The sequence below is a fragment of the Camelina sativa genome, chromosome 12 (genome assembly GCF_000633955.1).
Source record: "Camelina sativa cultivar DH55 chromosome 12, Cs, whole genome shotgun sequence".
Taxonomy (NCBI): Eukaryota; Viridiplantae; Streptophyta; class Magnoliopsida; order Brassicales; family Brassicaceae; genus Camelina; species Camelina sativa.
Window position 1 is genome coordinate 5,767,575 of NC_025696.1, and position 68,866 is coordinate 5,836,440.

Here is a 68,866-nt window from a genome sequence, read left to right on the forward strand (position 1 = left end):
ATACATAAATTAAGTGCATGGACAATATTGGTATTAACTCCATATATCAAATTTTAGTTTAGTTTTAATTTGGTCTTATCCCGTTCTATTACATCTCATCATGTCCCGTTGCATTTCGTTTTGTCACATCTTATCCATTCATGTCCCATCAAAATTTTTGTCTCATAACCATTCTCTATAATGATTACCCATCATACAAATTTTATTTAAAAAGTTTTGGTTAAAACATTTTGACGAAATACATGAATTCTCCACTTGGATATTTAATTTACATCTAGTTAGTAAAAATTATAATTCTCAAAAACTCTCAAAATATTTTCAAAAATACTCAACTTTTTTTTTGTGAAAGAGTTTGTAGTTTATTTGACAATCAATAATTGTGTTGTCTATATAGTAAATGGTAATTAGTCGGTATAGTATTTAACCTGTGGGATATGGCAGGACAATTTTTTTTTATAGATAATCATAACTTAATCATTTTAAAGATGTATAATATTTTAATATAGATGGTATTAACAAAATAATAAAATGATAATTATCTTTGTTGTAGCATCAAATTAATAATATTTTGAATTTCTATCAATATCCATATAACACTCTCTTTTAAATTTTAAACAATTTTTTTTAGAAGTGGAAATGTTAATATTTTAAACTTTATGGAATACAATTTTTTTTATTAATTCCTTGATAAATCACGGATTATACCTATTAATGACTTGCTTTACGATTATTGGTAATTAGGAAGAAAAAAATAAGGACAACTCACAACCATGACTTGAAATTAAAAAAAAAAAAGAAAAAAAAAAGCTTACGACTGGAGTAGATTTAAAATACACTGGGTCGGGTCGGGTCGGGTCAGGTCGGGTCAGGTCAGGTCAGGTGGTTTATTTCCTTGTTTGGTACTCAAAATGTTTTTTAAAAATTAAATTTTATTTTCTTTTCCTTCCCTCCTATTTCCGTTTCTTCTTCTCCAGCGACTCTCCAAAGTTGTCTCCGATCTGCAATCTTCACAAAATTAAAGCTCGAATCCAGTTCTGGGAGCAAATACGAGCCTCTGAAACCTTGAGAATCTGTCTGTTGAGGTGTCTCGTGGGTTCACACATCTATCTTCCCGATTCAAGTTAGAAAATTCTCCGGTTAGGGTTTATCAAGACCGACTTAAATTACACAGATCAGGTAAGATTGATTTATGTAGAAGCACAAGATCTTCCGATATTGTCTTCTTTGATTTCCAATCTTCATTGCATCATCGATTTTGGTTTATCTGTGCAGAAATCTCACAACGCGGATCGATCTGTCATTTGACTTGAAAACCTCAGCTCTTTTCAGGAAGATGGTCGGTTGTAGAATCATGATGGTTTGGTTGATTCTCTTTTCAGTTGCAGTTGCTCGATTTCCACCTGATACTGATCACGCAGTCGAGATATTGCGTTCAATTGCTCAGCAGCTTGGATACCCACAGGAGCTTCTGAAGAGTTGGCAAGGGAATGATCCTTGCGGATGGTTTGGAATCAACTGTATGGAGGGTGTCATCACGAGTATCGCCTTCATATCTATGAATTTGACAGGAACAATTTCCCCGCAGTTCGCTGATCTCACGTCTCTTCAGGTGCTTGATCTTTCACATAACCTCCTTACAGGCACCATTCCTCTCGAGCTCACCATGCTGAATCTGAGAATTCTGGATCTTTCGTATAACAAACTTCATGGGACACTGCCGCACTTCAGGAACGTAGATCTCAACACTGAAGGGAATCCGGACCTCGAGACAAACAGCGTTCTTGTTCCTTCGCCAACAAGGAACAAGAACAAATCAGGTATTGTTGAACTCCTGCTTGGTATTTTCGTCGGTGTAGTGATTGCTGGAGGAGTAGCTTTTGGGATCTTTCTGTTCAGGAAAAGGAAGCATCACATTCTACGACTTCAGAATGAAACAGTGACAAGTGGGCAGCAATGTGGTGATGAATACATGGAAGTAGACAATTATGTGATTCCCCTTTCGCTTCTCAGGGAGGCTACAGAAAATTTTAGCGAGCAGAACCTGATTGGGAAAGGTGGTTTTGGATCAGTCTACAAAGGGAAACTGCAGAACGGAGATGTTGAGATTGCAGTGAAAAGAATGGGCCAAAAAGTGTTAAGAGGAAAAGGGGATGAAGGGTTTAGAGCCGAGGTGTGCACGTTAACCAAGGTAAACCATAGAAATCTCGTAGTTCTGCATGGGTATTGCGTCGAAGGAAACGAGAGATTGTTGGTTTACAGGTACATGTCTCAAGGAAGTTTGAACAGACATCTATTCCAGTGGAAGGAAGAAGGGTTGAAACCCCTTGAGTGGACTACACGGCTTGCTATTGCCTTGGATGTGGCCAGAGGGGTAGAATATCTGCATACTTTGGCTCTTCAATGTCAGAGTTACATACACAGAGATCTGAAACCGGCAAACATCCTTCTGGGAGATGATATGCATGCAAAGGTTTCTGACTTTGGATTGGTCCGGGCTACAGAAGAGGGCAGAGCATCTATCAGGACAAAGTGTGTGGGAACAGCTGGTTACATTGCACCTGAATATCAAAGTAAGGTTCTCCTTTAATTTCATCTGTAAATATCTATATCTGATCGATTTCTGACAGCTCAAACATTTGTAATTGCAGTGAATGGAAGGGTAACTACAAAAGCTGATGTGTTCAGTTTTGGGGTCATTCTGATGCAACTAGTATCAGGGCAGGCAGCTTTAGACGAGAATCGATCTGAGTATGATCATCACATCTCCACTTGGTTCAGGAAGGTTTTCATCGACAACAACTCCATTGGAAAAGCCATTGACGAAACCATCGAGCTCAACGAAGAGACCTGCAGCGTCATTGATGAGGTAGCCAAACTGGCAATTCACTGTTGCGCCAAGGAACCCGCACAGAGACCTGAGATGAGTTTTGTTGTCTCTACGCTGGCATCACTCACAGTGCATTGGACACCTAGTGAGATCAGAGAGGAAGATGAAGATGATACAAGTGCAACAATTTCAGGGATCATTAAAGGATGGAAGGAGCGTGAGGTCAAAGGAGCCAGCAGCAGCATCTGCTCCTGATAGTGTCTCCTTCAGTATCACTCGATATCTTGTGTTCTCATGCGGTAAAGTTTCTTTCATCTCTTGTTTGATTTCCTTACTATATGGTCTTCTCTGCTTTTTATTCTTATATCGATTGATCTTTGCTATGTGTCTGCCTTTGAATTTCTGTCAGCTAGTGGTGCTGTTGTTGGCGATGAGCTTCCTGGTTATACAGTCTTAGGATGCAATACCATCACTGGTCACCATACCGTGGTTGGTGTTAAATGTCCAGACTTGAAGTACAAGGTGTGTTCAATTGCTATCGTCTTTATTTCATTTAAGTTGGAGACTAGAAAAAACCAATATCCATCAAGATTTCATGCCCTTGTTGCTTTGGTTGAGTGTTGTTGTTTGTTTTCAATTGGCAGATGTGATTTAAAGATTGTGAGTGATGCTAATCAATTTTTCCATTGAGAAGATATTGGAGCAGCATGATTTGTTGGATTGCTTTTCTGAGATTTACACAAATCCAACCTCTGTTGGTGAAAATGGGAACTTGTGGATCTTGCCGTATCATGGTGATGCATTGCCTCCACATAGCTGTAATCTCTGCCCTTCAAACTTATGCAAAGGTATTGTATCTTTGTAAACTATATAAGCCTCTACATCTGCCTAGTTAGACTTGCAAGTTTTTGTTCTGAAGCTTGAACTATCCACTGGAATTTGGGTTTAGTTTTCAGTCCATAAGCTAAAAGTTTCGTTTCTAAAGTTGTCCTGGTATGGTGGAAAGACTTGTACTTTGTTAAGCTTTACCAAATAGATTGGATTACGTTTTTAGGATTTTGACTAGTGAATATGTTCATGATTCTTCAGGGTCTAGTGATGTATCATATAAGTGCTTCTTCTCCCCATGATCAAACTCCTACAAGGTTTATCTACCTTGGATGTAAAGTGTGATACAGCTTGTATGTATGGTGATTGAAGAAGAAGCTTTAAGAAGGTAAGACTGAATCTTAAAGACAAGCAAGAGAAGAAGAAATTACAGAAGCAAACAAGAACCAAAGGTGGCTTCGTTCAAGTGTTGGAAAGCTTCTCAAAGAAACAGAAGGTTTCACCTATTGTGTTGGCTCAGTATGCTTTAGGTCATTACACGGAGCTTCATGTCTGTTTGTCGGTGAGAGTATAAAAGAGGAGCAGCCACGCCTTTGGGCTCTTGGTCCAGTCCGTTTCTTCTGCGGCTATGCTAAGGGTTTAGAAAGTGACAGACTTAGAGAGAGTTTGGGTGATAGATGTGTACTCGGGTTCTAGGATTTCTCTGAAACTCTCTTCTCTTCTTCTCTTCTTCTTCATGTAATCTCATGGTGTAATGGGGTGTGAGAGCTAATCTTCATGTAAACCACATCAGAGGTGTTTTCCGATTCATCAGTGGAGGTTGAGAGCACCGTCTCTCCCCAGACGTAGCGACTGCGGTCGTGAACTGGGTTACCAAAGTTGTTGCGTTGTTCTTGTTGCGTGAATCGATCGAGAGGTCAAGTGAGGATTGAGGTTTCTATTCTCTAACATTGGAGATGGAGGAGGTGACTTTCTGCCCGACATTGAAGCTGAGAGAGTGCGATGTTGTGATGCCGAGACAATTCCTCACTGATCAAAGCAGAAGTCAAGGCGTGGAGCAATGCAGAGGAAATACAGAGAATCCTTCTGCAACTTGTCAGCACAATAACTAAAGAATAAGAAGATTCATAACACCATCCTTTAAAATCAAAAAAGTGTTTCTGATTGATACAAAGGGTGATGAAAAAAAGAACATGTGTTTTGTTCCTCTTCACTTAATTAATGTAGGCATTGTTTGTTTTAGTCTCATGGTGATGAATATTTATGGCTACCGACCATCGTTGTGCTTATTTGATTTTATATTTCGTATATCTAATGATTAAACTAATCAGAAACTTGAGATAAACTGAAATCCAAAAACTAAATTAACTGTTTGAAAATTTTGCAAAACTTGGAACAAAATCATTCCGTGTGTATTGTTGAGCTTGAAGCAATTGGTGATGGACTTGTAATTGCATAAATGCTCTTTCTTCCCGCATCAGTTTCCGCTCTGCTTCAATACGTGACACTCTTTCAAGCATAGACTCTTGCGCACTCTCCTTCGATCTCCCAGCAACCTCAGTAGTTTTAATTCCAGCCGTGTACACAACATGAGACATGACCTCAGTAGTCACTGCCGTTTCCTTTTGTTGTAGCAGTACTCTTGGACATACATTGTCATTGTAGCCTCAAACCCAGCTCTGTCCTTGCTGGAACTGAACTAGGAGAGCTTGATATAGCAACTGATATCTGCAGACTGGAATGACCTCTTGGGAACAGATCATGCTTCTGGAAAATGTGCAGATTGTGTTTAATAGTCACGTTCTTCAACAAGAGTTTGATGGACTTTGGATCAGCTCCCCTTGTCTTCTTAACAGCTGAAAGTAGTAGCAGGTTTTTAATTGTGTTCTTCTCCCAGATTACTCTTCTACTCTCAGTTGTAAACCATTCTTGAAATTTCAACCAGCACATGTACCACAACTGAATGTGCAGTAGCTTGATGCCCTCTCCTGCAGTTTTGGAAACGTCAATGCCCAACTGTGAAGCAAAAATGCAAAAATTCCGTTCCAAATGTAGGAAAGTCATCTCCCGTGGAAGGGTAGATATGTTGGGAGCTCCCCAGTTGTGCCATAACTGGTGAGTTATAAGACCACATAGAAACTGTGGCATATGGTTTGAGTAACACCACATGGAAAAAATGGAAGTATTGAACCCAAATTCCATGAAAACTGAGACATTGTGAGCTGCAACAGCAATTGATTGTGTAGCACAACAGAAGACTCTCCTTTATCATACCGTAATTGCTCTTTAAGCTTGAACTTGAATTTCCAAGACTTCAAAGCTTTGGTGTTCTACCATGTACAATGTGTTCTTTCTCCGGTTTGAATAACGTATATGCTAGAAAATGCAGGTTACCGCCAATGGAATTCTGATACTTAGCAATAAGTCCTTTAAAGAGCTGGTGTGATCTTTGACCTCTCCAGCATTTGAGCCCTTAAATCTAAACATGTCATGTACCCAAAGCTCTGTCAAGCTCCCTTACCGACTTGTAGTTGTATCTAAGCTCGTCATTCTCTTTTTCTTTGGTTTAAAATTTGAACATCCAAGCTTTCAAAAATCGCCTCTTCTTCTTTGATTTCAGTCTTTCTTTAGGTGGAGACATTTGTTCGAACACCTTGTGGGCAGAACAACGTTTGGTGATACTTGCCACTTGTTGGGGAAGAATATTGCCAAAATCAGATGGCCAGAATGTGACTGTACTCGATATTTCACCAAAACTGTAGATGGGAGATCCTCTCGTACGTATCCTGATGTTGGCTGAACTGCATCACTCACTGTCATCGTCATCTTTGGTTGCAAAATTAATTCTGTTTGTGACGAGATTGACGTCTTCAACCTACGCTTCTTTGCTTCGATCGTGCTTGGTGATCAGCCTGACCACGTCTGGATCATCCCTTGCACCAAACCAACTTTAAGTTGTTCCCAAGATCTAATTGGAAACATCTTCGATCTCCGATTAAACCAAGACGCAGCGTCACCATCAAGCAAACCGTAAGCCAAAGCCAATTTGTTTGTCCTCTGAGTAATCAAAGCCAAAACTCTAAAAGAATCCCTAAAACCATTATCCAAGCAAAGTTTTCGAATATCATCACACAAGGTTAAAACTTCAATAGTAACCTGAGCTCTAAGATTTGCCGCCAATTCATGATCATCAGCTTGTAACCCAACAACATTCATGGTATGATCTATGTTATCCACAACTTCTCGCTGTCAATCATATTTGCCGCCAAATTCATGATCATCAGCTAGTAATAATAATAAACACATTCAGTGTTGACTATTTATTTTGTTGGTGTGTAAAAACAATGGCCAAATCAAGCACACAACACAAACCAAATTCTTCTTAACCCTAATTAAAGTCGAATTCTTTAATTTTTTTCTAACAAATCCGATCCAGCATTTAATTCAAATCAAACATTAATTTAGTTAAAAGTTTCAAAATTGTTTCTCCTTGAACCGAACCAAATCAACTTAGCCCAAACTTATTGATCTAAAACCGGATTAATCAACCACTGAAGTCACTTTATTTTATTAAAGAATTTGAAATCTTATGACAGATGAACACATAAAATATATGGATGCGTCAATGTAGATCAAAACTACTTTCAACTGGAGGACTGAGGGGTGGTGCACAACAACATTTGTGATTAATTGGAGGGTTTTTAAAGCACAATAGAAAAGTAGGATCTTCCCCTGGACCTGTGCATATGGTTTTGCAGTCATTATCAGTTTTGCAAGGACCTTTCCAGTTACATTTCCCTGAAAACACAATAGTTAAAACAAAGAATATGAATTAAGTTGTTTTAGGATCCATAATTTTTATATAGGGTTTATTTAGTATTTAAAATAAAATATATATTACCAGTTGTTGAAGCAATGAATTGAGAAGAAAGAAGACAAAAAGCTAAGAGCACAAACGCAAATTGAAACTTTTGTGCAGACATTTTTTGGGTTTTTTTTCTTAGGTTTAGAGCAAAATGGTCATCTCTCTTTATATAAAGCACTTAGGATCCGTGCTAGAGCACGGGTTGAAATTCATTTTATTTATATTATAATTTTAGAATAAAGTACGATTTCGAAAATCACGACTAATGCTAGATTAGGATCTTAAAAACTTTTAAAATCAATTATATAAGTTATATTTTATTCTAAAATTATAATATAAATAAAAAGAATTTCAATCCGTGCTCTATCACGGGTCCTAATCTAGCATTAATGTTTAATTTTAATAAATAGAATACGATTCCGAAGATCACGATTAATCTTGTTAAATTAGCAAGACTTTATAATTTTTTATGATTGAGATAATATGTTTATCCCTTTAATAACTTTTTTTATTGATGTGGTTTATCAATAAAATCTGTGGAAAATAAATTGATAATATTTTGATTATAGATATTTGGAACCATACACGTGATCTTCCGAAAATAAAGTTTGAAATATCCATGAACTATCAATTTGGAGTAACCCGTTTAAGATTTTCGGTTTTATTTGTTACAATTAATATATGAATTAATTTATAACTTATATATAACCTGTTTGTAACCATTTATTAAAATTATAAAGTATACGAAAACAATGTTGTGTACTTAGGGGATTAAATGGTGTACATCCATTTTGTTTTCTTAAATAAAGAAATGTATATCTAAAATATTTTAAGAAAATCTTGCATTAATTATAGAAGATATGTTCCCTATTATATGCACCAAAATTAAATAAAGGATATACTGTATTCATTAAGCTTTTTCGGTCTCAAAGATATGAGGTCAGCATAATTAGAATGACCTTTATTTTCGGTCATTAGAATTTTCGGTCTAAGAGTCAATAGACAAATGGTGTGATAATGCCGCTGTGGGAGAAGATTTCAGACAGTGCCTTACTAATCAAAGCAATAGTGAGGAACGTATTAACAAACACACTCAGTTCAGACTGTTCAGCCAAGTGTTCAGACGATATCACCAAAGTCTGATATACAGCTTCGGCCAAGTGTTTTCTTCATTGTGTTGGCACATAACATGCTTAAATTCATTATTCCTTGAACAGAGACCCATACAAAAATAGTGAAAGGAAATGTCATTTGTGTTGCTCACTTTGGTATCATTACAGCACATTGAAGACGTATCCTACTTACATGATCCGAGAGAGTGAAGTTAAAAATTTACAGTTTCTCTTCGTGGTTAGTCTAGATCTCATTCTCATGTCAAATGGTGATCTTAAATTCGTTTCATTCTTCTTGCCCCTCCATACATCTATACAAAGCATAGCTTGTTTGATGACATCATTTCTCGCCTTTTCATTGCAGGATAAGTGAACTGAACTTGAGTTATGAATCTTGAATCGTTCCCCTGTAGACTGATAGGGGCGATCCATGAAGTCGACTGTCAATAGCCATATTCTAAAATCCTGCTGCTGATGCGATTTTATCTCCAGCTTCAAAGTTCTTCTTTCAAGATTATCTGAGGCTCCACCACGTCCCGACAAAGTCTCAAGATGTCAGACCATGGATAAATATTGAGCTAGTCTAGGAATTATCTGGAATTATATTACTATGAATCCATCAGATTCTCCTTTCGTTAGGTCTTGCATTCTTGTTTTTTCCCTCACAAAGCATGTCCCGATCATACAGATTCAGCTTGGTTAGGTAGTGTTTTGTTCATACCTGTCACCATGTTGTTCCATCACAAAGAAAATGTTACTCTAGAGCTCATCTTGACTGAGATAAGGCTTATTAACACCTTCAAGCTTTTGAGAACCTACACCTTATACAGTCCTACATCCTCTTTCCGTATGAATGCTCATATCACCATACAAGAAAGGTGTAATATGGGAGCTACAGGGCGTTGAGTTTCGACAAGATAGATTTTGTAACTAGACTGTTAGTGCACTTAACAGCTTCGACCAGCTGATACTTATGAGCCTGTGGCATCGGAGCACACTTGGCAATAAAATGTAGCAAGAAGTTTCCAAATTTCAGAGATTTGGAATACCTTGCGGCCAACTCCTGAACCTTGGAAACAAGACAATCAACAGAATCTTGGGTTAAAGGGACGTCGTGGAGCAAGACGTTCTGGAAAAGGATAAACAGAGATTCATTCCATGTTAGATCTTCAGATATAAGATCTCAGTGGCAAGGAAGGAACAGAAACCTCCTCTCTTCAGTTCTTCCACAAAGTAACTTCTGGCAAAAACCAGATGTATGACCCAAGTGCAAGCATTCTTTCAAAACCCTCGAAATCACCTCACAGATGAAGTTGTTTATCCCTTTTTTCCTGAATATCAAAGGGAACACCAATGCATACTCAGCTGCTCTTTGGTGGATCTTGCAAAACTCGATTGTTGCAGACATTAACACACGAGAGGCGGATGTCTCAAGAGACAAAAACTTGGGAAGCACGATCGAACATAGAACCTGGCTTGGCCAACCAAGCTCATCTTCCTCAATTCCACTGTGCAAATTCGAAAGCAAAACTGCAGCAGTCTCATCATCTGCATTCCAAGGTTCAATCAACGCCAAAACTCTAAAAGAATCCCTAAAACCATTATCCAAGCAAAGTTTTCGAATTTCATCACACAAGGTTAAAACTTCAATAGTAGACTGAGAGCTAGTAACCTGAGCTCTAAGATTCGCCGCCAATTCATGATCATCAGCTTGTAACCCAACAACATTCATGGTATGATCAATCGTATCAACAACTTCTCGATGATCTTCTTCCATATTCTCATCTCTGATGAGACTCACCTCCTCTCCATTCCAAGAATCAACAACCAGCATTTCTGAATCTACTACATCATCATCGAATGAGACAGGAAGCCATGGAAGAATTGTACCAGTAGAAGCAGCTTTCTCAGTGAGCCAATCAGGTACAGAGTCAAATTCCTCCCTAAAGCTATCTTCACTAGCAGAAGCCAAATCTAGATGAGATATCCAATCAAACTTTGGTTTAGGAATTTTGTCGAGCAGGTTCTGTGCATCTCTCTGAACCCAGAAATCAACAACTTTACTAGCCAAAATTTCTCTAGCCAGCGATACCAAATCACTAACGCGAAACCTCTGATACTCGGAAAGAAGGAAAGATAGAATCTTTGACTGAACCATGTTGGGTAATGTCTCAATGAATAGAACCCTAACGGGAAAAAAAAAAAAACAATTTTTATCAGCAACCCAAACATAGAGAAAACAAAAACAAAGTCCAAATCGAAAATCTGGGTATTACTTCTTCGTCATCGGAGATGAACTCTGATGATCGCATTGTTTCTTAAGCAACGAAACAAACGAGCTCAGGTTGATGGGCGCCGCCGCGGCAGAGGAGGTGGAGGAAGAAGAAGCCTGGTCTAGCCACAGCGAAGCCTCGGTTCCCGGCGAGGAACTATTCAAGAAAATGTCGAACAGCGGAATCCACTCCTCCATCTTCTTCCGTTCCTTCCCTCTCTCAAACCAACACCGTAGCCGACAAGTCTATCTATAAACGAATTTGTCTGTCTCATGAAAAGCGCGGGAAAGCGGTGCCACGTGGCTAAATCCACGTATCTGCAAAAGCTTTCGTTGTTTGGGTTTTGTTTAGCCACGTGGCTAAATCCACGTATCTGCAAAATCCACGTATCTACAAACACAAGTTTTATTTTTCCGCTAGTTGTGATTAGGCCTGTAAACGGAGCGGATATCCGGTTTTTTTGAGATATCCGTATCTGTATCCGTATCCGTTTTATCAGTAATTTGTTATTCGTATTCGTATCCGAAAATTTCGGATATCCGTTATCCGGATATCCGTTAAAAATTCGATTATCCGCGAATATCCGCGGATATCCGTAAATTTTTTTTTTTAAATATACGTATTTTGGGCTAAAATACATCGTATTTGTATAAAATACCATGTATTTTGGACAAAAATACCGGATATCCGTATACAAATACCGGATATCCGTAAAAAACCGAATATCCGTTTTAAAATTTAGTATTATCCGTATCCGTATCCGAATATAATACATGGTATCCGAGAAAAAACGGATATCCGTTATCCGTTTTAAAATTTAACACTATCCGTATTCGTATCCGTATCCGTTTTATCCGATATTTCACTATCCGTATTCGTATCCGTTTGTCCGGATATCCGTTTTTTTTGGAGCGGATTCGGATACAAATACGGATATCCGCGGATAGCGGATAATAATCTCAGGGCTAGTTGTGATGCGTTGTGATGCAGAAGCTTAATCATTAGGACTTTAATTAAATAGGTGTGATAATGAATCGTACATTGACTCTTATAGAAACATCAAGATTCAAGAGATGAACCAATTTTTTCAAGCAGAGTAGTTAGGACTACTTTTTGTAGTTTTGTACTTAGCAGAAAGTAGAAACTAGATATATAGTAATGAAATGAAGGCTGGTATGTGATATGAGTCAATAGTCTTAACAGTTAATTAGTAACATTTTTCAATGCATATTTAAATTTTGAATCATATACTTTCAAAAGGAATTTACGTCACCATAGGAGATCCACTTTCTTTTTAAGCAACTTTTAGGATTATTTTTGTTGTTTAGTATAGAACAAATGTGGTGACAACTGGAGAGTAGTAAAAAAGGTAGTCTTAGCAGTGATACTTTGATGCTTTGAAAATTTGAAATAGTAATATAGATTTTTCTAAAATATCTATTCGTAAAATGCTAATTGAAATGTCTACACCGGTAGATTGTATCATGGTTACCCTTGTATTTGTGGTGTTACAGTTCATGAGGTTTATGCAAACTTGCTAAGACATCAATCTATTTAAAAAAAATTTCCTGCTGCTTTTGCAAAAAGAACAAAAGAAATTCACAAATAATATCCGTAAAGTGACATTTTTAAGTGAGATGCGATTTGAGATCATAATACTGCATTGACAATAGTACTAAAAGGTCAAAACGAAAACACAGGAAACATAAGTATAATTATATTATATTATATTATATTGACATTATCGAAAGGTAACAACCATGATGAACATAATTATGATTATATATTATACTGACGACATTCATAAATAATTGCGACACGATCATAAAGAAGACCAGTGTAATCCTCTACCGGCGTATTATTTTCCTTAATAATATCATTTTTTTAATATAGCTATCACCATGCATCGTGCCATAATTAATAATTATGCTTCAATATTCTTAGGGCTTCTTGCAATGGAGGACCTTGAAATCGCAGTTGGGGGCTATCTTCTTCAAGAAAATCCTCGCCGTGTCCTCTTGAAACACCGTCGCATCACCCTTCTCCACCAGGACCGCTTCAGTGATATCCTCGAATTCTTTGCCTCCGCTACGAGCCACGAAATCAACCAGCGCAGCTTGTACTGGCCCTAAACTTGGGTTATACGCAGCCGATTCAAGGTACCATCCTCTGTACACTTTGTCATCGCACTTCAACGCCACTCCAGACGGAGATTTGCTGTACGGCGCGTACGATTTGTTCGCCGCCGCTAGAGCCCTGCACTTAAGATGGGGACACTTCTCTAGATCAGAGCAGATCTTTTCGGAGGTGTCCAAGAGGACAAGTTGGTTATCGCGCTGCGCTAGAAGGAGAGGGTAGTCTTTCGGGAGGAGATATTCAGGGCCGAAACTCTCCGGCATGAGGCTCTCGATGCTCTTGTACTCGCCTATGTCCTCGTCTGATTTTTTGATCAGGATTTCGACTTTAGGAGGGGTGCCCAATTCCTGATAGAACTGGCGGCAGTGGCCACATGGCGCACCAAATTTGGTACCGTCATTGGAGACGGCTATATGAGTGAGCTCTTCTTCCACGGAGTTGAGAGCGAGGTTGGTGACGAGGAATTGCTCTCCGTGGATGGAGTGGTGAAGAGGAACGCCTTTGAATTCGACATTGACGCCTAAGAAGACCTTACACTTTGATGTGACTCCAACGACTCCGACTCCGAATATGGAGATTGGAACCCGAGCGAGAGACAAGGCCTTCTTCATCAGCTTTGGAAGGTCACGGGGGCCGTGGATGCCCACTTCTGCTGCTTCGCTAGGGGTGTAAACGAACTTGTTCTCTTGTGCCATTTTTCTCTGTTTGATTTTGGGATCTGTGTGTTTTTTGGGATGTATTATGTTTGTGAGAGAGATTGGAAATGAGATGAGAAGTGGAGAAGCAAGTCCTTGCCTATTTATAGAGGTGTGTTTGCGTCGTCTGTGTGCTTTACTGTAAAGGTATTTTTTAAAAACGTGTTTACATCATTCCATAATATTGATTGTTGTTGATTGTGACTATCAATATATAACTAAAAAGTTGATTGTGACAACATAACTAAAAAGTTGATTGTGACTATCAAGATTCATGTTATTAATCACCTTTTATGCAAATTAGTTAGGGTTATGTTTATAATTTATAGTAAGAAGTAATGTAATGAATAGTGGTAAAATATTGTTTATTAGTCCTTAACTCGTAATTATAAACATTTTGATGGTTTGAATAGCAATATAGGTAAAAGATAATATGGTAGTTTTTTCACATACGCAACCAAGATAAAAAACAAAAAAAGGTGATTATGACTCTTTTGAGACTCATGAATTCTATCTTATATATTAAGCAAAGTAGTAAGGTTATTTCCTAGATTAGTATGAACTATCACTATCATCATGAAAAGAGCGGTGGAAAAATTATAATTCAATAGTCTTTAACTCTTAAATTAGTAACATTTTGATGGGTGGAAGTAATATAGAAAAAAATTAATCACATACGCAACCTATTAACTACAAGACAAAAAGGTGACTGTAACTATCAAGTTCATGAACCATTTTTTTTAGTAAGATTCATGAACCATTTTTCATAAGTAAAGTAATTAGGATTATTTTTAGTATAAAATAATGTAATGAAGAGTAGTAAAAAGGTTATGGAATAAAGAGTGGTAAATAAGGATTAGTTTAAGGGATTTGTAAAATGTACTATAACTCAAAGAAGCCCTTAATTTAATAGTCCTCAACACTGTGACTATTTTGATAGTGTCACGTCTATATTCAAATCTTTGATAGAATATGTGTTCGAGTTATTCAGAAAAAAAAGTATTTTATTGAATAATGATAATCGAGTCCATTACACAAATTCCGTGTATCTTTTAAAATTGCCAACCACGTATTACTAGATATTTGATGTGTCATGTGTCTACATGTTGAATGCTTTTTTAAACGGTGTGTTTACCTTGTAGGTAATGCACACACAAGATTACAAATAACATAATGACTCACAAACCATTTTTCAAAACCAATTTCTTTAAAGTAGTTAGTATTACTTTATAAGTAGTTTTGTATAAATTAACTAAAAAATGGTACACAAAAAAATCGGTCGTATTAATTAGTATCATTTTCATGGTACCTATGGATTAGTAAAACAAATAGAAATTGAGAATTTATTCATAAAATGATACTAATAAATTGATTTCATAGTGTTTGAGAGTGTGACAGAATATATTTAGTTCGCTTTATCGTTGAAATTGTGAAGAAAATTTGTCATTGGTCAATATGGTCCACTTATTCTCCACCTTGGTATATGTTTGCAAATGAGACTTTTTTATATTTACTCATTAATGGAGATTCATTGATCAAAGACATCTTTTATTTATTTATTATGCTTTTGGAAAACAATATAGAAGTTTTTTTTTTCACATTTTTTAGAAAGTAACAATTCACAAATAATATTCGTAAGGTGCCGTTTATAAGAACAAACTGATTTGAGATTGTAAAATTACTTAATAATTACTAGTTAACTACATTATTATGAATATTATTATTCTGAAACTGAAAGGGCAACATGATCCCAAGAAGAAAACACAACATAATTATGATTCTATATCATATCGACATTATTAAAAGGTTTAATGAACCCAACCAAGAAGTACTAAACAAAGCATTATAATTATGATAGGATACTAAAATAGTTTAATAACGAAGATCAACATTCTAAACGTTTTTTATGGCATCACGTAGCAATGGAAGACTTTGAAAAAGCAGTTGCGATCTGCGATAGTCTCTAAGAGCATCTTCGCGGTGCCCTCTTGACTCACCCTCGCATCATTCTTTTCCACCAGGACTGCTCCGACGGTCTTATCGAACCCTTTGCCTCGGCCACGAGCCACGAAATCAACCAGCGCAGCTTGTACCGGCCCCAAACTAGAGTTATATGCCACTGACTCAATGTACCATCCACGGTACACGATATCGTCGTTGTCAAGCAGCGCCACTCCCGATGGAGAGTCGGTGTACGGCGAGAACGAATTGTTTGCCGCGTCTAGAGCTACCCACTTCAGATGGTTAGAATATGGTGTTGAGCAGTTATCGCGTTTCTTGAGAAGGTCGAGGCAGTTATCGCGTTTCTCGAGAAGGAGAGGGGTACCGTTCGGGAGGTTTCTGTCGGGTGTGTACATGTCCGTAAGGAGGCATTTAAGGCTCGCAAATGATCCTTCTACATGCTTTGATCTTATCAGGATCTCTATTTCAGGTGCGTTGCTGATCTCCAAAAGAAACTGGCAACAGTGTCCGCACGGCGTGCCGAATTCGATGCCGTCTGTAGAGACGGCAACGGCTAACTGACGGAGGCCTTCCTCGGAGTTGAGCGCGAGGTTGGCGACGAGGAACTGCTCGGCGTGGATGGAGTAATGAAGAGGAAGACCTGGAAAGTCGACATTGACGCCTAAGTAGAACCGACCCGATGATGCGCGTCCGACAGCTCCGACTTTGTTCGTGGAGATTGGAGCCCGAGCGAGTGACATCGCCTTTTTGATCAGCATGTGAAGTTTCTTGAGTTCGGTGACGCCTTCAAATGCTGCTTCGATGGGTTTGAAAACGAACTTGTACTGATCTTTTGCTGTTGTCGCGTTTTGAGATTTAATGTTGGGATGTTGCAAAAAAGATGAGAAGTTGGGGTGTTGTGCCATTGTCTCGGTCTGATTTTGGGATCGTGATTTTATATTTTTTGTTGAGAGATGGAAATGAGATGAGAAGTGAGTTAACGTCTTTACCTATTTATATAGGTGTGTGATGTGTTGCGTGTCTGTGCTTAATGTGAAAGTACCTTTTTAAAACCGCGTTTACGTCCAATGTATACGCAAACAAATGAAGATTAGCGTGTAAACTACAAGATACATTAAAAGGTGATTGTGACTGTCAACTGTCAAGGACTCACTTTTTAAGCAAAGTAGTGAGGATTAAGTTTTCTAGTTTTAGTATAATCTATAAAGTAATGTAATGAAGAGTAAGTAACATAGATAAAAATTAATGTAGTGAAAACTACATGTCCTTAACTTTTATTCCACCATCTCGAACAACATAATTTTTTACTTTTAAACTTTTACGGTTCAAGTTGATATGATACATTTTAAAACTTTTGTAATCATACGTTTATTAGTCTAAGCTTCCATGTATTGCAAGTTGTTATGTTTATGACCGCTCTAGGGGAAATGACACAGCTTTATTCTTTTGTAACTAGACAGTTATTAGGGGTTCAGAAAGAAGTTGTAATTAACCATCTTCAATGAAAAAAATATATTCATTAATCATGAAACTCAACTCTTCTAAAATTAAAATAAGTTGACTTTTCCTCAGTTGTGCACTTCGTAGGAGTTGGCCTGTGGGTCAATGGGCCATGTTACATTCTTTACTTTGATATGTATGTAAATCATATATACTTTTCTATCTTACTTATTAAATATTAATGGAGATTCATGCAAATGCATATTTTCTTTTCCTTTTTCCATACTGTTATGAAAAAATCGGATAATCCTAGGTGTTATAGAACAAAATAGATACCAAAATCTAACACATGAACCGAAGAAAATAATAAGAATTATGATTATCTTGTAGATTGACATTATTTATAAGGTAACTTGAACATGAAGATGACAAAAACATAATTATGATTATATTATATTAATTATCATCTAAGTTTAATAAAGACCAGTGTAATTCTTCTATGTACTGGCGTATTATTTTTCTTTATATTCGTCTTTTTATATAAATAGTATATATCATATATCGTATACCATAAATATGAATTAGTTTTCTTTAGGGTTTTCGCAGCAATGGAAGACCTTGAACTCGCAGTTGGGGGCAATAGTCTCCAGAAGCATCCTCGCCGTCTGCTCTTGACGCACCTCCGCATCTTTCTTCTCCACCAGCACCGCTCTGACGATATCCGCGAACCCTCTGTCTCCGCCTCCGCCACGAACCATGTAATCAACCAGAGCGGCTTGTACTGGCCCCAAACTAGGGTTATACGCCACTGATTCCATGTACCATCCTTTGTACACAATTCCTTGGCGATCCACCAGCGCCACTCCCGACGGACACTTGCTGTACGGCGCGTATGATCTGTTCGCCGCCACTAGACCCGCGGGCTTCAGATCGGGATAACGGTAAGGGACATGGGAATCGGGACCCGAGAGGGTGAGGTTGTTATAGCGCGGTTCGAGAAGGCGAGGGACGTCCTTTGGAAGCTGACTGTCGGGGCTGAGTCTCCTTGGAAGGAGGCTCTCGAGGCTTGCGATTGATAAATTGTCGCCGTTTTCATCCGAGAGTATGATTTTCATCTTAGGCGCCTCGCGGATTTCCTGAAGAAACTGACGGCAGTGGCCGCACGGAGCTTCCGGAGGGGAGACGGCTAAGTAGTTGAGTTTATTATCGGAGTTGAGTGCGAGGTTGGCGACGACGAACTGCTCAGCGTGGATGGAGTGATGGAGAGGCAAACCTGGGAATTCGACGTTGACTCCTACAAAGACCCGACCGGATGATCCGAATCCGAGGGCTACGACTTTGTATGTAGAGAATCGCTTACGAATAAGTGGAATCAAAAACGAAATTTTTATGGGGTTGTCTCCGGGGGATTTTGCTTCTTCGCGAGTGAAAACGAATTTGGAGGGCTGTGCCATTGTCTCTCTCTCTGATTTCGGGTTGTGTTATGAGATTTGTGTTGGGAGATGTGAAGTGAATAAACAAGTCTTGAACTTATTTATAGGTGCGCTGTGTGCATAATGATGAATCGTACTTTATTAATTGGTGTACGCTAATCACATACGCAACCAACAACACTACGAAATACATAAAAAGTGATTGTGACTCTTTGATATATCAAGATTCCAAGAGTCATGAACCATTATTTCAAACAGAGTAGTTAGGATATAAAGTAATGAAATGAGGAGTGGTATATGGCTCAATACTCAATTGTCTTAACACTTGATTACTGTAGTAACATTTTTTATGTGGTTCGAGTATCTAGTAATCTAAATAAAATTTTCAAGTTCATGCATATTTGAATCATACTTTTCAAAAGGAGTTTACGTCATTCATAGGAAATCCACACTCACGATGACTCAAGAACAAACTTTTAAAGCAACTTTAGGATTATTTTTGTAGTTTAGTACTGAACAAATGTGGTGAAAACTGGAGACTATAGTCAAAAATAATTAGTCTTAGCAGTAATATTTTGATGGTTTGAAATTTTGAGATACTAATGTATATAGATTTTTCTAAAAAAATATACTCAAAATGCTAGTTAAAATGTCTATGGTAGATTGTATTTTGAGAGTTAATTGGAAATATGAGATGAGAAGTGAGATACCGTCTTTACGTAGNTTTTTTTTTTTTTTTTTTTTTTTTTTTTTTTTTTTTTTTTTTTTTTTATCAAAAGATGTGTTGTGTCTCTGTGCTTATTTCGAAGGTACTTTTTAAAATCGTGTTTACGTCAGTCGTATACGCAAACAAATTAGCAATATAGCGTATGAACTACAAGCTGAACTAAACGATGAACTCATGAAATATCTTTTTAAGCAAAGCATGGTTAGGTAGTGAAGACTAATTGTCCTTAACTTTTATTTAGAAGTAATGGTTGTATATAGTAGTACAGTAGAATCTCTATAAATTAATACTCGGTAAATTAATAATCTCTATAAATTAATAAATTTATTTGGTTCTAAGTTGGGACTGGTGTAATTTTAGACACAATTCGATAATATAATAAGATAATAATTTTTTTGAAATCTCTTTGTAAATATATGGTCCCATCAATAATATAAATTAATAATTATATAAAATTATCTTAAATATATGTATATATATACACATTAATTTTTATTAGAGTTCATTTTTAATATTTTTATCATATACAAATCTTTGAGTACTATTTTCAAAACATGATAATTGTTATTTTTATTTTAATTGATTTTAAAAAATATTAGTTATAACGATTATATCTTATTTTAAAACTTTTTTACCAAATTAGGAAAATTTCTCTATAATTATTAATTTATAGAGAAATTAAAAACTCTATAAATTAATAGAATTTCATAGTCCCAACATTATTAATTTATCGAGGTTTGACTGTATATAGACAAAAATTAAACTGCGTCAATTACATACGCAACCCTTAAGATAATTAAAAAGCTGATTGTGACTAGTCGACTCATTAACCATCTTTTTAAGCAAAGTATTTAGGATATCTAATTAGTATTTTAGTTATAATCAAGTTCATGATATACGTACATATATCTTTCTTTTGTCTTTTGAAATTGCAAGCTAACATTACCACTTACCAAATATGCATGTGATGTGTGGTTACCTCGGAAGTAAAGAATTACATTCACACGCAAGAATACAAATTACAAACACGATTCTGACTGTATCCGTCATCAAGACTACTCATGATTACTCATGAACCATTAACAAAGCAAATACGATTTTTATTAGTTAGGATTACTTTAGTAGTCTTTATAGAAAGTAATATATATACTGACGAATGGTTTTTTTAAAAAATGAAGTTCGATGGTCTTACTTAGTCACAATTTCATGGTATGCGTAGTAAAAACAAACAAAACTTGGGAATCAATACAATAAAAGTATAAGGTGTTTCTCTCCAGAGCATGACATATCAACATGAACATTGAACATGGTGTTGACACATCAGTAAAAAACAGTAGCCTATCAAATTAAAACATTAATACACTTAAGCAAAAATATATTAATATAAAGAAGTTGAGTTTGTTTGATTTAGCTTTCGTAAGCACCTTCCTAACCCAAATTACGAATAGATGTAGAGTAAAACGGCAACACATTAAATCATTTAACACATTAAATCATTTATTAAGTCGTTTCCAACTCCACCACAAAAAAACTCATTAAGGATAGTAGTTTTATAATTTAAATTATGCATCTCCTATATAAAGAGAAGGACATGCAACAGGTCTTATCATCTTGTTCATTAACCAAAAAGAACTTATAGCATTTTCTTCTTTCCTCTACAACAATGGCTGGAGTTGTCTTTGGTTCTTTTGGTGATTCCTTCAGCTTGGCTTCTCTAAGAGCGTACCTCACTGAGTTCATCTCCACTTTGCTCTTTGTTTTCGCTGGCGTTGGCTCTACCATTGCCTACGGTTTGTAGACGCGTAGTTAAAATAGATCTAAATATTTTCGTGATTTGTAACATTTAATGGGTCTAAATACTAAATGAATGTGTCAGATTTGTTTGAATATATAGTGAAGCTGACGTCGGACGCTGCTCTTGATACGCCGGGACTAGAAATCTTACTCTTTTCCTCTAATGAACTTAATCAAAGAAGCCCCAACCTAAAACCAATCACAAAAAAGTCAGTTAAAGTAATTGAAACAAGAGGCTACAAGAAACTTCAAGTAACATATAAAAAGAAAGGACCTCAAGATCGAGAAACTGAATGCTTTCCAGCGGATACAACTAAGGCTGTCTCACTCCTTCCTCCTTCAATAACTTCTTCAGAAACATCACTTGATTTGCTACACTGAGCTGGTTCTCGGACATCATTTCCAGCTTCTGTTTCATCATGAGAACGCAATGTAAGATGGAATGTTTTTAAATCTGAACAAAACCATAAATTTAAACAGCCTAAGTAAAAGATGCTAGCCTGCAATAATTGAAGAGGATTAATTGAGTGCAGATAGGTCTCCACACTAAATTTACCATCTTCTTCTGCTTCTTGAATTCATCCACGACACTCTTCTAACTAAAAGATTCCTGCCACGTGAAGTGGTGTAGCTACAAAACATTAAACAATCTCAGAGCAATTATAAAGATTACACATCTCAAAAACTAAAGTAACGAAACAACAAAGTATTGAGAACTTACCGACTTCAATTGAAAACATCTACTCGTAAATCCTTGAATACACGATCAATCCTAGGAAATTACCAAAACAAATAGAAGCAAGGCAGAATTAAACACTTCGAGATTTTTTTAATCCAACACCAAAACAAACAGAAGCAAGGAAGAAACATGTTGGATTGAGCTGAAGCTCAGCAGGAGTATTGTGATGCATGAATATATGTTTTTATTTATGGAAAACCAAGCTGTAAGTCTCCAACAAGTTAGGGCTAAGATGAGGATGGTAATTGCGGATATGCAATAATCTCTTTCTTTATTTACTCTTCAACAATTGTTGAGTATATGCTCGACAATTGTCTATGTTGTAAAAATTTCTATGATGCGTTTGAATTATCTGGATTAGAGATTTGCAGAACTTATTTTGGATCTCTTGATGGAATCTTCAAAGTTTTATTATACGAGACTATGCTTCTGAATTCGCTTTATTGGAAGTGGTTTAGTATGTTGAGTTTCTTATTTGAATTCGTATAATGATGGATATTGAATTATTTTTCACTGAAAACTGTATTATGCGTATTGTCTTATAAGGACATTAGCAATTGTGAGTTACTATTTTTAATAGTAATTTGTATTCCTTAGCTTTATGAAGAGCGGCTGCTGAAATGTTTGCCTATACATGTTGGTTGTTTGGAAATTTTTTAGATTTATAATGATAGTCTATAGATTGTATGAGCTAACAAACTTAAAATTGCAAACATACAAAAAATAAACATAAAAATATATATAACAGAAAAATATATGAAACAACCCGCGGCGTAGCGCGGGTATTATCCTAGTTTTATTCATAAAATAATAAAAATATCTAAAATCAAGTCCATATACATTGGCTTCGGCTTGTCTTTGAAATTGAATCTTGTTCAGAAATGAGTAGTTTGGGTGGGTTTAAAATTAAGAAAATGTATTTTTTGTTCGAAATATAAAGCTTACACAACTCAAAAATTTAAAATTCATTTGATTTTATTTTCATTAGTTAATTTTTGAGTGAATTATAGATGAAACTTTTAACGAAAGTAACCATAGAGAAAAATAAATGAAAAGAGAAAATTTAGTTTATTTACAGTTACTCCCCAAAACTTTGTAAAAATTAAGAAAAGCCCCAAACAAAGAGAAACGACCACGTAAGAGTGGTTTGGATCACTAGACTCGCGAATCGTCATCTTCTTCATCGATCGATATCGTCATCTCTTCGTCATGTTTTGTCCTGGAAAAGTTCAAACCTTTTTGGCAAATCAGACAAAACCCAACAATTCATTAAACAATGTCCAAAACTTGTAAATTTCTCAGCCTCAGATCTAATCCTCTGCCTCCGTTTGGACCGTTTCTCTCCTCCGCCGGAAATTACCGTTTCCTCCGAGCTTCCTCTGCTCTCAGTCTCCTGACGACTGCTTCGAAACCTTTCCACCGTTGGATCCGCGCTTCTTCACGTCGCCGGTTAGTTCTCGGTGGTTTTGGCGGTGCTTCGTTGTGGATGATGAACAACAACAACAACATGTCCGGTAGTTTTGGCGGTAAATCTTTCATTGCTTCCGCGAGGCAGACGAATCCTTCTCCCGTCGAACAGGTCTTTACTCCCTTTTGTTTCAGTTAGGGTTTCGATTCTATAGCTAAATTGTTCAAAGTTCGTAGCTTTTAGGAATTTGGGTTTATCAGTGAGTACACTGGGAATTTAGTTGTTCAAAGTTTGTAGCTTTATGAAAATTTGAACCCATTTGTTTGGTTATAGGCGTTGAATAAGGTGGATTGGCCCGATACTTTCCCATTCAAAGAAGAAGATTTCCAACGATACGATGAGTAAGAAGAGATTACAATTCCAAGCTTTTGTTATAGTCTTACTTACTCTGTTTTGTTCTCTGTGAGGCATGCGTGAGTTTTGGTTTTGAGATATACTAAGATCTTGTTGGTTTGTGTACTAAAAACTTGTCCTAAGGTCGTCTGATTCAACGTTCTATGAAGCTCCAAGGTTTGTGACACACATTGATGATCCAGCCATAGCTGCATTGACAAAGTATTACTCAAAGGTTTTGCCTCAGAACGAAACTCCTGGAGTGAGCATACTCGATATGTGTAGCAGTTGGGTATGTATAAATTGTGTTTACTTTTTTAAATCGTGTTTACTTTTTTAAGTATGATTTTATTTTCATTAGTTTATTTTTGAGTGAATTATAGATAAAACTTCAAGCGAAAGTAACCATAATTTTTTTTTTTTTTTTTTTTTATTATAAAAAGAAAGAGAAATAAATGAAAAGAGAAATTTTATTTTATTTACAGTTACTATCCAAAACTTAGTAAAAAATTAAGAAAAGCCTCAAACAAACAGAAACGACCACGTAAGAGTGGTTTGGATCACTAGACTCGCGAATCGTCATCTTCTTCATCGATCGATATCGTCATCTCTTCGTCATGTTTTGTCCTGGAAAAGTTCAAACCTTTTTGGCAAATCAGACAAAACCCAACAATTCATTAAACAATGTCCAAAACTTGTAAATTTCTCAGCCTCAGATCTAATCCTCTGCCTCCGTTTGGACCGTTTCTCTCCTCCGCCGGAAATTACCGTTTCCTCCGAGCTTCCTCTGCTCTCAGTCTCCTGACGACTGCTTCGAAACCTTTCCACCGTTGGATCCGCGCTTCTTCACGTCGCCGGTTAGTTCTCGGTGGTTTTGGCGGTGCTTCGTTGTGGATGATGAACAACAACAACAACATGTCCGGTAGTTTTGGCGGTAAATCTTTCATTGCTTCCGCGAGGCAGACGAATCCTTCTCCCGTCGAACAGGTCTTTACTCCCTTTTGTTTCAGTTAGGGTTTCGATTCTATAGCTAAATTGTTCAAAGTTCGTAGCTTTTAGGAATTTGGGTTTATCAGTGAGTACACTGGGAATTTAGTTGTTCAAAGTTTGTAGCTTTATGAAAATTTGAACCCATTTGTTTGGTTATAGGCGTTGAATAAGGTGGATTGGCCCGATACTTTCCCATTCAAAGAAGAAGATTTCCAACGATACGATGAGTAAGAAGAGATTACAATTCCAAGCTTTTGTTATAGTCTTACTTACTCTGTTTTGTTCTCTGTGAGGCATGCGTGAGTTTTGGTTTTGAGATATACTAAGATCTTGTTGGTTTGTGTACTAAAAACTTGTCCTAAGGTCGTCTGATTCAACGTTCTATGAAGCTCCAAGGTTTGTGACACACATTGATGATCCAGCCATAGCTGCATTGACAAAGTATTACTCAAAGGTTTTGCCTCAGAACGAAACTCCTGGAGTGAGCATACTCGATATGTGTAGCAGTTGGGTATGTATAAATTGTGTTTACTTTTTTAAATCGTGTTTACTTTTTTAAGTATGATTTTATTTTCATTAGTTTATTTTTGAGTGAATTATAGATAAAACTTCAAGCGAAAGTAACCATAATTTTTTTTTTTTTTTTTTGTTCATTATAAAAAGAAAGAGAAATAAATGAAAAGAGAAATTTTATTTTATTTACAGTTACTATCCAAAACTTAGTAAAAAATTAAGAAAAGCCCCAAACAAAGAGAAACGACCACGTAAGAGTGGTTTGGATCACTAGACTCGCGAATCGTCATCTTCTTCATCGATCGATATCGTCATCTCTTCGTCATGTTTTGTCCTGGAAAAGTTCAAACCTTTTTGGCAAATCAGACAAAACCCAACAATTCATTAAACAATGTCCAAAACTTGTAAATTTCTCAGCCTCAGATCTAATCCTCTGCCTCCGTTTGGACCGTTTCTCTCCTCCGCCGGAAATTACCGTTTCCTCCGAGCTTCCTCTGCTCTCAGTCTCCTGACGACTGCTTCGAAACCTTTCCACCGTTGGATCCGCGCTTCTTCACGTCGCCGGTTAGTTCTCGGTGGTTTTGGCGGTGCTTCGTTGTGGATGATGAACAACAACAACAACATGTCCGGTAGTTTTGGCGGTAAATCTTTCATTGCTTCCGCGAGGCAGACGAATCCTTCTCCCGTCGAACAGGTCTTTACTCCCTTTTGTTTCAGTTAGGGTTTCGATTCTATAGCTAAATTGTTCAAAGTTCGTAGCTTTTAGGAATTTGGGTTTATCAGTTACAATGGGAATTTAGAATTTGGGTTTTGTTGTTCAAAGTTTGTAGCTTTATGAAAAATTTGAGCCCATTTGTTTGGTGTTAGGCGTTGAATAAGGTGGATTGGCCCGAGACTTTCCCATTCAAAGAAGAAGATTTCCAACGATACGATGAGTACGAAGAGATTACAATTCCAAGCTTTTGTTACAGTCTTACTTACTCTGTTTTGTTCTCTGTAATTCATACTTGAGCTATAGTTTTGTTTTGAGATATACTAAGATCTTGTTGCCTTGTCTACTAAACTTGTTCTAAGGTCTTCGGATTCAACATTCTATGAAACTCCAAGGTTTGTGACACACATTGATGATCCAGCCATAGCTGCATTGACAAAGTATTATTCAAAAGTTTTGCCTCAGAGCGATACTCCTGGAGTGAGCTTACTCGATATGTGTAGCAGTTGGGTATGTATAAATTGTAAAGCCATTCTTGTGTGTGTTATGTTAGAAAGTTTTTATTGAGAATCATCTGAAGTTAAATTGTTGGCTGTTATGATGTTACTACATAGGTCAGTCATTATCCAGCCGGATATAAGCAAGAACGAATAGCTGGAATGGGTTTGAACGAAGAAGAGCTTAAGCGCAATCCGGTAAAGAAGATTCAATATTACGTATTTACGCTCTTTCAGAGAAGAGATGGATCATCATAGGATCTAATACTCTCTTTCAGGTTCTCACCGAGTACATAGTCCAAGACTTAAATCTCAATCCTAAGCTGCCTTTTGAAGACAATTCTTTCCAAGTTATTACCAATGTGGTAAGACCAAACTTTCCTTTTTTATCTCTAAAACTTGCACTTCTTCATTTGTATCTCAAGTTCTTACGAATTGGTATGTTTCTTGGCATCTGAACAGGTAAGTGTGGATTATCTTACAAAGCCACTTGAAGTTTTCAGGGAAATGAACAGAATCCTCAAGCCCGGTGGACTAGCTCTAATGAGGTTCTCTTTTTTAACATAAACAAGTCTTGTGACACAGTATTATTATACACATATCCTGCATGGTTTCAACCAGCTCACTTTCCTCTTATCTTTCTTTGCAGCTTTTCAAACCGTTGCTTCTTTACTAAAGCAATCTCGATATGGACATCAACTGGTGATGCAGATCATGCTCTCATTGTCGGATCATACTTCCACTACGCCGGAGGATTCGAATCTCCACAGGTATTTCTGTTTATTTCATCAACACACCTTCTATTAGAATCCCTCTTAAGAGTTTTTTTTACTCATGCTGATGATGAACTCGTTCCAACCTGTGATCAATCCAGGCCGTTGATATATCTCCAAATCCAGGGCGTTCAGATCCTATGTACGTTGTTTACTCAAGAAAACTCCCCATGGCTTAAAAAATGGAGATTCAAACACTTAATGTATACTGTGATCTGTGTACTCACAACTGAGATAGAAACCGAGGAAACTAATCTTCATTTAAGACAACTTGGAAGACATGGTTTATATATATAGAATGTGCCATCTCTCAAGATGTTGGAAACTTGGAATACAATCCACCTTTGTTCGAAAAACGTCTGGACATTTTTAACTAACATGAAAATGAAGATACTATACGTACTGACTACTAATGAGTACAGTACGGTAGCTAATATATCTCAGGCTCGGGCCAAACTTCTAAGTTAATAGATCGCAGCCTATCACAGATCCTCGAGCCGACACTTAAACTCAAGACAAAAATGACCTGGTATCCCATATACGGTTCTTCTTACAATGGCTCTGTGATCTTGAGGTGGACCATGAAGAGGATCCACATCTCTGAAACTAATGTAGAAGATGGCATTCACGGCCTTGAGCTTGTCCTTTGACTCCAAAGCTTGTCGAGTCTGTAATATGACCTTGTTTATTTGCAGAGGCACAAAAGACTCCCTCCTCAAGTCTCCTTCCCACAGCGAGAAATAAGCAATTTCAGTATACAGATTAAGCCAGTTGATGTGTTCTCGGATATCTGATTCTTGCACCTCGTAAAACTAATCATGCTCAGTGGATGACATCAACGCGTCACGCGAAACCCACTCAGGTAGATTGCATTTGTATAAATCATCTATTGCTTCGTCATCCCATCGCTTTGTTTCGTCTCCAGTACCTTTTTTAACAACACTTTCCAGAATCATCAAGATTACGATGACAAAACAAAAGAAAGAAAACCACAATAAGGAAAACAAAACATTAGTAATTCACCTTGAATTTTGGGTTTAATTCTACAAACTTCAGTCAGAATCTTCAGATCTTCGTGTACTTACATGTAGAGCTTGTAACACGTGTCTGAAAAGTGAAACGTGAATCGTTGGCTGGATCAATAGCCTCCGCAGTTATATGGTAAGTCATAAGCGCACAGAACTTAGAAGTATATTTATCTACGTGCATCAACTTAAGGTTCGAGCCCTGTAATCAGAGAGGTCAAGAGAAAGAAAAAAATCTATCAAACTAATCACAAGTAGATACAGAATACAAACAAATGGTTCAAGTTTGGTTAAGACCAATCGAGATTTATTTATTGACCTTGTGAAAATTGTACCAATGGAGTCCGATTCTAGCACAAATGCCAACAATGTTATCACGACGGTACTCCTCATTGTTGGCACATTTGTACACATAGATTAAACTATTCGGATTACGTATCTCAACATCAAATCCCTACAAATTAAAACCCACCATGTTCAAAATTACAATCGTTACACAACAGTAATAATTGTCACAACATACCGAGCATAAAGAGATCACACATTAGATATTAATAAAAAAAAAAATCACATTACGAACAAACGAGATTGAAATAAAAAAATAATAATAGCAGGAGCTTTTGCGAACCTGGTAATCGTCTTTGTCGAGATTTTGCGGATGGCAACAAACAAACAAACAAGGTATAGAAGAGAGATTGAGAAATTAACTTTTCTTTACGGTGTTTTTTTTTTTTTGACAACCTTTTTTTATATAATTAAATTGAATTTTTTGGGTTTACAGCAGTCACACACCACTATCTAGAGTTCGAAGGACTGTTTACGACGTCGTTTAAAGGATTGTTACGGCGTCGTTTAAAAGTTAATATCGGCTCTCATCTCATAAGTCATACTAGCCCATTTGGTTTATTAGAACTTAGAAGGGTCTCATAAAAAGTTAGAAGCCAAAATGTAGATAGGTTTGAGAGTGCGGGGGGTACTTGAGTAAAACTTAAAACTTAAAAACTATTCAGTTAAAGCTCTACCCATATATAGTGTAGATTACATATAAAGAATTTGAACCAATCTTCAATTGGGTAGGACGATAGATTCCCGATTGTTGTAGTGTTTCGTCCCCGGCTATTGCCTAATACGTCGCCGATTTTGCCCTCGTCAACAGTAACGTCTTCTTCTTTCTTTTTTTTTTCTCCCTTTCTTTGCATTCCGTGTACAGCAAGTATTGCGAACGTACATAACAGGCCAGCGTAATGAGGTTATCCCCAACGAGGAGTTGTAAGCGAGCTTTTAAGAGAAAAGCAGAAACAAAAAAAAATCAGAAGAAAAAGGGAAAAAAATAAGAGGTCCTCTTATTTAGTAACCTCAATATGCATATAAGAGCTGTGACGTGTCAGCTAATTATTGGGTAAATCATTTAATCGAGAATTTTGTTTTTTTGGTCGACTGATTTTTTTTTTCCGTCTTCCTCTCCCGAGAGACTCTCTCTCTCGAGCTCGAACTAGCGAATCTCACAATCAGAGAAAATGGAATCACAGGAAATGGAATTGGAGGATCTGGCCGCTGAATCATCAAACCTTGGCGATATTAAACTACATGCAACTATGACCGATGCTACCATTGTCGCCGCCCTTACTTTGAACGGTCTCTCTCTCGCCGTCGAGAAGCCTGGTTCCTTCATCGTCGAGTACAACGTCCCTAAGAATGTCAAAAGAAATAACTCTTTGCTTCTCCCCTTTTAATTAAGTGAAAGTTCCTTTATTTTCAATTGATTAATTCAAATCAGTTTTAATTAAGTGAAAGTTCCTTTATTTTCAATTGATTGATTCAAATCAGTTTAATTTCTGAAGAATTGTGTCTCTCTTGTGTTGACTGTTGTTAAATTGTGTTTTTTTTATCTTTGTGTGCAGCCAATGTTTGGGTATATTGAAAGACCATCCCTAGTTTATTATCATGAAGAACTTAAACTGAGTATTTAGGAAGTTGATGCAAGCCCTCTTCTCTTTAGTTATCTGGATTAGTTTGATGTGGCGCAAAGATGAAAACTTGATTGCAGTTCTTGACAGTGTAGAGGAATATAGAATTGATCCTAAAATTGATGTCAATTGAGTATACAATTCTATAACAATGTTGAAATCTATATTCGTCAATTCTATAACTAACTTGATTGCATATAGAATTGATCCATATAGAATTGCATATAGAACTGATCCACACACAATTTTGTTTGTTGACAGTTGTTGACAATGTGAGCTTTAACCAGTTTCAAATGATCTTCGATTCTTTCACCGTTAGAGCTTTATAAAATTGTTAGAAACATTATTTATATATCTGAAGATATGATTTTAAATACATATATTTTTTACATCTCATAATATAGTTATATTATTATATTACAATACACAGTAAAATTAATTTAATTTCGAAAACATGTAGGGAATAATATTTATCATTTTTTTGAATAATATTTACCAATTTTCGAATTTATAGGAGCAAAATATTATGTATATAAATAAATTGAATAGTAGTGACAGTTGAAACAAAAAACGAAAAAAATAGCAGTGGCAGTTTTATATAATATTATGATATATTAAGGACAATTAATAAACTGGAGACATAGCTCTTTGGCGACAACATGTCAGCTTTTTCTAGAGAATGTTTTTCTTTTAATATATAGGGGATGCTTATCATCAATTTCTGAAAAAACAAAATCAAACGCAATTAAAGCCAAGATTTTGCGATGGAATCATATCTAATATAATAAAGTAGGGTTACACCCTCTAAGAAGCTCCCTCCATCCGACACGTGGCACCTTCTAAATTCTTCTTTCTAAAAAGATCTTACTCACATAATGGACTGTACACTATGCATTTGTTAATGGGCTGCAATTGGGTTAATGTCACACAAATATTACGATTCCAGTTGTCGGCTCTTCCCCGACTGTCTCTCTTCCCCACTCCTCCATGCTTATAAGTTCATCTCCGGCAGATCGCCGTTGCCGATCTCCTCAATTCCTCTCATTTCTAATCGTAGGTCTTCGTTTCCTATTTGAAAGTGCGATTTTAATATTCCGAATTCCAGGGTTGTGTGGATCTTTCTTTAATGGAGTCAAGGGATAAACAAAGAAGCCCAAACTTCACCTTCACCTCTCCATAAAAAAATTCAATCAAAACATTAAAACACATTTAATCATATACATTTAACTCACACTTAAATATTAAAACTGAAATAAAATAAATTTGCATTAACTTTATTTCTCCCATCAATTTTATTCAACACACAATAAATTAAATTTAACTCTTATACTTTATGTTTCTAAATTGTAACTCCTATGACTTTCCATCCTATGAATACTCATTTTCTCAATATCTTTCACTCTTTCTTAAATATTATACAACCATACATTTTACACTGTTAATAATATAAATTTAACTCACACTTCAATATACATCTAAAAAAACCAAAAAAGAAACAATCAAAACATAAATAAAACACATTTAATCATATACAATTAACTCACACTTTAATATTAAAACTGAAATAAAATAAATTTGCATTATCTTTATTTCTCCTCTCAATTTTATTCAACACACAATAAATTAGAATTAACTCTCATACTTTTTATTTCTAAATTGTAACTCTCATGACTTCCCATCCTATGAATACTCATTTTCTCATTATCTTTCACTCTTTCTTAAATATTATACATTTTTTGTGTTTTTTGTTGGTTGGTTGTCATTGTTGTATGTGTCAAAAAAAAACAAAATTTAATATTGTTAGAAAAGCTTCTAAATTTTAACTTTAGATACTATATGATATGTATCTTACATTTTTTTTTTTTGAAGATACATCTCTATTGTCCCTTAAACAAACATTTTCAAAATCAACCTATTACAACTTACATACAACTATCTTAGATTATAAAATTAAAAAGTTTTTTCTAATGGAATCTATGCTTAATTGAAGTCATACCTTATTCTTATCTCCAAACTAAATTACCAAAGATTTCCATAAAATATAGCAATGTCTAAACTCTCCTAAACTCACACTTTAATATAAAGCTCAAATACAGACAAAAAAAAATCAGCTACACAATCCCATATTCCAACAATCCACATTTCAGAAACATAACCAACTTTTATATTACCTTTCATGAACAATTTGACAGATCTTATACACGCACCTATCCTATCATTTGGACCAGATAACCCACAACCACTCAACGTCTTTTTTGAAAGTCAATACCACAATCCAAATGCAACAAGAACAATTGATGTGTAAGCTGTAATATAAGACCTAGAAATAACACAAAGGCAAGCCACCCAATATGAAGAAGGATAATGCTCAACTTGTCTTCAAGATAGGAACTCAAAAAATATCAACACTCTTATTTTGTAATCACAAATTCCATAGTAAATGTATTACATTTTTGTTACAACACAAAATAACATGTCCTAATTATAGAATACAAATAGTATAAATAATAATATAATTTAAAATTCAATAAAAACATCAATAATATAACAATTTAAACTTTCAAAAAGATTTTTTAAATTTTTCATAATTTAGAAAAAGATAAGCTGATCATTTAAAATTAACTATATAGTTAATAAATACAAATAAAACAATTCCAAAATCCTAATAAATTTTAACCAAAAAAACAAAATTTCTTGATACAATAGACTTTGTTGGTCTTCAAATTGTAAAGTCTCTCGCATTTATTTTAAAGATTAATTTAGTCATAATAATTTTTAACCAAAAAACAAATTAATATAATAATCTCGTGCAACGCACGAGACTCAACCTAGTATATTTATATACTTGGGCCTCAATCAAAATCCAAAACTAAAACCCAAAACCTGAAGAAGTAAACTTTTTACCCAATTACATTATTACTTACAAGACTTTGAAACAAGAACAATACTTAAGATTAGAACCAAGGGCAACCAGATTTATAGTTCACACACTCCATTTTGCAATACAATTTTACTGTATATTATTACATCATAATAAAATTAGATTTTAATTCTATGTACTCAATCTTAATAAATAACATTTACAATTTTATGATTAATTATTGGTAGTATAATTTTATTATTTATGGTATTATATAAATTAATTGTATAATTTCCTTAATTATTTTTCTTATGGAATTAGTAATTTAAAATTAGTATTAGTATTATTATTTTATGTACATATAAGAATTATATTTTTATATTTATTAAAAAAAATGTTTTATTTCTTAGAATTATCTTATTAATTTTAAAATTTTTTGAAACAGAGTTTTAGTAGAACACATGGCAAAATCTTTAATCTTTAAAATTGACAACAATTTATTTGTTTATATAATGATGTATATCTAAAATCCTTTTTCTTTTATGATTAATTATTGATAGTATAATTTTATTAATTATGGTATTATATAAATTAATTTTATAGTTTCATTAACTATTTTCTTATAGAATTAGTAATTTAAAATTAGGATTAGTATTATCTTTTTATATACATATAAGAATTATCTTTTATATTTATTAAATTTGCTTAAATGTTTTATTTCTTATAGTTATCTTATCAATTTTAAAATTTGTTGAAACAAAGTTTTAGTATAACACATGGCAAAATCTCTAATCTTTAAAATTGACAACAATTTATTTGTTATATAATGGTGAATATCTAATGGTGTTTATATTTGCTTTTAGCTGCTGGTGGGTTTGTCCAAGTTTCATTGTTTTTACTGATGAAAGTTTTAATCTTTTCAGTTTGATTCAAGTTAGTGGGTGATTGATTATCTACTTTGGTGGTTGATGCTTGAGATCTCTTATTCAGATTGATCACGCCTGAAAGGTTTATCTAAAATTTTGTTTTTGGGAACGATGGATATGATCAACGTTCTATCAGATGATATTATTTGCCACATTCTATCTTTCCTTCCGTTAAGTGAGGCTACTTCAACATCTGTCCTCTCAAAGCGATGGCGTTATCTGTTTGCCTACAGAACCAATCTTCATTTAGATGATCAAGAAGTGGGTGGAGGACAAAGTTTCATCGATTTTGTGGATAGAGTATTGTCCGCGTCTGGCAATTTCCACATGAGGAAAATCTCAATAAAATGCCTTAAGAGTATCGACGCGGGTCATGTCACCCGCTGGATGACTGACGTGCTGAAACATGGTGTCTTACATCTTGATATAGACGTAAGCCCCAATAAGCGCATCTTAGTGCCTCTGGAGATGTTCACTTGCAAGACATTGGTTGAGCTTAAACTCTCCGAAGGATTTGATGCTCTGATTCCTGATGATGTTTCTCTTCCATCACTCAAGACTCTGTGTCTTACTACGGTCTGCTGCTACAATAGTGATGGCTGTGCTTTTGAAAAGCTTCTTTCTGCTTGCCGTGTGCTTGAGGAATTATTCATTTCTGGCAGGAGCTGGCAAAGGCGAAAATGCTGCAGCACCGTGTCTTCCTTGACCCTTAAGAAACTTACTATTCTCAGTACTCAGCTTTCGGATTATTGGGACCTGAGTTTAGATACACCGAGTCTTGCCTACGTAGAATACTCTGATAAAGTTCAAAAAGACTGTCCTTATCCTTATGTGCATCTTCCTTCCCTTATCGAAGCTGATATTGCTAATAGCAACCCAACAAATCTGATTAAGGGGTTACGAAACGTTGAGACCTTGGAGTTATCTGGTGCTATTACTTGTCTGGTAAAAGAATGATTTCTTTTTCCTTTCATATTATTTGCATGGAAGTCAAAAGTTTAGGAACCAAAATCTTGTTCAGATATTCCATTATTTCCGTGAAGCAATCCCAATGTTGAGCAAGCTGTCTCGTTTATCTATTACAATTGATTCAGTCTACTACCGTTGGGAATATCTGCCAATACTTCTAGAAAAATCTCCGAATCTACAGACCCTCGTCCTGAAGGTATATAACCAAAACCGGCCCGAAAGCTTATTGGACAAACTCAGGTCGCTAATATCCCCTCTTTCTTGTTTCAGGGTCCAAATTACGACCGTCAATATGAACAAGAATTTGGACATTCATGTCCTGTGAAAGTATTGATGATAACTGAGTATGGAGGAAAGAGTGGAGAGCTAGAGCTTATGGAACATTTGCTAGAGAAACTATCATGTCTTGAGCTTGTAAAAGTTCGTGTTTATGCTATAAACGACGAGGAAAAGTCCCGAATCACCAAAGATCTGCTTATGGTTCCTAAACCGTCCAGTTGCAAGATCCAGATCAAGTTTTGCGAGAATACTAAGTAATAGTACATGATAAAAACAAAAAACAAAAGTTTGTTACATCCTCCTTGTTCGCTAATCTAAGTAAGTCTCTTGGAAGTTTAAAGCTAGCTGAGAGAGGGTACAGAGAAAGTAATAACTATTTTATTTTTTGCGATCTTTATTCTATCATTCGATTCGACAAGACTAAACATACACATAATCAGTAACTTTGAGTTCCATCAAAAACAGATCAGACATCTATATAGATACATCTATACAGCCATGCAGTGATGCACGTACATTTTTTGTATTTAATCAAAAATAGTTTGTCATATCTCCAGATTTGTATTTAAACACGTAAGGAGGAAGAGACATCATGAAAAATCTCTACTGTTCTTCGTCATATCTTCGAGAGAAACATCATGCCAAAACGATTCAATGCTGCATATATATGTATATATGAATTATACCAAATACTTTGGTTCATGGTATATTCACTGTCACAAAACCGAAAACAAATATTACAAACATTGGTAAAAGAGAAGATCCTTTTGGAAACAAGGGAAACCGGTTTTAAGCCAATATACCGATCGTTTTATTGAGCAACCATAGTAGAAGAGCGAGTTCAATTCCGAATATCGTATGCAACCATGATCTATCTACTAGGAATCCATACACAGTGATCCCAGCTTTATTGTTCTCTAGATACGTCACTGCAATAAAGAACAACAACAAAAACAACGTCATTTAAAGTTTTGTAACTTTGTTGAATGTTATATCAAATTATGCATATGAAATAAACTTACCTAGAGCTTGACGTTTTTGGTAAGAAATTGTATTAGCGTAGATGGGATGTATCTTGGTATTATCAAGATCATCGTCTCCTTCTCCTTCTTCATCATCAGATGTATCCATCGAATTAATGCCACATGGGGAAATTTGGGATTCAATCATGGAACCAGTGGGAGGTTCCCCATCAAGATGGTCAAACGAGTCAACTGTTGCGCAAACGTTCCATTTAGCTGCAAGGCTGGTTACGGATTGAGCCTTGTGAGTTATCTTCGTTGCACTTCTCAAACATATGAATACTCCTGTAACCAAACTCAACGAACATAACTGTATATACCAAAACATTACAAAAGATGTTTATTAGTGATGGGTTCAATCCGAAAAAACAGAACAAGAAAACAGAACCAGAGAGAATCTCTTACCGCGAGCTCGCCAACTTCATATATATTAACAGCAATACTAGCTCTCGTAGTGGTAAGCAAAGCCATGAACTGAGTAGCAGTAACAAGAACCAAAGACAAAAGAATGAACCTCCTGAACCGATGGCTAACAATCCTCAGGTTACGACGGATCTTTTGATGCTCGCCGAGAGCTGACCTAACGTCAGCGATCTCAGAGGCGAAACAGCGTGCGAAATCCTCGAGACGAAGAGTCTGAAGATGACAAGTAATTTGGTAGAGAATGCAGACGACGATGAAGATGGTGTTACGGTAAAGCCAAGAAGAGAGCTGGAGAGTGAATGCGACGACGTGGCTAAGAACAGGGTTGATGATGTAAGGAATCTGGTTAAAGCCAGAGATGTACCACCAGATTCTGTAGATTGCTTCGAGTGTTAGTGATGGGAGGACGAAGATCATTAGCCGTTTTCGCGATCTCTGTAATCATCAAGAAACAGAGCAAAAAGAAACATTTACTAATTATAAATATTTTAAAGCGAAGGAAGGCAACATCCGACCTTAGCTCAGTTGGTAGAGAGGAACACTGTAGTCTGTGACAGTTAAATCCTTAGGTCGCTGGTTCGATTCCGGCAGGTCAGAAATTTTGTTATTTTTTTTCATTTTTTTCAAAAAAGACAAAACAACGTCACACTTTAACACAAAAAGACAAAACAGTGTCGGCTACGTTTTTCCTTAAATTTGTCTCATTATGTTCTCTATGCTAAGTTTATCATTATTATGCCTAAACTATCTATTAAAAAAAATAAAATTAACTTTTAAGCAATTTTAAAATTGAAATTCCCTAAAAACAAATTCAAGAAATAAGGAAGAGGTTGGCATAAGGTGTTTTTGATGAAAATATGGTGTTTTAACATTGAGAAAAACTAGATTGATCCAAATTAAGAGATTAATTACTAAAGTAACTCATAAAATATGAGGGTTATATGAGTTATTTTTTGCCTAAAATACCCTTTTTGCTTTGTTAGGAAAAAAATAAAATCAAATTTACCCTTCCAGATTTTAAAAAAAAAAAAAATCAAAATATTTTCAGAAGTCTGCTAGACTAGTTGTGACAGATTTATTTGTGTATGACAGATTTGTTTTTGCTTAACTGATTTATTTTTGTATGACAGATTTTTCATGACAGACTTATTTTGGACGACAAATTTTTTAACTATAGTTATGACAAATTTATAATTGATAACAGATTTATTTTTCACGACAGACTTATTTATAAAGACACCACAGACTTTCACAATACATGGCAGATTTGTAAAATGTATGGCAGATTTATATTCCACAGTTATTTCAGATTTATTTTCTTGATTAAACGTCTGTCGTAACATGACATATTTTTTTACAAGAAAATAATTACTAGGTTGACCTCTAGTGATAACAGATTTGTTTTAAATTATGACAGATTTTTTAATTTAACCAAAAAACTGTCATTTGATAACAGATTTATAACGTTTTAAAAAAATTACTAAAATGACCTATGTGAATATCATAAGTTATGGCATATTTGTTTATGTTATGACGGTTTTTTTGTTTGCTTCCAAAAATATGGTGTTTGATAACAGGTTTATTAGATGTAAAATATAAATATAGTGACAACAAATTTGTTTTAAGTTATATTTTTTTAGTCATATTTTTATTAATTATATTTTTTATAAATCATATTATGAATTATATTTTTAAACTCATATATATAAAGCATATTTTATACATTTAATTTTCTTAAATCATATTAAAAATATTAACATCATATTTTCATATTTTTATATATTATATTATATCTTCATAGATCTTATTTTAATACTTTTTATATACAATTATTTTTTAGTTATAGTTTCATACATTATATTTTTAATAAAAATTATTTAAACTATATAATCTTAAACTTCATAATTTTAAATCATATCTTTATACATAATATTTTTATAAACAATTTTTTGAATATTATTTTTAAACATTATATTTTGAATTATATTTTATTTTTATGAATTATATTAAAAAATAAACATCATATTTTTTAATCATTTTGTATTTTTTAGAATTTTTCAAAGATAGTTCTGTAGTAGTAAACTTCTTTTGTCATAGGTGTGTTATCAGAAAAGACGAAGCTTGCGTTCATCAGCATTGTGTCAGAGACCTTACCAAGAGAGAAATGAAAGCATCACATTATCAAACTGTGACTTAAGATTCTATATATGAATAAAAAGAGATATCTGATTACATGTTTGTTTGCATGATCTTTTCGACCATCAATCCAGCTGTATCCTACTCCATCACTGAACTGTTCTTTCTGGCTGTATAGAATGTGCTGCATTTACCCCAAAAAGTTAAAAGTTATTAGTAAAGCTGGAAAATTTTCATCAAGGCTGCTGGAAGCACAAAGTTTTTGTTATAAAACCTTTGGTAGATAAGGGTTTTTCTCATCATCGAATGCATTGCGTAACACCCATTTCTCGATCCTTCCCAGATCAGGCCTTATCTGCATATACAGTTTACACCACATTTATCACCAATTTTGAAAATTGAGAGTTGAGATTATAAATTTGTGATAAAATAATGGTATGAAACAATCAACGGGAAACGGATCGATGGGTGTGTAATAGAAAGATGAAAAAGGAAAGTATAAAAAATGCCACCTACCATCTTCCACTTTGGATCGATGCTCATTGCGACATTTATAAATTCTTTATCGAGAAAAGGTACACGAGCCTCAACACCCTATGCAGAAGTTGATTTGTTAGCCCTCAAGCAATCATATTGATGAAGAGCTTTGGTCTGTAAACAAATCAACAAGATTCACAAGTTACAAAAAGCAGGGTAAGGAAGAATAAAACAAGAAGTCATGGTCTAGAGGCACTACCTTTCGGCATGTTTCCTCGTGAAATTCCTTCATGTTGGGTGCTTTGTGGAAGTACAAATATCCTCCAAAATTCATCAGAGCCTTCCCCAGAAAGAACCATCTTTACACCAAGCGACTTGATTTTTCTCGACATAAGAAACATTGGAGTGCTGACTCTTATAGTAGTCACGTCATAGGTCTCAACATGGTATATGACTTCTTCTATGGCATCTATACCGTCCTGATATTATCATTAGAAAAGACATAAACAATCAATCACTGAAACAAATATTCACACTCAATGCTCTTGTAAATGTTTAAAAAAACAAACTTTACCTGAACTGAAAAGTGTAACTCGTGGTGCAGAGTTCCTAAATAGTCAGCGACTTCTTTACCAGCTTTAAGATCCGAGGATCCCTAAAATGAAAACAGATGGAATTAGAAATCTTGATGAGCATAGAAAGCTTACGGTAAAACCATTTTGAGAAATTGGGTCAATACCTTCAAACCGATACAAAATGTGTGCAGCTTTGAACCCCACTGAGCAGCTTCTGATTTTTCCAAATGACGTAACGCTTCTGAAGCAACAAGGGATGAGTCTAATCCTCCAGATAGGAGAACGCCAAAAGGCACATCAGTCATTAGTCGTTTTATAACAGCCTGCAATTCAAAGAAAATTATCACATCCATAGTTCCAAAACCAGATCTGCATTTGTCATAGAAGATCTTAAGGAAGATTTACCTTCTCAAAAGTATCGCGCACCACTAAGGGATCATATGGGGTTGAAGGAACCAACTCAGAGAACCACGGGGAGTTGTACCACCTCCTAAGCCCACCTGCAAGAAAGGTTTGTTCCATGAACCTTAACTACACAGTAAAAGTCCCACACAAACATAGTAAATAATAGAAACCCATAACTAAAACCATTTTGATATCCGTGACAACGTGTTCACTACAATGTGAGTCAGCCAAGGAAAAGTCATTATTTGCTTTTAAAATAGATGTGATCTAATAAGAAGTGCAAACCTTGTTTACTAGAATAAATGTGGCCTGGAGGAAAGCACATAAACTGTTCACAATCATCAATAAGTGCTTTCATCTCAGAAGCAAACCAGACAGAACCTGTGGAAAATAGTTTTTTTTTTGGTGAAAGAACAAAATAAGTAATTAATGACAAAAGAAGAATCATCTTATCCACTGAGGTGAATTTCTTAGAGAATGTGAACATACCATCGATACCCCAACCAATGTAGAGTGGATTGACACCAATGACATCCCTTACAGCAATATAGCTTTTGTCCCGGGTATCAAGAAGCACAAATGCAAACATGCTATCCAACATGTCGACGAATTCCTCTCCATGTTCTTCGTACGAAAACACAGGAAAACATAAGTATAATTATATTATATTATATTATATTGACATTATCGAAAGGTAACAACCATGATGAACATAATTATGATTATATATCGTACTGACGACATTCATAAATAATTGCGACACGATTATAACGAAGACAAGTGTAATCCTCTCCGGCGTATTATTTTCCTTAATAATATCATTTTTTAATCTATCACCATCGTGCCATAATTAATAATTATGCTTCAATATTCTTAGGGCTTCTTGCAACGGAGGACCTTGAAATCGCAGTTAGGGGCAATCTTCTTCAAGAAAATCCTCGTCGTGTCCTCTTGAATCACCGTCGTCGCATCATGCTTCTCCACCAGGACCGCTTCAGTGATATCCTCGAATTCTTTGCCTCCGCTACGAGCCACGAAATCAACCAGCGCAGCTTGTACTGGCCCTAAACTTGGGTTATACGCAGCTGATTCAAGGTACCATCCTCTGTACACTTTGTCATCGCACTTCAGCGCCACTCCAGACGTAGATTTGCTGTACGGCGCGTACGATTTGTTCGCCGCCGCTAGAGCCCTGCACTTTAGATGGGGACACTTCTCTGAATCAGAGCAAATCTCTTCGGTATAGAGGATAAGGCTGTTGTATATTGTTATGATTGTAACTGTGGATATTCTCTGTATATCCTACGAGTATCTCGCCTCTGTATATTTCCTTAGATCTCTTTTTATCTCTGCAATGTATCTATATAAACTCATGTAACTCGATTCCTATTCAATACAATACAATACACATTCTTCCCTAATCCTATATGGTATCAGAGCCATCTTGCTAACCCTACGTTTTTTTTTTAACCATGTTAAACCAAACCTCCACTTCTACCAGCCTCACCAACCCATCGGATCCCAACACTCCGATCACTGCGATCAATATGATCAACATCACCAAACTGTCCTCCACTAATTACCTCACGTGGAGCATTCAGATCAAGTCTCTCCTCAAAGGCTACGACCTTGTCAAGCACATCGACTCCACCACATCACCACCTTCCCCCACCACCATGGTTGACGGTACTGCTACACCAAATCCATCCTTCACTACCTAGCAACGCCAAGACAATCTCCTCTACAGTGCTCTCATGGGAACCATCGACACTCCCCTGCAACCGCTCATTGCGACCTCCCAAACAACACTTGAAGCATGGACAACACTTGCATCCACTTACGCCAAACCATCCCGCGGCCACATCAAGTAACTCAAGCAACAGCTCAAGCAATGTGTCAAAGGCACCAAGGTCATTGACGCCTACATGCAGCTGATCAAAACCAAGGCTGATGCGCTTGCGCTCCTTGGTAGTCCCCTTGACAGTGAAGATCTCACCGATATCATCCTTGATGGTCTCGGTGATGAATATAAACCTGTCATTGATTCCGTCCAAGGTCGGGACACTCCCATCCCCTTCCTCGAACTGCATGAGAAGCTCTTGAACCGTGAGATTGCTGTTGCTGCTACCACCCCGTCATCTCCTTTTCTGGTCATGGCCAACTTCGTGCAACACAAGACTCACAACTGGACCAACAACTCTCCTCGTCCTCAAAACCAACAACCACGTCGTCCATATCTTGGGAAGTATCAGGTTTGCGGTACGCAAGGACACAACGCCAAATTCTGTCCTCAGTTCCAGATGGTCTCACAGTCCTCCTCTGGATCATCATTCCGCCCTAAGGGAGCCTCCAACTGGAACCCTCGAGCTTACAATGCCTCTGTCACACCGCCTGACCCTACCGCTTGGCTTCTCGACAGTGGTGCATCCCACCACATCACCTCAGATCTCGCCAATCTCTCTCAACATGTTCCTTACACGGGTTCTGAGACCGTGACGGTGGGCAACGGTGACGCTCTTCCAATTACTCACACTGGTTCACTCTCTTTACCAATCAATTATCGCACTCTCTCCCTTCACAATGTTTTACGTGTACCTAATATAGCGCGCAACCTAATATCAGTAAACAAACTTTGCTCTGACAACTCTGTTTCGATGGAATTTTGCCCCGATCTTTTTCAGGTGAAGGACCTACACTCGGGGGCGCCATTGACCTCTGGAAAGACGAATGATGGCGGGTATGAATGGTCAGCTGCTTCGGATGGATCCCAGTTTTCTGTTTTCAATGTTTCACTTAAGTGTCCTCTTTCTCTTTGGCATTCTCGCCTTGGTCACCCCTCTCTCTCTACTTTAAAACAAATTGTGTCGCATTACTCTTTACCTGTTATCAATAAAGATCCATCCCTTTTATGCAATGCTTGCTCTGTTTCCAAAAGTCACTAACTACCTTTTTCAGTCTCAACTCTCCGTTCCACCAAACCACTTGATCTTGTGTACTCTGATGTATGGACATCTCCAGTATATTCCATCGACGGTTACAAGTATTATGTAATCTTCGTTGATTATTTCACCCACTATATTTGGCTCTATCCTCTACGCCGCAAATCTGATGTTTTTTATACCTTCATTCGTTTCAAATCCCTTGTCGAAAACAAACTAAACACAAAACTGATCACTCTTTACTCTGATAATGGTGGGGAATACATTGCCATGTCTAAATACCTAGCCGATAATGGGATCACTCACCTTACTTATCCCCCTCACACACCTCAACATAATGGGTTCTTTGAACGTCGTCACCAACATCTTGTTGAAACATTCCTCGCCCTTCTCTCTCATGCCTCTGTACCCATCTCTTACTAGAGTTATGCCTTAACCACCGCTGCCTACCTTATCAACCGTATGCCAACCTCTACCCTCACATCATCTTATGCTTTTGAATGTCTTTTTGGTTCTACATCCAACTACACCAAGCTTCGCGTCTTCGGTTGCCTCTGTTATCCCTGGCTTCGGCCTTACACTAATCATAAAATCGATCCTCGCTCTTCTCCATGTGTCTTCCTTGGCTATTCCCAATCTCAAAGTGCCTACCTTTGTCTCAATCCATCCTCGAAAAAGATCTTCATCTCTCGCCATGTTCAATTTCACAAAACAGTTTTTCCCTTTAGCAATATCCACCGTCCCAAACACAGTTCTCTGGTTTCCATCAACGGTGCAGCTTCCCAGTCATCTCTGCTTCTCTTCGTCACCAGCCACTTCATCCCCGAGTGTCGCTCCAACACCACCGTCACCACAGCCACCGCAAACACACTCGCATATACCAGCGCCTCCTGAATCCAATACTGCTTCACGGGCCACCACTAGTGGGCCTCATCAACTTGGGCCCAATGTTTTCCAGCCCACTATCAACGCTTCTTCCTCTCCGCAAATGCAAAACACACACTCGATGGTCACTCGGAGCAAGAACAACATCTCCAAACCTAATCCTTGTTTTGCGATGATGGCCTCGACGATCAGAGAAACTGAACCAACCTCCGTGGCACAGGTTTTAAAGGACGACCGCTGGCGAGCTGTTATGCGTTCCGAGCATGACGCTTAGATCCTCTACCGCACTTGGGACTTGGTTCCCCTTGATCCATCTTACAAGCTCGTCGGCACAAAGTGGTTTTTTCGTATCAAACGCCTTCCCAATGGCACCATTGACAAATACAAAGCCCGCTTTGTTGCTAAGGGGTTCCATCAACCACCTGGTGTAGACTACGACGAGACTTTCAGCCCTGTTGTTAAAGCAGCCACCATCTGTCTTGTTCTTGGCCAAGCAGTCGATCGAGGGTGGGATCTCCGACAACTTGACATCAACAATGCCTTCCTGCAAGGGAATCTCGACGAAGATGTTTATATTGCACAGCCGGCTGGCTTTGTTGACCGTGATAAACCCGACTACGTCTGCAAGCTCCGGGAAGCGCTGTACGGTCTGAAACAGGCCCCTCGAGCGTGGTACAATGAGCTTCGCACCTTCCTCCTTGCCTCAGGTTTCACCAATTCTCTCTCCGATGCCTCTCTGTTCTCTCTGCTGCGCCCAGGACTAACACTAGTTGTCTTAGTCTATGTTGATGACATTGTTATCACGGGTAATGACTCCTCTGCCATCGAACGTTTCATTGCTCTCCTTGGGGCACGCTTCTCTCTCAAGGACCTTGGTGCTCTCAGCTACTTCCTCGGCATTGAAGTCCATCGCAGCTCCAACGGTTTGCTTCTTACACAACAAAAATACATCACCGATCTTCTAGCTCGAACACACATGCTGAATGCAAACTTTGTTTCCACTCCCATGGGCTCTGAATGTGATCTGAAACTTCATATGGCACTCCTCTCTCTGATGGACGTGAATATCAAAGTGTTGTTGGGAGTCTTCAATATCTTCAGTTCACGAGACCAGATGTAGCTTTTGCGATGAATAAGCTGTCCCAGTTTATGCATCGTCCCACTGACATCCACTGGCAAGCTGCTAAGCGTGTTCTACGCTATCTTTCTGGCACCCGCAATCAAGGTATCTTCCTTCGGCGAAACAATGGTCTGAGTCTTCATGCCTTCTCCGATGCGAACTGGAGTCGGGATCGTCAGGATTACGTCTCCACTGGTGCATACATTGTCTATCTCGGCGCCCATCCCATTGTCTGGTCCTCGCGAAAACAGAAAACAGTCGCTCGTTACTCCACTGAATCAGAATACAAGGCCGTTGCGGATACAGCTGCTGAACTGTGCTCGGTTACTAACCTCATGTCTGAGCTGGGAATGAAATCTTCAACTCAAACGGTGATCTACTGTGAAAACATTGGTGCAACCTATCTTGCCGCGAACCCGGTTTTTCATTCTCGTATGAAGCATGTCGCCCTCAATTATCACTTTGTCAGACAAATGGTCCAATCTGGTTTTCTTCGAGTCACCCCCATTTCAGGTAATGATCAGCTCGCGGATGCACTTACCAAACCATTGCCTCGACCGCGGTTCGAGCTTTTGAATTCCAAGATTGGGCTCTCTGACGGTCGCTCATCTTGCGGGGGCGTATAGAGGCTAAGGCTGTTGTATATTGTTATGATTGTAACTATGGATATTCTCTGTATATCCTACGAGTATCTCGCCTCTGTATATTTCCTTAGATCTCTTCTTATCTCTGCAATGTATCTATATAAACTCATGTAACTCGATTCCTATTCAATACAATACAATACACATTCTTCCCTAATCCTATATTCGGAGGTGTCCAAGAGGACGAGTTTGTTATCGCGGTGCGCGAGAAGGAGAGGGTAGTCTTTCGGGAGGAGATATTCAGGGCCGAAACTCTCCGGCATGAGGCTCTCGATGCTCATGTACTCGTCTTTGCCCTCGTCTGGTTTTTGGATCAGGATTTTGACTTTAGGAAGGGTGCCCAATTCCTGATAGAACTGGCGGCAGTGGCCACATGGCGCACCAAATTTGGTACCGTCATTGGAGACGGCTATATGAGTGAGCTCTTCTTCCACGGAGTTGAGAGCGAGGTTGGTGACGAGGAATTGCTCTCCGTGGATGGAGTGGTGAAGAGGAACGCCTTCGAATTCGACATTGACGCCTAAGAAGACCTTACACTTTGATGTGAGTCCAACGACTCCAACTTTGAATTTGGAGATTGGAACCCGAGCGAGAAGAATGGCCTTCTTCATCAGCTTTGGAAGGTCACGGGGGCCGTGGATGCCCACTGTTGCTGCTTTGCTAGGGGTGTATACGAACTTGTTCTCTTGTGCCATTTTTCTCTGTTTGATTTTGTGTTTTGTGTGTTTTGGGATGTATTATGTTTTTGAGAGAGATTAGAAATAAGATGAGAAGTGGAGGAGAAGCAAGTCCTTGCCTATTTATAGAGGTGTACATGTTTGCGTTGTCTGTGTGCCTTACTGTAAAAGTACTTTTTACAAGCGTATTTACATCATTCCATAATATTTGATTGACCCTCAATATAACTAAAAAGTTGATTGTGACTAACAAGATTCACCTAATCACCTTTTATGCAAATTAGTTAGGGTTATATTTATAATTTATAGTAAGTAGTAATGTAATGAATAGTGGTAAAATATTATTTATTGGTCCTTAACTCGTAATTATAAACTTTTTGATGGTTTGAATAGCAAAGGTAAAAGATAATATGGTGGTTTTTTCACATACGCAACCAAGATAAAAAAAAAAAAAAATAGGTGATTGTTATGACTCTTTGAGACTCATGAATTCTATCTTATATATTACGCAAAGTAGTAAGGTTATTTCCTAGATTAGTATGAACTATCATCATGAAGAGCGGTGGAAAAATTATAATTCAATAGTCTTTCAACTCTTAAATTAGTAACATTTTGATGGGTGGAAGTAATATAGAAAAAAATTAATCACATACGCAACCAATTTTTGTAACTACAAGACAAAAAATGACCGTAACTATCAAGTTCATGAACCAATTTTTGTTTTTGTTTTTGGTAAGATTCATGAACCATTTTTTTATAATTAAGTAAAGTAATTAGGATTATTTTTAGTATAAATAATGTAATGAAGAGTAGTAAAAAGGTAATGGAATAAAGAGTGATAAATAAGGATTAGCTTAATAGTCCTCAATTCTGTGACTATTTTGATAGTGTCACGTCTATATTCAAATTTGTTATAGAATATGTGTTCGAGTTATTCAGAAAAAAGTATTTTAATCATGAATAATGATAATCGAGTCCATTATATACACAAATTCCGTGTGTCTTTTAAAATTGCCAACCACGTATTACTAGATATGTGATGTGTCTACATGTTGAATGCTTTTTTAAACTGTGTGTTTACCTTGTAGGTAATGCACACACAAGATTACAAATAACATAAATGACTCACAAACCATTTTTCAAAACCAATTTCTTTAGAGTAGTTAGCATTACTTTATAAGTAGTTTTGTATAAATTAACTAAAAAATGGTACACAAAAAACATCGGTCGTATTAATTAGTATCATTTTCATGGTACCTATGGATTAGTAAAACAAATAGAAATTGAGTATTTATTCATAAAATGATACTAATAAATTGATTTCATAGTGTGACAAGAAGTATATTTAGTCCGCGATATACACATCGCGCTTTGCTTTATTGTTAAAATTGTGAAGAAAATTTGCCACTGGTCAATGGTCCACTTATTCTCCACCTTAGTATATGTTTGCAAATGAGACTTTTTTATATTTACTTATTAATGGAGATTCATTGATCAAAGACATCCTTTTTTATTTATTATGCTTTTGGAAAAACAATTTAGAAGTTTTTTTCACATTTTTTAGAAAATAGCAATCCACAAATAATATTCGTAAGGTGCCATTTATAAGAACAAAGTGATTTGCGATTGTAAAAATTACTTAATTACTAGTTAGCTACATTAACAAAACATTATGAATATTATTATTCTGAAACTGAAAGGTAACATGATCCCAAGAAGAAAACATGACATAATTATGATTCTATATCATGTACGAGACATTATTAGAAGGTTTAATGAACCCAACCAAGAAGTAAACAAAGCATTATAATTATGATAGGATAATAAAATAGTTTAATTAATAACGAAGACCAACATTCTTAATTAACGTTTTTTTTTATGGCATCACGTAGCAATGGAAGACTTTGAAAAAGCAGTTGCGATCTGCGATAGTCTCTAAGAGCATCTTCGCGGTGCCCTCTTGACTCACCCTCGCATCATTCTTTTCCACCAGGACTGCTCCGACGATCTTATCGAACCCTTTGCCTCGGCCACGAGCCACGAAATCAACCAGCGCAGCTTGTACCGGCCCCAAACTAGGGTTAGACGCTACTGACTCAATGTACCATCCACTGTACACATTCCCCTTGTCGTCAAGCAGCGCCACTCCCGACGGAGAGTCAGTGTACGGCGAGAACGAATTGTTTGCCGCGGCTAGAGCCTTCCTCTTCAGATGGTAACAGTAATATTCCGCGGCTAGAGTCTCTCCTGAGGCAGAAATCGGGAGGCTGAGGCAGTTATCGCGCTTCTCGAGAAGGAAAGGGGTACCGTTCGGGAGGATTCTGTCGGGTGTGAACCTGTCCGTAAGGAGGCGTTTAAGGCTCGTCAATGATCCTTCTACATGCTTTGATGATCTGGTCAGGATCTTGATTTCAGGTGCGTTGCTGATCTCCAAAAGAAACTGGCAGCAGTGTCCGCACGGCGTGCCGAATTCGATGCCGTCAGTAGAGACGGCAACGGCTAAATGACTGAGGCCTTCCTCGAAGTTGAGGGCGAGGTTGGCGACGAGGAACTGCTCGGCGTGGATGGAGTGGTGAAGAGGAAGACCTGGGAAGTCGACATTGACGCCTAAGTAGACCTGACCCGATGATGCGCGTCCGACGGCTCCGACTTTGTACGTAGAGATTGGAGCCCGAGCGAGTGACATCGCCTTTTGTATCAGCTCTGGAAGTCTCTTGTGTTCGGTGACGCCTTCCGATATTGCTTCGTTTACAGTGAAAACGAACTTGTACTGATCGTTTGCTATTGTCGCGTTTTGAGGTTGGAAATAAGATGAGAGGTTGGGCTGTTGTGCCATTGTCTCTGTCTAATTTTGGGATCGTGATTTTATATTTTTTGTTGAGAGATGGAAATGAGATGAGAAGTGAGTTAACATCTTTACCTATTTATATAGGTGTGATGTGTTGCGTCTCTTAATGTGAAAGTACCTTTTTAAAACCGCGTTTACGTCCAATGTATACGCAAACAAATGAAGAATAGCGTGTAAACTGTAAACTACAAGATACATTAAAAGGTGATTGTGACTGTCAACTGTCAAGGACTCACTTTTTAAGCATAGTACTGAGGATTAAGTTTTCTAGTTTTAGTATAATCTATAAAGTAATGTTGAGAGATCGAACAACATAATTTTTCACTTTTAAACTTTTACGCGTTCAAGTTGATATGATACATCTTAAAACTTTCGTAATTATACATTTATTAGACTAAGCTTTCATATATATTTGTTATGTTTACGACCGCTCTAGGGGAAATGACACAGCTTTATTCTTTTGTAATTAGACAGTTATTAGGGGTTCAGAAAGAAGTTGTAATTAACCATCTTCAATGAGATATATATATATATATATATATATATATATATATATATATATCCATTAATCATGAAACTCAACTCTTCTAAAATTAAAATAGTTTGACTGTTCCTCAATTGTGCACTTCGTAGGAGTTGGCCAGTGGGTCAATTTGCCATGTTATATTCTTTACTTTGATATGTATGTAAATCACATATACTTTTCTATCTTACTTATTAAATATTAATGGAGATTCATGCAAATGCATATTTTCTTTTCCTTTTTCCATACTGTTATGAAAAAATCGGATAATCCTAGGTGTTATAGAACAAAATAGATACCAAAATCTAACACATGAACCGAAGAAAATAATAAGAATTATGATTATCTTGTATTGACATTATTTATAAGGTAACTTGAACATGAAGATGACAAAAACATAATTATGATTAAATTATGTTATCATCTAAGTTTAATAAAGACCAGTGTGATTCTTCTATATACTGAAATATCATGATTCCAAGAGTCATGAACCAAATTTTTTCAAGCAGAGTAGTTAGGATATAAAGTAGTGAAATGAGGATCGGAGTGGTATATGGCTCAATACTCAATTGTCTTAACACTTCATTAGTAACATTTTTTATGTGGTTCGAGTATCTAGTAATCTAAATAAAATTTTCTAGTTCATGCATTTTGAATCATACTTTTCAAAAGGAGTTTAAGTACGTTATTCATAGGAAGTCCACTCACGATGACTCAAGACCAAACTTTTTAAGCAATTTTAGGATTATTTTTGTAGTTTATAGTACAGAACAAATGTGGTGAAAACAGCTGGATACTATAGTCAAATAAGTAGTCTTAGCAGTAATATTTTGATGGTTTGAAATTTTGAGGTAGTAATGTATATAGATTTTTCTTAAAAAATATACTCAAAATACTAGTTAAAATGTCTATGATAGATTGTATTTTGAGAGTTGGAATTGGAAATATGAGATGAGAAGTGAGATAATGTCTTTACGTATTTATATAGATGTAATGTGTCTCTGTGCTTATTGTGAAGGTACTTTTTTAAATCGTGTTTACTTTTTTAAGTATGATTTTATTTTCATTAGTTTATTTTTGAGTGAATTATAGATAAAACTTCAAGCGAAAGTAACCATAATTTTTTTTTTTTTTTTTTTTTATTATAAAAAGAAAGAGAAATAAATGAAAAGAGAAATTTTATTTTATTTACAGTTACTATCCAAAACTTAGTAAAAAATTAAGAAAAGCCTCAAACAAACAGAAACGACCACGTAAGAGTGGTTTGGATCACTAGACTCGCGAATCGTCATCTTCTTCATCGATCGATATCGTCATCTCTTCGTCATGTTTTGTCCTGGAAAAGTTCAAACCTTTTTGGCAAATCAGACAAAACCCAACAATTCATTAAACAATGTCCAAAACTTGTAAATTTCTCAGCCTCAGATCTAATCCTCTGCCTCCGTTTGGACCGTTTCTCTCCTCCGCCGGAAATTACCGTTTCCTCCGAGCTTCCTCTGCTCTCAGTCTCCTGACGACTGCTTCGAAACCTTTCCACCGTTGGATCCGCGCTTCTTCACGTCGCCGGTTAGTTCTCGGTGGTTTTGGCGGTGCTTCGTTGTGGATGATGAACAACAACAACAACATGTCCGGTAGTTTTGGCGGTAAATCTTTCATTGCTTCCGCGAGGCAGACGAATCCTTCTCCCGTCGAACAGGTCTTTACTCCCTTTTGTTTCAGTTAGGGTTTCGATTCTATAGCTAAATTGTTCAAAGTTCGTAGCTTTTAGGAATTTGGGTTTATCAGTGAGTACACTGGGAATTTAGTTGTTCAAAGTTTGTAGCTTTATGAAAATTTGAACCCATTTGTTTGGTTATAGGCGTTGAATAAGGTGGATTGGCCCGATACTTTCCCATTCAAAGAAGAAGATTTCCAACGATACGATGAGTAAGAAGAGATTACAATTCCAAGCTTTTGTTATAGTCTTACTTACTCTGTTTTGTTCTCTGTGAGGCATGCGTGAGTTTTGGTTTTGAGATATACTAAGATCTTGTTGGTTTGTGTACTAAAAACTTGTCCTAAGGTCGTCTGATTCAACGTTCTATGAAGCTCCAAGGTTTGTGACACACATTGATGATCCAGCCATAGCTGCATTGACAAAGTATTACTCAAAGGTTTTGCCTCAGAACGAAACTCCTGGAGTGAGCATACTCGATATGTGTAGCAGTTGGGTATGTATAAATTGCATATCCAGTCTTGTGTGTGTGTTATGTTAAAAATTTTTTTATTGAGAATCATCTGAAGTTAGATTGTTGGCTGTTATGATGTTACATAGGTCAGTCATTATCCAGCTGGATATAAGCAAGAACGAATAGCTGGAATGGGTTTGAACGAAGAAGAGCTTAAGCGCAATCCGGTAAAGAAGATTCAATATTACGTATTTACTCTCTTTCAGAGAAGAGATGGATCATTCATATGATCATAGGATCTAATACTCTCTTTCAGGTTCTCACCGAGTACATAGTCCAAGACTTAAATCTCAATCCTAAGCTGCCTTTTGAAGACAATTCTTTCCAAGTTATTACCAATGTGGTAACACCAAACTTTCCTTTTTTATCTCTAAAACTTGCACTTCTTCGTTTGTATCTCAAGTTCTTACGAATTGGTATGTTTCTTGGTATCTGAACAGGTAAGTGTGGATTATCTTACAAAGCCACTTGAAGTTTTCAGGGAAATGAACAGAATCCTCAAGCCTGGGGGACTAGCTCTAATGAGGTCCTCTTTTAACATAAACCTGTCAAGTCTTGTGACACAGTAATATTATATATATATCTTGCATGGTTTCAACCCGCTCACTTTCCTCTTATCTTTCTTTGCAGCTTTTCAAACCGTTGCTTCTTTACTAAAGCAATCTCGATATGGACATCAACTGGTGATGCAGATCATGCTCTCATTGTCGGATCATACTTTCATTACGCCGGAGGATTCGAATCTCCACAGGTATTTCTGATTATTTCATCAACACATCTTCTATTAGAATCCCTCTCAAGAGTTTTTTTTAACTCATGCTGATGATGAACTCGTTCCAACCTGTGATCAATCCAGGCCGTTGATATATCTCCAAATCCAGGGCGTTCAGATCCAATGTACGTTGTTTACTCAAGAAAACTCCCCACGGCTTAAAAAAATGGAGATCCAAACACTTAATGTATACTATGATCTTTTAGACTCACAACTGAGATTGAAACCGAGGAAACTAATCTTCATTTAAGACAACTTCGAAAATCTGGTTTATATGTATAGAATGTGCCATCTCTCAAGATGTTGGAAACTTGGAATACAAACAACCTCTGTTCGAAAAACGTCTGGACATTTTTAACTAATATGAGAATAAAGATACTATACGTACTGACTACTAATGAGTACAGTACAGTACGTATATCGCAGTCTATCACAGATATATGATAGACTTACTCATTACTGTACAGTAATGAGTACAGTACAGTAGCTAACAGATCTCAGGCTCGGGCCAAACTTCTAAGTAATAGATCGCAGTCTATCACAGATCCTCGAGCCGACACTTAAACTCAAGACAAACATGACCTGGTATCCCATCGACGGTTCTTCTTACAATAGCTCTGTGATCCTGAGGTGGACCATGATCTGTGATCCTGAGGTGGACCATGAAGAGGATCCACATCTCTAAACTAATGTAGAAGATGGCATTCACAGCCTTGAGCTGCTTGTCCTGTGACTCCAAAGCTTCTCAGGTATCATTCGAAACCCACTCAGGTAGATTGCATTTGTATAAATCATCTATTGCTTCGTCATCCCATCGCTTTGTTTCGTCTCCAGTACCTTTTTTAACAACACTTTCCAGAATCATTAAGATGACGATAGATTCCCGCTTGTTGTTTGTTTCGTCCCTGGCTATTGCCTAATTCGTCGCCGAGTTTGCCCTCGTCAACAGTAACGTCTTCTTCATTCTTTTTTTTTTTTCTCCCTTTCTTTGCATTCCGTGTACAGCAAGTATTGCGAAACGTACGTAACAGGCCAGCGTAATGAAACAATTGGATCTCTCATCTCTTTTTTCTTTCTTTCTTTCTTTGGGATCTTAATTTGGGTTGTTGATGGAATTGATCAGGTTGTTGTGAAACAATTTACCTCAAAATTGGGCATGATGGGAGGTCAGCGGACCTGCCCAAATCTTGGGAAAAAAAAAATCTATATTACATTTTTGAAGTACAATTTGGGTTTTATCTTTTTAATTTTACTTATTTTAAATTTTAGTTCCTACAAAATTGCACTAAAAGCAATAAGTAAAATATGGTAAATTGACAAAACCAACTAATAATTTAATCCGACCAAAGCAATAAGTACAAAATTGCACTAAAAGCAATAATCCGGCCCAATTTTTAATCTAATAATTTATTCTTTACACTAAATTAAATAAGGAAGAAGAAATAATGGTCTCTTATGTGCTGGTGTCTTTTTGGTTTATATTCTTTCACGTACAGTAGATTCTTCAAAATCAAATAAGTTTACATATTAGGTACAAAACTAGATTTTGTTTTTACAATCAAATTCATAATTTTGTTACTTTTACTTAAAAATTAGAATTTTAACACAAGTTTTGATTTTAAAGAAACACATAATCATCTTTTACAATCAAATTAAAAAAAAATAATCCTCTTTTTAATTATATTTAACTTTAGGATTAAGCTAAACCACAATTTACAAAAAATTGTAAAAGATATGATGCTCAAAATATGTCTGAATTTTGTAGAAATAAAGATGTATTTAAAACTAATACAAAAATAAAACTGTGATGACAAGATTTAAGAACATGAAAAAATGAAAGATTGTAGGATATGATTTTGCAGGATTTTTTTTTTAACATTGTAAGATGTTTTATATTTATACCAAAGATGAGTTTTCTTTTATTTATGTTTAGATCTGTGTAAAAAAAAATTTGGGTCTCCTACTGGCTTCCGGATGGTAAATTTGACAAACCTGCACCATTGATCCATCGCTGTCCTACTATTCTTCCTAAAGCTAAAGGATAGTCTGGCGCAATGCAATGCGACTAATGTTGGTAAACTTTTTTTTGAACTTTCTGTAACTTTTTGTTTTCTAAGTTTAGATGGGGGATGTTGGTGTGTTGTTTGAAATTCTAATGCATTTTCATCCTTAAAAGTTCAGAGGATTGACGCCTAGGTAAATATGGTGAGAGACTAAACACCTAAAGGCTGGAGAGTTTTGAGAGGTAGAGACGAGGAAGGAAAACAAAATTCTTGTCTTCTGTAGTTTAAACTATAGACCTACATATCCGGTTCAACCAAACCGTTTTATTAGTTAAAAGAAGTTTTAGGTGTTTTCGTTGACGGTTATTGACCAACAAACAGGCACGGCGATAGGGAGGTGTGAGGGGTGCTTTTGCACCAGGTCACATTATTTTTTAAAAAATTTATAAGATTTTAAGATCCTTAATGTTTGATATTTTGATTAAAAAAATCCCAAATTTCTAAAATCTACAAATAAGACCTCCAAATTATGTATAATTTTTTTTTGGCCCAAGGTCTAAGGACAACTTACGCTGGCCGGCCTGGCCCTGCCAACAAAGAATATACAGCTCATTTATTGCGTAACAATTTCTTACGTAAATTTAAAACGGAAACTATAAGAAATTTAAATAATCTCTCAACCGTTGTTTGGTATACCACCCCAGCCCGAAGGTGTAGCTTTTAGTTAAAAATAATCATTAAACGATACAATATTCATAATAAAATAGTACCACTAAAAATAATACTTGAATTGCATTTACTTACGTGTTCAATATGACTAAATTCGGGCTGGTATATAGCAAGACTTCCCAACAGTGGTTGTGTTTTCAAATAACTCTAACGTCATTTCTAACATCAGTAAAAGCTCTAACGTCATTTAAGACGTGTCTCGTTCTGACTGTACTGACATTGCGATTGATTACCGACAAATCTACCTCCACACCCAACATTCGTTCAAACTTGGGTTGTAGGTATACCCAGGACTGGGTATACCATGTACCATCAGCCATCGCAAACAATAAAGCTTTATATGTTGAATGTCCATAACAGTAGTGCACCTCATTAGATTCTCTGAACTTTTACCTTGCCGCGGTATCATTACAAAAGTCAATTAGAAACTGTCTTGAATATGTTTTGTAAGTGATATCTATAAGATTCCGAATGTTCTTAATTAATAATGCAAACAATAGATAGTTTTAGAAAAAAAAAAAATTGAATGGAACTTAAAAAATACTATTAATTACAATGATCTTCTTGGTTTTGTACTGGACGTTCTGGATCGTACCAATCAAAATTATGCAGTTCGTCTTTCGTCATCTGAGATCAACATAAAACTTCATTGAGTAATTAAACAAAAGTAAAAGAAAGAAAAATTAAGATAACTATGTAGAGAAATTACCTCCATTTTACTCCAAACTGTAAACGTTGCTTCTAAAACATGATAAAGAGAGTTAATCTTTATAAAAAGCTTAATGAAGTTTGTAGATGTATGAGTAACTTGAAGTTGAAGTTGAAGTTGGTTCCCTGGTGTTTAGTTTTGAGTTATTTTCTAAAACATGATAAAGAGAGTTAATCTTTATAAAAAGCTTTGCAAAACTTCAGTATCATTATATTTCAAAGCAAAAAAATAGATAAAATAGAAATAAATCATAAAGAAAAAAAAAGCTAACTACAAGCAAAACATAAGAAAAAAAGCTAAGTACAAGCAAAACATTTATATGTTCCGTAAGCTAAGGTTAACGTCCAGGCCGGACTTTGAAATCGGATTCCAGGTGTTGAACTTGAAAAAATTTGAATATATACCTTAAACTTAATAGTAAATTTGAAATCTAAATTAAATTTCTTAAGTCTTTGAAATGTACCTTATGAATTGAATACAATGACTATTTTATCTTCAATTAAAAATTAATTAAAAGTTAAAAATAAATACAATATAATTAAATTAATTCATTTGAAAAAATTATTTTTAAAAACACTGTTTTGTAAATTAGATATTCGTTATCAAAAAAGTTTAGAAAATGATGAATTAAATTATTTATATATAATACTAATCAATAACAAAAAAAAAAGTTTCAGATAAAATAAATAAAATATACCCTTAATTAATACTCCCTCTGTATCATAATACTTGATGTTTTAGAATTTTTACATGAATTAAGAAAAACATTTAATGTTTAGCAATAAATGTATTCTTCATTTATAATAACATATTTTTATAATTATTAACTAATAGTATTTCATCAAATTTTTAAATTCTCATTTAATGATTCTTGAAATTTATAATTTCTTAGTATTAATTGATAAAAGTATACAGAAAATCATCCTTTGTGATACAAGAAAAAATTCTAGAACATCAAGTATTCTGATACAGAGGGAGTAATTAATTAAATTTTAAAAAATAAACACAAAATAATTAACTTAATATATGTTAGAAAATTAACTAGAAACCATTGTTACGGTTCCCGCGCTTTCATGAGACAAATCGTTTTTAGACTTCTCGGCTACGGTTTTGTTACGGTTTTGGTTTGAGAGAGGGAACGGAAGAAGATGGAGGAGTGGATTCCGCTGTTCGACATTTTCTTGAATAGTTCCTCGCCGGAAACCGAGGCTTCGCTGTGGCTAGATCAGGCTTCTTCTTCCTCCACCTCCTCTGCCGCGGCGGCGCCCATCAACCGGAGCTCGTTTGTTTCGTTGCTGAAGAAACAATGCGATCATCAGAATTCATCTCCGGCTACGAAGAAGTAATGCCCAGATTTTTAATTTTGACTTTTGTTTTGTTTTCTCTATGTTTTGGGCTGATTTGGGTTGCTGATAAAAATTGTTTTTTTTTTCCCCGTTAGGGTTCTATTCATTGAGACATTACCCAACATGGTTCAGTCAAAGATTCTATCTTTCCTTCTTTCCGAGTATCAGAGGTTTCGCGTTAGTGATTTGGTATCGCTGGCTAGAGAAATTTTGGCTAGTAAAGTTGTTGATTTCTGGGTTCAGAGAGATGCACAGAACCTGCTCGACAAAATTCCTAAACCAAAGTTTGATTGGATATCTCATCTAGATTTGGCTTCTGCTAATGAAGATAGCTTTAGGGAGGAATTTGACTCTGTACCTGATTGGCTCACTGAGAAGGCTGCTTCTACTGGTACGATTCTTGCATGGCTTCCTGTATCATTCGATGATGTAGATGATTCAGAAATGCTGGTTGTTGATTCTTGGAATGGAGAGGAGGTGAGTCTCATCAGAGATGAGATTATGGAAGAAGATCATCGAGAAGTTGTTGGTAACATAGATCATACCATGAATGTTGTTGGGTTACAAGCTGATGATCATGAATTGGCGGCGAATCTTAGAGCTCAGGTTACTAGCTCTCAGTCTACTATTGAAGTTTTAAACTTGTGTGATGAAATTCGAAAACTTTGCTTGGAGAAGGGTGTTAGGGAATCTTTTAAAGTTTTGGAGTTGATTGAACCTTGGAATGCAGATGATGAGACTGCTGCTGTTTTGCTTTCGAATTTGCATAGTGGAATTGAGGAAGATGAGCTTGGTTGGCCAAGCCAAGTTCTATGTTCAATCGTGCTTCCCAAGTTTTTGTCTCTCGAGACATCCGCCTCTCGTGTGTTAATGTCTGCAACAATCGAGTTTTGCAAGATCTACCAAAGAACAGCTGAGTATGCATTGGTGTTCCCTTTGATACTCAGGAAAAAAGGGATAAACAACTTCATCTGTGAGATGATTTCAAGGGTTTTGAAAGAATGCTTGCACTTGGGTCATACATCTGGTTTTTGCCAGAAGTTACTTTGTGGAAGAACTGAAGAGAGGAGGTTTCTGTTCCTTCCCTGCCACCGAGATCTTATATCTGAAGATCTAACATGGAATGAATCTCTGTTTATCCTTTTCCAGAACGTCTTGCTCCAAGACGTCCCTTTAACCCAAGATTCTGTTGATTGTCTTGTTTCCAAGGTTCAGGAGTTGGCGGCAAGGTATTCCAAATCTCTAAAATTTGGAAACTTCTTGCTACATTTTATTGCCAAGTGTGCTCCGATGCTACAGGCTCATAAGTATCAGCTGGTCGAAGCTGTTAAGTGCACTAACAGTCTAGTCACAAAATCTATCTTGTCGAAACTCAACGCCCTGTAGCTCCAATATCATAGTCTGGTCTTTGGCATACACCTTTCTTCTGTGGTAATTGATATATCATGGTTTTTACGGTTTTTAACCATGGTATAAGTGTGCTTTTTGAGTCTTTTGGTTTGTTTCTAGTTTGTTTTTGAGTCTTTACAGGTTATTTAGGAATTTGGCACTGATGGAGCAATATGGAACAATTTGGATCATTTTGGAGCACTTTACCGAAGGAAATCAAGTTGGAGTCGAATCAGAGTCTGAGCATCGATCGACACCATAAGGGCATCGATCGACACTAATGTTTACCCGACGAGAGAACAACAAATTTGGAAGTTTTACAAATTTGCCCAAAGTCTTCTCTAATTGCAACATAGGCCCCTGGACGTATTTTAGGATGTATATATATTGTTTTTGGGTTTTAGAAACCCTCAAGTCTTTTTCTAGCAACTTTTATTTTCCCTGCAACCCTGAGAGATTTTGAGAGCTTTGGAGAGAGAGAGATCTGCTTTGAGAGAAGAATTTCTTGAACTCCTTTTACTCTTTTAATTTCAATTGCATATTATTCAGAATGATGATTTGTTCTTTATTTAACATGTCTGAGTAATTTGCTTGTTAGGTTTAGGGTTTTTCATAGGGTTTTTTATGATTTATTAGATCTGAGATTTTTAGGGTTCTTAATCTTTTATGATCTTCATCTTTGGTTGTTCTTCACAATAATTCTTGATTGATCACCTAGAATTGTTATCTTAGGGAAATAAATTGATATGAGAATATAATTGTTTTCCTGATTAAACCATTGATGAGCAGAATTGTTTATTACAAAGAGATTTGAATTAATAATTCTGTGAATTTATCTAAACCTGTTCTTTAGGCTGATTTATTACTTAGAATTTTACAAAGAGATTTGGATTTTCTGGTTTTAAATTTAGAATATAATTGCAGTGAGAACTGATTATTTTACCATGATGTTTAGAGTTCTAGATCTGATCTTTATTGCTTGAACCTTAATTAATTTATCTGATTTAATATTTCATAATTTCCTGAGAAATTCCCTAGGCTTAACTCTTTTGATTTTCTGAATTCACAACAGTTTTATTTAATAATTAGCATTGCTTTATTTTAATTTAATTTAACTTGTTTAGCGTAATTTACAAAACTTTACAATCTATTGTGTTTGATCTTGAGTCTCTGTGGATTCGACCCCTAAATACTGCATTGATCTCTTGTTTGAGGGAGTAGCTCTAGGGATTAATTTGAGCCTATCAGTAATATGAGCATTCATACGGAAAGAGGATGTAGGACTGTACAAGGTGTAGTTCTCAAGAGCACATTTGGCTTATCTCAGTAAAGATGAGCTCTAGAGTAACATTTTCTTTGTGTTGGAACAACATGGTGACAGGTATGCATGGATATCATCATTCTACTAATTATCTAACCAAGCTGAATCAGTGAATCTGTATGATCCATACATGCTTTGTGAGGGAAAACACAAGAATGCAAGACCTAACGAAAGGAGAATCTGATGGATTCATAGCAATAGAATTCTAGGTAATTTCTAGACTAGCTCAATATTTATCCATGGCATCTTGAGACTTTGTCGGGACCCGGTGGAACCTCAGATAAGCTTGAAACAAGAACTTTGAAGCTGGAGATAAAATAGCATCAGAAGCAAGATTTTAGAATATGGCTATTGACAGTCTATCAGTCTACAGAGGAACGATTCAAGATTCAAACTCAAGTTCAGTTCGCTTATCCTGCAACGAAAAGGCGAGAAATGATGTCATCTAACAAGCTCTGCTGTGTATAGATGTATGGAGGGGCAAGAAGAATGAAACGAATTTAAGATCACCATTTGACATGAGAATGAGATCTATGCCAGCCACGAAGAGAAACTGTAAATTTTTAACTTCACTCTTTCGGCTCATTTAAGTAGAATACATCTTCAATGTGCTGTAATGATACCAAAGATTCAAAGACCAACACAAATGACATTTCCTTTCACTATTTTTGTGTGGGTCTTTGTTCAAGGAAAAGTGAATTTAAGCAATGATGAAAAGACTTGGCCGAAGCTGTATATCAGACTTTGATGATATTGTCTGAACACTTCGCTGAACAGTCTGAACTGAGTGTGTTTGCTAATACGTTCCTCACTATTGCTTTGATTAGCAAGGCACTGTCTGAAATCTTCTCCCACAGCGGCATTATCACACTATTGTTCGAATAGAGACATCTTTTGCCAGCTTGTACCGATATCAGTTTCTCTAAAGATGAGTTGATCTAATGCTTGGCTTAAAAGCGAAATTAATGATACATAGATTCAGTCATATAAGGCTGTAGCGGTTTAATACCAAAAAAAAAAAAAAAAACAGAATAACTTGATAAGATATTGTTATGAGCAGATTACCAGATAAAAGATAAGAGGATAATCTGCAACATCTTAGACTACCATGTGTACAGATCAAATTTAGTCAATAGATCAGATCAAGTCCCCAACCGGACACTTAACTTCAAGACAAAGGTGTTCCGGATGCCCATCTGTAGTTCTTCTTACCACGGCTCGGTGTTCTTCGGTCAGACCACAGTCCCTGAAATTAATGTAGAAGACTGCATTCCCGGCCTTGAGCAATTCCTTTGGCTCCATGGCTTCATGAGTTTGTACAACGACCTTCTTGATCTCCAGAGGCGTAGCAAGCTTGAGCTTTGTCTTGGAGACAAAAGACACAAGTTAAGGCATAAAATAAATCAATTTTGTACACATATAACCAAAACGCAGAGGGAATGTGAAACAGAAAAAACAAAGAAAGAAAGGGTGGCTCACCAAGCCATTTTCCCACAGCGTATAAAATGCGTAGTCAGCATACATATTAAGCCAATCATATTCGCGAATTTCTGAGTTTTGAAGCTGTGAAAGAGACAATATCAAAAGATTTGAGTGAGAAAAAAAAAAGATAGAACAACAGCCTAGCTACCTAGAGAGAGTGAGAATAACAAATAATACTAAGAAACTAAATATGGTCTCACTCACCTCGTAAAAATGAGGATGTTGCTTATCACTAGATTGCACCAAAGCATCATCCGGAAGCCAATTCAGACCACATTGGTAAAAATCATGAACTGCTTCAGGATCCCAAGGACAACCCACGACCTCGGCTTCAAAACCCTTTGTAAACATGAAAGAGTATTTAGAAAATGCAGTCAAATCAAACAACAAAATAAACAAAGTAATATTCATAAGCATTGGGGAGGGGGGTTTGATTCTAATCCACATACAGAAAAGAAAGTGAAAAAAGAAACGAACTGTGAGTATCGGCTTTAAGCCTACAAAGTCCAGTCTCTATTTTGTAATCTTCGTTGTTGCGAGTCCAAGTTTGGAAAACAAAAGGCAAATTGCTGGATGGATCAATAGCGTCAGCAGTTATAAAGTAAGTAACATAACATTATATTTCTCTAACCGCAACAACCAAAAGTTTGAGCCCTGCACAAAATTGATCAGAGACTAACGAATATTACATCATTGAAGAAAAAGTGAATAGACCAAAACTAGTAGAAGAGAGACTGGTTAAAGCATGAATATAATCAAGCAAATAACAAAGAGAGAGAGAGATAGTAATAGAAACAGAACCATAGATAAAAAAGCAAAAGCTAAGGGAATGATGAGAAGATGTATATATATAGAATAGACGAAAAGGACGGGTTTTTTTTTTTACCGAGTGCAAATTGAAACAAAGAAGTCCGACTTACCAACGTCCGGGATGATTTCTACGACCTTATGCTTGCGCGGTGGAGGTGGTTCATTCGTTACCATGCCCTAGCCTAATTAGATCCGATCGCAGGTATTCGATTGTAGATGATATAATGAAATTGAGATCACAAAAGTAAAGAAGTTAATACAGTATAAATGGGCCAATCTGGACCTAATGGATGACCCATGATAACATCATCGTACAAATACGAATAGCCGAAATAGGGGTTATGCACACAAGCATTAACTATGGGGCATATAAAATAGTCAAATTCATGAAGCCATCAAAATTAAGAATCCAAAATTGAAAACAATTAGGAGTTTGGATACCGAAAAGTCTAAATATTATTAAATAAACCCTAAAAACTAGCACAATTCTCGAATATTTACAGACGGCTTTTCTATTTGGCGATTATTGTGGTGGGTTTCGCAACGGCCCCATCTCTGTCTTCATCGGTGGTGGTCCTCCACGGTAGGCTATGTTCATGTTCATCCACGGTTGGTAAAAATCTTGGATTATAGCACCCATAGCTGTTGATTTGGCATGACTTGGAATGAGAGTATATTGTGTTATCAATTGGTAATGATTGATGATTGGTTGTACTTCATTGTTGATTTGTTTGAGATTATGATGTCTCAATATTAGTTTACTCATTCCATTTTTCCTTTCTCTTAGAGTTAAACTTAGAAAGTCTCTTATATATGAATATATATATATATATATATGATGAAACTGTTGTTTTCATCATTGTTTTGTGATAGGAAAGTCCATAAATTGGAAATACTATTTATGTTTGTGAATTAATGATATCCTCTTTCCTTTTAGTTGTATTTCGGCAACATAAATGTAAAATGCAGATTCAACTAATCATTATGTATTACTTAATATGTAATTGCTCTCTCTATTGATTCTTAATTAAGGTATCTAAATTCTTCTAAATCGACCGACTTACGTACGTCCAGCGGGGTGATTTCTGCGACCTTTCACTTACGCGGTGGAGATGGTTCATTCGTCTCCATACCCTAGCCTTATTAGATCCCCGGCGCCGCTTTTCGATTGTAGATGTAATGAAATTAAGATCATAGAAGCAAAGTAGTTTATACAATATAAATAGGCCGATTTTGGCCCATTGGAGGATCCATGATAACATCATCATACGAATACGAATAGCCGAAATAGGGGGATTATGCACACAAGCATTAACTATGGGGCATCTAAAATAGTCAAATTCATAAAGCCATCAAAATTAAGAATCCAAAATTGGAAACAATTAGGAGTTTGGGTGCTGAAAAGTCTAAATATTATTAAATAAACCCTAAAAACTAGCACAAGTGTCGAACAGTTACAGACAGCTTTTCTATTTGGCGATTGTTATGGTGGGGTTTCGCAACGGCCCCATCTCCATCTTTATCGGTGGTGGTCCTCCCCAGAATCCTTCTCATCCACGGTAGGCTATGTTCATTTTCATCCACAGTTAGTAAAAATCTTGGATAATAGGAACCACAGAGCTGTTGATTTGGCATGAACTAGAATGAGAGTATATTGTGTTATCAATTGGTAATGATTGATGATTGATTTTACTTCATTTTTGATTTATTTGAGATTATGATGTCTCAATATTAATTTACTCATTCTATTTTTTCTTTCTCTTAATGTTAAATTTAAAAAGTCTCTTATATATGAATATATATATATGATGAAACTGTTGTTTTTGTCTCTGTTCTGTGATAGGAAAGTCCGTAAATTGGACATACCATTTATGTTTGTGAATTAATGATATCCTCTTTCCTTTTAGTTGTATTTCGGCTACATAAATGTAAAATGAGATTCAACTAATCATTATGTATGTATTACTTAATATGTAATTGCTCTCTATATTGATTCTTAATTAAGGTATCTAAATTCTTCTATATCGACCGACTTACCTACATCCGGCGGGGTGATTTCTACGACCTTTCGCTTGAGCGATGGAGGTGGTTCATTCGTCGCAATTCCCTAGTCTTATTAGATCCCCGTCGCCGGTTTTCGATTGTAGATGATATAATGAAATTGAGATCATACAAGTAAAGTAGTTTATACAATATAAATGAGCTAATTTGGGCCCAATGGAGGATCCAAGATAACATCATCATACGAATATGAATAGCCAAAATAGGAGGGTTATGCACACAAACATTAACTATAGGGCATATAAAATAGTCAAATTCATAAATCCTTCAAAATTAAGAATCCAAAATTGGAAAAAATTAGGAGTTTGGGTACAAAAAAGTCTAAATATTATTAAATAAACCCTAAAAAGTAGCACAAGTGTCGAATAGTTACATATGGTTTTTCTATTTGGCGATTGTTGTGGTAGGGTTTCACAACGGCCCCATCTCCGTCTTCATCGGTGGTGGTCCTCCCCAGAATCCTTCTCATCCACGGTAGGCTATGTTCATGTTCATCCACGGTTGGTAAAAATCTTGGATTATAAGAACCACATAGCTGTTGATTTGGCATGACTTGGAATGAAAGTATATTGTGTTATCAATTGATAATGATTGATAATTGGTTGTACTTCATTGTTGATTTGTTTGAGATTATGATGTCTCAATATTAATTTACTCATTCCATTTTTCCTTTTTCTAAGAGTTAATTTTAGAAAGTCTCTTATATATGATGAAACTGTTGTTTTCGTTTTTGTTCTGTTATAGGAAAGTCCATAAATTGGACATACTATTTTTGTTTGTGAATTAATGATATCCTCTTTCCTTTTAGTTGTATTTCGGCTACATAAATGTAAAATGCAGATTCAACTAATCATTATGTATGTATTACTTAATATGTAATTGCTCTCTCAATTGATTCTTAATTAAGGTATCTAAATCTTCTATATCGACCAACTTACCTACGTCCGGCGGGGTGATTTCTGCGACCTTTTGCTTGCGCGGTGGAGGTGGTTCATTCGTTGCCATGCCCTAGCCTTATTAGATCCTGGTGCTGCTTTTCGATTGTAGATGTAATGAAATTAAGATCATAGAAGCAAAGTAGTTTATACAATATAAATATGTCGATTTTGGCCCATTGGAGGATTCATGATAACATCATCATACAAATATGAATAGCCGAAATAGGGGGGTTATGCACACAAGCATTAACTATGGGGCATATAAAATTGTCAAATTCATAAAGCCATCAAAATTAAGATTCCAAAATTGGAAACAATTAGGAGTTTGGGTGCTGAAAAGTCTAAATATTATTAAATAAATCCTAAAAACTAGCACAAGTGTCGAATAGTTACAGACGGCTTTTCTATTTAGCGATTGTTATGGTGGGGTTTCGCAACGGTCCCATCTCCGTCTTCATCGGTGGATGTCCTCCCCAGAATCCTTCTCATCCACGGTAGGCTATGTTCATTTTCATCCACAGTTAGTAAAAATCTTGGATTATAGGAACCACTGAGCTGTTGATTTGCATGACTTAGAATGAGAGTATATTGTGTTATCAATTGGTAATGATTGGTGATTGGTTGTACTTCATTTTTGATTTGTTTGAGATTATGATGTCTCAATATTAGTTTACTCATTCTATTTTTTCTTTCTCTTAATGTTAAATTTAGAAAGTCTCTTATATATGAATATATATATGATGAAACTGTTGTTTTCGTCTCTGTTCTTTGATAGGAAAGTCCGTAAATTGGACATACCATTTATGTTTGTGAATTAATGATATCCTCTTTCCTTTTAGTTGTATTTCGGCTACATAAATGTAAAATGAGATTCAACTAATCATTATGTATGTATTACTTAATATGTAATTGCTCTCTATATTGATTCTTAATTAAGGTATCTAAATTCTTCTATATCGACCGACTTACCTACGTCCGGCGGGGTGATTTCTGCGACCTTTCGCTTGAGCGATGGAGGTGGTTCATTCGTCGCACTTCTCTAGTCTTATTAGATCCCGTCGCCGGTTTTCGATTGTAGATGATATACTGAAATTGAGATCATAGAAGGAAAGTAGTTTATAGAATATAAATGAGCTGATTTGGGGCCAGAGGATCCATGATAACATCATCATACAAATATGAATAGCCGAAATAGGGGGATTATGCACACAAGCATTAACTATGGGGCATATAAAATAGTCAAATTTATAAAGCCATCAAAATTAAGAATTCAAAAATTGGAAACAATTAGGAGTTTGGGTACAAAAAATTCTAAATATTATTAAATAAACTATAAAAACTAGCACAAGTGTCGAATAGTTAGAGAAGGTATTTCTATTTGGTGATTGTTGTGGTGGGGTTTCGCAACGGTCCCATCTCCGTCTTCATCGGTGGTGGTCCTCCCCAGAATCCTTCCCATCCACAGTAGGCTATGTTCATGTTCATCCACCGTTGATAAAAATCTTGGATTATAGCAACAAAAGAACTGTTGATTTGGCATGACTTGGAATGAGAGTATATTGTGTTATCTATTGGTAATGATAGATGATTGGTTGTACTTCATTATTGATTTTTTTGAGATTATGATGTCTCAATATTAGTTTACTCATTCCATTTTTCCTTTCTTTTAATTAGAGTTAAATTCAGAAAGTCTCTTATATATGATATATATACAGTATGATGAAACTGTTGTTTTCATCTTTGTTCTGTGATAAGAAAAACCATAAATTGGACAAATCATTTATGTTTGTGAATTAATGATATCCTCTTTCCTTTTAGTTGTATTTTGGCTACATATATGTAAAATGCAGATTCAACTAATCAATATGTATGTATTACTTAATATGTAACTGCTCTCTCTATTGATTCTTAATTAAGTTATCTAAATTCTTCTATATTGACCACAAGTGAGTTAAAACTAATGTTTCTTTCTAAGCTCAGAATGTACCAGATGGTTTGAAAGCTAGAAATTGGAAGGAATGGGTGAAGCATGTCACAGATCAAGGAGGCTGTGGTAATACCTCTTTCCAATGCATGAAAAGTGAAAAATTATGAGTGGATGGTTTATATGGATGTGGGGCACTTGATAATGATGACTTCTTTTAATTTTACTTTTACAGATTCATGTTGGGCTGTTGTAACGGCTGAACTCATCAGTGCGTTGTTATTCATTAAAGGGGTAAACACGAGTTACATTGAGTACTCAGCACAAGATCTTCTTGATTTTGTTGACCCGGAGAAAGCGAAAAGATGTCGTAAGCTTGGTCATTACTGTTACACACTAAGAGCCTAGGAAAATGATTGAACTATGTTCTTAAAGGCAGAGGATAATCTGCAACATCTTAGACTACCATGTGTTCAGATCAAATTTAGTCAATAGAGCAGCTCGACAAGTCCCCAACCGGAAACTTAACTTCAAGACAAAGGTGTGTATAAATCTCTGCATCAAGCCACTCGACCTTCCCCAAAATCTCTTGATTGTTTGGTCTTTCAAGCACAATTGCCGCACACCAAATCATCTTGTCCGTATAGCCACTAGAAGAAGGAACATACTTGTCCCACAGAATCACCATCTTTCCACCATAATCCACCAATTTAACACGACTATAATCAGCAAACTTGGGTAGACCTACCAAACCCTTCAAATTTGACCAGTCACCTATCTTAGGGTCGTACCATTTGATTCCATCTTGATTAGTATAAGAATATAGAACGTTAGCTACCACGCAATGAGAAAAGTATCGCCATCCTAAAGCCAAATTAGTCATAGCACCTATGCTTTGCCATTTATCTTCTTTTGGCTTGTAAGCCACACCACCCAAACCCTTATTCCCAAACATAAACATCTCTCCGTCAATTACTCCGCTCCTGTTCATACAACTATCGCATCTCTCTACAAGAGGGCACGACACAAACTCCCAAGTTTGCTTTTTCAAATCGAAAACCTCCATCCATTTGGAGCCTGGATAAGCCCGCTCCACCAGCATGCTCCACCAGCATCCTCCATCACATCCTCCTGCTACATATATCTTTCCATCAACAAGACTGGAAACTGGATAAGCCCGCTCCACCAGCATGCTTGGAGCCTCACACCAAGTATGAGAATCTAATGCTTGGAACCTAACGATTCAAGTTTCAAACTCAAGTTCAGTTCACTTATCCTGCAACGAAAAGGCGAGAAATGATGTCATCAAACAAGCTCTGCTGCGTATTATGGAGGGG

The 68,866-nt window shown here is 36.2% G+C and overlaps 14 protein-coding genes and 3 pseudogenes across 16 annotated transcripts; 7 read left to right on the forward strand and 10 right to left on the reverse strand.

Annotated features, from left to right (window-relative positions):
• On the forward strand, nt 1,334-3,082 carry LOC104733219 (receptor-like kinase TMK2). Its single transcript, XM_010452818.1, has 2 exons — nt 1,334-2,570; nt 2,649-3,082. The coding sequence occupies exons 1-2, from the start codon at nt 1,334-1,336 to the stop codon at nt 3,080-3,082; spliced, it is 1,671 nt and encodes a 556-aa protein (XP_010451120.1).
• On the forward strand, nt 3,122-4,944 carry LOC104733220 (annotated as a pseudogene).
• Nucleotides 9,575-11,119, reverse strand: LOC104730366. Its single transcript, XM_019234007.1, has 2 exons — nt 10,909-11,119; nt 9,575-10,818 (listed from the first exon to the last, which is right to left on the reverse strand). The coding sequence occupies exons 1-2, from the start codon at nt 11,100-11,102 to the stop codon at nt 9,816-9,818; spliced, it is 1,197 nt and encodes a 398-aa protein (XP_019089552.1). The 5' UTR covers nt 11,103-11,119; the 3' UTR covers nt 9,575-9,815.
• On the reverse strand, nt 12,612-13,803 carry LOC104730367 (cytidine deaminase 6-like). The gene has a single exon (XM_010449528.2). The coding sequence runs from the start codon at nt 13,734-13,736 to the stop codon at nt 12,846-12,848; it is 891 nt and encodes a 296-aa protein (XP_010447830.1). The 5' UTR covers nt 13,737-13,803; the 3' UTR covers nt 12,612-12,845.
• Nucleotides 15,400-16,645, reverse strand: LOC104730368 (cytidine deaminase 7-like). Its single transcript, XM_010449529.1, has one exon. It carries the CDS (start codon nt 16,601-16,603, stop codon nt 15,641-15,643), a length of 963 nt encoding a protein of 320 aa, XP_010447831.1. The 5' UTR covers nt 16,604-16,645; the 3' UTR covers nt 15,400-15,640.
• LOC104730369 (cytidine deaminase 1-like) lies at nt 17,501-18,654 on the reverse strand. Its single transcript, XM_010449530.2, has one exon. It carries the CDS (start codon nt 18,590-18,592, stop codon nt 17,720-17,722), a length of 873 nt encoding a protein of 290 aa, XP_010447832.1. The 5' UTR covers nt 18,593-18,654; the 3' UTR covers nt 17,501-17,719.
• LOC104730370 lies at nt 22,947-27,444 on the forward strand. Of its 2 annotated transcripts, none has more exons than XM_010449532.2 (8): nt 22,947-23,410; nt 23,573-23,640; nt 26,210-26,357; nt 26,462-26,542; nt 26,623-26,709; nt 26,807-26,892; nt 26,994-27,114; nt 27,219-27,444. In XM_010449532.2, exons 1-8 carry the CDS (start codon nt 23,108-23,110, stop codon nt 27,294-27,296), a joined length of 972 nt encoding a protein of 323 aa, XP_010447834.1. In that variant the 5' UTR covers nt 22,947-23,107; the 3' UTR covers nt 27,297-27,444. The 2 variants fall into 2 exon arrangements, with proteins under 2 accessions (XP_010447834.1, XP_010447833.1); XM_010449531.2 differs by lacking the exons at nt 22,947-23,410; nt 23,573-23,640 and adding exons at nt 25,382-25,829; nt 26,003-26,070.
• On the forward strand, nt 24,156-25,206 carry LOC104730372. The gene is made up of 3 exons (XM_010449533.2): nt 24,156-24,619; nt 24,782-24,849; nt 24,986-25,206. Exons 1-3 carry the CDS (start codon nt 24,317-24,319, stop codon nt 25,179-25,181), a joined length of 567 nt encoding a protein of 188 aa, XP_010447835.1. The 5' UTR covers nt 24,156-24,316; the 3' UTR covers nt 25,182-25,206.
• LOC104733221 lies at nt 27,600-31,098 on the reverse strand (annotated as a pseudogene).
• On the forward strand, nt 33,673-35,401 carry LOC104733222 (F-box protein At4g22280-like). Its single transcript, XM_010452819.2, has 3 exons — nt 33,673-34,840; nt 34,917-35,060; nt 35,135-35,401. Exons 1-3 carry the CDS (start codon nt 34,007-34,009, stop codon nt 35,399-35,401), a joined length of 1,245 nt encoding a protein of 414 aa, XP_010451121.1. The 5' UTR covers nt 33,673-34,006.
• On the reverse strand, nt 35,827-36,765 carry LOC104733223. Its single transcript, XM_019234136.1, has 4 exons — nt 36,571-36,765; nt 36,166-36,475; nt 35,947-36,072; nt 35,827-35,856 (listed from the first exon to the last, which is right to left on the reverse strand). The coding sequence occupies exons 1-4, from the start codon at nt 36,634-36,636 to the stop codon at nt 35,843-35,845; spliced, it is 516 nt and encodes a 171-aa protein (XP_019089681.1). The 5' UTR covers nt 36,637-36,765; the 3' UTR covers nt 35,827-35,842.
• On the reverse strand, nt 38,636-40,806 carry LOC104730373 (annotated as a pseudogene).
• LOC104733224 (cytidine deaminase 6-like) lies at nt 41,055-46,464 on the reverse strand. The gene is made up of 2 exons (XM_010452821.1): nt 45,945-46,464; nt 41,055-41,425 (listed from the first exon to the last, which is right to left on the reverse strand). Exons 1-2 carry the CDS (start codon nt 46,462-46,464, stop codon nt 41,055-41,057), a joined length of 891 nt encoding a protein of 296 aa, XP_010451123.1.
• On the reverse strand, nt 48,106-49,325 carry LOC104730374 (cytidine deaminase 7-like). The gene has a single exon (XM_010449534.1). It carries the CDS (start codon nt 49,280-49,282, stop codon nt 48,323-48,325), a length of 960 nt encoding a protein of 319 aa, XP_010447836.1. The 5' UTR covers nt 49,283-49,325; the 3' UTR covers nt 48,106-48,322.
• Nucleotides 51,050-53,158, forward strand: LOC104730377. Of its 2 annotated transcripts, none has more exons than XM_010449537.1 (8): nt 51,050-51,513; nt 51,676-51,743; nt 51,880-52,027; nt 52,132-52,212; nt 52,302-52,388; nt 52,486-52,571; nt 52,676-52,796; nt 52,902-53,158. In XM_010449537.1, the coding sequence occupies exons 1-8, from the start codon at nt 51,211-51,213 to the stop codon at nt 52,977-52,979; spliced, it is 972 nt and encodes a 323-aa protein (XP_010447839.1). In that variant the 5' UTR covers nt 51,050-51,210; the 3' UTR covers nt 52,980-53,158. The 2 variants fall into 2 exon arrangements, with proteins under 2 accessions (XP_010447839.1, XP_010447840.1); XM_010449538.2 differs by having other exon boundaries at nt 52,302-52,385.
• Nucleotides 57,342-59,037, forward strand: LOC104730376. Its single transcript, XM_010449536.2, has 2 exons — nt 57,342-57,600; nt 57,700-59,037. The coding sequence occupies exons 1-2, from the start codon at nt 57,407-57,409 to the stop codon at nt 58,988-58,990; spliced, it is 1,485 nt and encodes a 494-aa protein (XP_010447838.1). The 5' UTR covers nt 57,342-57,406; the 3' UTR covers nt 58,991-59,037.
• On the reverse strand, nt 61,365-62,147 carry LOC104730375 (UPF0725 protein At4g29550-like). The gene is made up of 3 exons (XM_019233487.1): nt 62,001-62,147; nt 61,794-61,877; nt 61,365-61,679 (listed from the first exon to the last, which is right to left on the reverse strand). Exons 1-3 carry the CDS (start codon nt 62,145-62,147, stop codon nt 61,452-61,454), a joined length of 459 nt encoding a protein of 152 aa, XP_019089032.1. The 3' UTR covers nt 61,365-61,451.

Bases quoted from the DNA above. Each gene is read 5' to 3' on its own strand.
- LOC104730369 (XM_010449530.2), bottom strand. From the start codon at position 18,592: ATGGCACAGCCCTCCAAATTCGTTTTCACTCGCGAAGAAGCAAAATCC.
- LOC104733223 (XM_019234136.1), bottom strand. From the start codon at position 36,636: ATGGCTTTGCTTACCACTACGAGAGCTAGTATTGCTGTTAATATATAT. The intron at 36,476-36,570 runs GTAAGAGATTCT...TGGTATATACAG, and splicing joins ATGAAGTTGGCGAGCTCGCG to TTATGTTCGTTGAGTTTGGT. The intron at 36,073-36,165 runs GTAAGTTTATTT...TCTTTATTGCAG, and splicing joins CCAAAAACGTCAAGCTCTAG to TGACGTATCTAGAGAACAAT.
- LOC104730377 (XM_010449537.1), top strand. From the start codon at position 51,211: ATGTCCAAAACTTGTAAATTTCTCAGCCTCAGATCTAATCCTCTGCCT. The intron at 51,744-51,879 runs GTAAGAAGAGAT...ACTTGTCCTAAG, and splicing joins GATTTCCAACGATACGATGA to GTCGTCTGATTCAACGTTCT. The intron at 52,797-52,901 runs GTATTTCTGATT...TGATCAATCCAG, and splicing joins GAGGATTCGAATCTCCACAG to GCCGTTGATATATCTCCAAA.
- LOC104730367 (XM_010449528.2), bottom strand. From the start codon at position 13,736: ATGGCACAAGAGAACAAGTTCGTTTACACCCCTAGCGAAGCAGCAGAA.
- LOC104730370 (XM_010449532.2), top strand. From the start codon at position 23,108: ATGTCCAAAACTTGTAAATTTCTCAGCCTCAGATCTAATCCTCTGCCT. The intron at 23,411-23,572 runs GTCTTTACTCCC...GTTTGGTTATAG, and splicing joins ATCCTTCTCCCGTCGAACAG to GCGTTGAATAAGGTGGATTG. The intron at 26,543-26,622 runs GTAAAGAAGATT...ACTCTCTTTCAG, and splicing joins AAGAGCTTAAGCGCAATCCG to GTTCTCACCGAGTACATAGT.
- LOC104730374 (XM_010449534.1), bottom strand. From the start codon at position 49,282: ATGGCACAACAGCCCAACCTCTCATCTTATTTCCAACCTCAAAACGCG.
- LOC104730372 (XM_010449533.2), top strand. From the start codon at position 24,317: ATGTCCAAAACTTGTAAATTTCTCAGCCTCAGATCTAATCCTCTGCCT. The intron at 24,620-24,781 runs GTCTTTACTCCC...GTTTGGTTATAG, and splicing joins ATCCTTCTCCCGTCGAACAG to GCGTTGAATAAGGTGGATTG. The intron at 24,850-24,985 runs GTAAGAAGAGAT...ACTTGTCCTAAG, and splicing joins GATTTCCAACGATACGATGA to GTCGTCTGATTCAACGTTCT.
- LOC104733219 (XM_010452818.1), top strand. From the start codon at position 1,334: ATGGTCGGTTGTAGAATCATGATGGTTTGGTTGATTCTCTTTTCAGTT. The intron at 2,571-2,648 runs GTAAGGTTCTCC...TTGTAATTGCAG, and splicing joins CATTGCACCTGAATATCAAA to TGAATGGAAGGGTAACTACA.
- LOC104733222 (XM_010452819.2), top strand. From the start codon at position 34,007: ATGGATATGATCAACGTTCTATCAGATGATATTATTTGCCACATTCTA. The intron at 34,841-34,916 runs GTAAAAGAATGA...AATCTTGTTCAG, and splicing joins CTGGTGCTATTACTTGTCTG to ATATTCCATTATTTCCGTGA. The intron at 35,061-35,134 runs GTATATAACCAA...TTCTTGTTTCAG, and splicing joins TACAGACCCTCGTCCTGAAG to GGTCCAAATTACGACCGTCA.
- LOC104730366 (XM_019234007.1), bottom strand. From the start codon at position 11,102: ATGGAGGAGTGGATTCCGCTGTTCGACATTTTCTTGAATAGTTCCTCG. The intron at 10,819-10,908 runs GTAATACCCAGA...TTTTCCCGTTAG, and splicing joins TCATCTCCGATGACGAAGAA to GGTTCTATTCATTGAGACAT.
- LOC104730368 (XM_010449529.1), bottom strand. From the start codon at position 16,603: ATGGCACAACACCCCAACTTCTCATCTTTTTTGCAACATCCCAACATT.
- LOC104733224 (XM_010452821.1), bottom strand. From the start codon at position 46,464: ATGGCACAAGAGAACAAGTTCGTATACACCCCTAGCAAAGCAGCAACA. The intron at 41,426-45,944 runs ACACCTCCGAAT...GCCTTATCCTCT, and splicing joins TAACAAACTCGTCCTCTTGG to ATACCGAAGAGATTTGCTCT.
- LOC104730376 (XM_010449536.2), top strand. From the start codon at position 57,407: ATGGAGGAGTGGATTCCGCTGTTCGACATTTTCTTGAATAGTTCCTCG. The intron at 57,601-57,699 runs GTAATGCCCAGA...TTTCCCCGTTAG, and splicing joins TCATCTCCGGCTACGAAGAA to GGTTCTATTCATTGAGACAT.
- LOC104730375 (XM_019233487.1), bottom strand. From the start codon at position 62,147: ATGTTTACAAAGGGTTTTGAAGCCGAGGTCGTGGGTTGTCCTTGGGAT. The intron at 61,878-62,000 runs GTGAGTGAGACC...TCTCTTTCACAG, and splicing joins AACATCCTCATTTTTACGAG to CTTCAAAACTCAGAAATTCG. The intron at 61,680-61,793 runs GTGAGCCACCCT...TTTGTCTCCAAG, and splicing joins CGCTGTGGGAAAATGGCTTG to ACAAAGCTCAAGCTTGCTAC.